Source organism: Aquarana catesbeiana, linkage group LG02 (assembly GCF_042186555.1).
Source record: "Aquarana catesbeiana isolate 2022-GZ linkage group LG02, ASM4218655v1, whole genome shotgun sequence".
In the NCBI taxonomy this organism is placed as follows: Eukaryota; Metazoa; Chordata; class Amphibia; order Anura; family Ranidae; genus Aquarana; species Aquarana catesbeiana.
This window is the reverse complement of record NC_133325.1, coordinates 486,259,609-486,331,697: the sequence shown is the minus strand read 5'-3', so window position 1 is coordinate 486,331,697 and position 72,089 is coordinate 486,259,609.

Sequence of the window (72,089 nt, the reverse complement as noted above, 5' to 3'; positions counted from 1 at the left end):
GTCCTCCGAGTTGCATTCTGGGAAGAGGGTATTTATGGGACAGATGCCATGTTCTAGAGTCTCTTTTTTTACAGCCACCTGCTGGCCCTCCTAGCCGACAGGTATGCATTATGGAGCTACCTCGTGGTCCTCCGATCGGGAGGCCCACGATGCTGCGGCGCAGGGGTGGGTCCAGAGGCTTGTCTGGGGCCTACCATCGAGGCCGAGGAATGGTCCTGAGCTGTCGGTCCTGTGTGACGAAGCTGGGCGGCCGAGGAGATCCCAGGGGAGGACCCATCTTGGAGAGATCACACAGCGTGCTGGTCTATAGAGGGGCCTGATGACTCGGTCGAAGGACGTATCCAAAAGAAGTAACTATACAGCATAGTGTTGCCGGTTCAGCTTAAAGGTTCAGGCACTGTGACTGACTTTCACTGCAGAGAAAATCTGATACATCCTGTGGCAGAGGATCGTACGGATTTACCCCCCAAATGAGTCTGTGGCAGAGACTTTTGATTCGTGCTGCATACTGGCTCCTAGAGGTGAGAGAGGCCTATCCAGACGAGCAAGAAGTGTGTCCCACGAGGGGAGCGCATTCCACTTAATTATCTGAATTCTATCAGGACATTTGTCGCTAAGATTCTATAAGAAGATATTTGAGTTTCTCCTGAAAGTTTCCTTTTCCGCCTCTTTCCTGCTACTTCCTAAAGTTTGTTTGTTCAATAAAGCATTGATACTCCAGTGTTGGTGCGTGTGTCGTCCAGAAGTAAACTCAATGGAACCCCTAGACCCGGTGCCAGTGAAACCAAGGGAAGCAAAGTGAAGGTAACAGGCCCGCTTAAACCAGCAGCTCCACCGTGAGTTAGTGCTACACACTTTTAGCAGCTTTACCTGGGTGTTTACCTTGTCTGCTGCTTCTACTTTAAAAGCTTTGCTTATTTTTTCATTACTTTCCTCTTCTGGGGTGCCCCCATTCCCTTGAGGGGTTCCATGGAGCTATGATGAGCACTCCCATGAGAAAGACAAGCCGGGGTTGAATGCTGCCTGTGCAAGGACTAATATGGGGTACCCATATGCAGTAGCACATGGAATAGAGTCGCCACCTTTTCTTCAAGCCAAACCCAAACACTTTAGCAGCCTGGGACACCTTTGCATGCCCCAAGGAGAGTAGTAATGTGGTGCACATAGCGTGCCACAGCGAACAATATTTGTGGCCAATTTGCTATTGCTGACATCATCACCCTGTATCCCAGTGATGCCGAACCTGCCCCCAGACAGCAGCCCACAGCTCCCAGACGGCAACAGATTTGTGTGTAACTGTCTTGGTTACTTGAGAAGCCACAGTCTGGTCTGAATAATGTGTCCGGGTTTCAGTCCATCTGAAACCTGGACACATGATTCAAAACCTGAACTGTCCGAGTGAATCCTGGACAGGTGGCAACCCTAACATGGAATCATGGTACATGTAGTCCTGAGGGGGAAATCACCTGAATTTCTTGGGAAGCGGTGCAGAGTAAGCTCTAGTAAAGCTATTCTGCACTTTTTTTTTTTAAAGTTAACATGCACTTGCCTCTGATCTGCTGACCTATCTATACCTGATTGTTAGAAAACATGTGAGGCTTCAGTATATCTGTAAGACCAGGTTCACATTGAGCTGCGGGAATGAAGCCGTATGAGTTCAGCTGAACTCATAAGATTTCACTAGCGCATGTCAGTCCTGATTTCGGCCGCGATTTCAGAGACATCTGTGCAGGTTTCTGCACAGATGTCAATGTAAATCGCTGCCCGAAATCGAAAAAAGTAGTACATGCAAATGCAGCATTGCACCGATTAGGACGGTGCCATTGCCGGCAATTGCTGCCGATTTGACATGTCAAATCGCATGTCAAATTGTACCAATGTGAACCAGGGCTTACTCTCAAAGGTTTGGAAATGTCACACCCCTTGGTAATGTAACGCTAGCCCCAAAAGTGCCACTGGTTAGGATGGGCCCTCTTTTTAGCCTTGACCTGCTCAAGAGCCTCTGATACTCCAGGTTAAGGGAATGTCAGAAAACACAATGGAACACAGCAAATTAGTCCTGTTACCCATTACCCAATGCCAGAGTTATCTTAAGTAACCAGACACCAAGAAATTGATAGGGGTAAACTTAAGCTGGGTACACACGATGAGATTATCGGACAAATTTTCATCAGTTTTTTGTTGCATGCTAGTCTCATATCGAAAGTAAAGAGGTTACTTAACATACGAAAATTCTCATACGACCAAATTCAACATCAGAAGTGATGTAATGTGTTAAATAGTTTTGTATGTGTTTTTTCGTTTCTGAGCAAGCGTTGGTCTTACAATTTTTTTTGGACGTTGTGTTCACATATGACAAAATCTTTATAGCCTGCACATCCAGTTTTTAACCTCCAAAAATTCGTAATCATCTGTCGAAAGCACTGTACTAACAATCTGAAAATCGGCAGATCGTTCATCTGACTAAATTTTACTTCTGATTTTCTTGATCGTTTGTATGGGCCTTAAGTCTAATATTCTCTCAGAGAGTTGGCCCCCTCAAGTACAAGCAAAATAGTTATAGAGGTAGCACAGTCCAGCACACTGAATGGTTAACAAAAAAAAAAGAATAGGCATAACAGGCATAAGTCAAAGTCCACAGGAACAATAGGCCAGGCTGTATTCAAACAGTGTGGACATCTGCTCACACCATGGACCTTGGGCCTAGTCTGTAACTGCTAATGTAATACTGTGGTGAGTATGGCAATCTCCTGTCACAAATGTCACGTCTACCTCAATGCAGCTAGCTACTGTGTGCTTCACCTATAGCAGTCCCCTTTCCCCTAAGACAAGCAGGCCTACCGCTACTTGGTTGCCCCCAGGACTTATACACAGTGCTATAGTGCCTGGCCACCACACTAGGGCAGACGGGAGCAGAGCAAACAACAGACTACTTGCAGTTTAGCAGACAGATAGCGTGGTTCTAAGACGGTCCAGGTAATAAGGCAGGTTGAGTTCAGGGAATAATCCAATCCAATGACAGTCTAGGTAATAAGGCAGGCTGAGTTCAGGGAATAGCCCAATATCCGATCCGGGTCATGCACAGGGAGATCAAACAGCAAGCAAGGCAGACAAACGGGAGGCTTGATCAAGAACAATGCAGGTAACTGTGTCTCTATCACAAGCAAGGGATAGAGTGTTCGGTTTGCTTATATCAGGTGACTGAGCAGATCAATCACCTAACAGGTGAACACAGACAGGGAGACTGCAACAGCCAACACCCGGATACTAGAATGGAAGGCAGGAGCACTTAAGTGATCCTGACATCTCCACTGCCCCTGGACAGGCTGGCAGCATCAATGGTGAAAGGGATACAGGGAGTTTATCAGATATTTGGATGTGTTCTAAGTTGCATAAATTCACCTCAAACACAGTTGCTTTGACGAGACAATAAAATAGCTGGGGTGGTGGGCGTTTCTTCCGAATAGTAGATAACCATAAAACTGCAACTTTGTTTGAGGGGCCGTGAAGTGTTTGGCCTCACCTAAGAAAACTGTGCCATACAAAAATATATGTTTTTTGTTAGTTATAACACAATAGGCCACAGTACAATATATATCAGCTCATCAGTTCATGTGCATCTAACCTGATTGATTAATTCATTTAATTTTTCATAATAAATATTTCAAAAATACTTTTTTCCCCTTCTATCAATCCCCTACCCCCTCTCCTCCCTTCTCTCCCCCCTTCCCTTCCCTCCCCTCCCCTTCCCCTCTCCTTCCCCTCCCCTTCCCCTCCCCTCCTCGCTTCTAAAATAGCCAATCATTGTCTCGGACTACTTTATAGGATACCTATAACGATAGTTATTAAATGAATCAATTGAGATTAATTTTTTAAGGTTCATTAGATTAAACACATTTGGTTTAATATATATATATATATATATATATATATATATATATATATATTAGTTTTCAACTCGGTTCTATCTATCTATCTATCTATCTATCTATCTATCTATCTATCTATCTATCTATCTATCTATCTATCTATCTATCTATCTATCTATCTATATCTATCTATCTATATATAGATATATATATATTTTTTAATCTATTCATAATTATTATGCAATAGTGGCCCATGGATGTATTTAATAGTTATGCTGCATAATCTTATATATGATGTTTATGTGAATTTTCATTTATATATATATATAATTTATATATATATATATATATATATATATATATATATATATATATATATATATATATATATATATATGACATGCTTTTATATCTTATTATTTTTATCAGTATTGATGTATAAGGTTTTGCATGTTAGAGAGAGATTAGTATTCTCACCACAAGATGGCAGTATACTGAGGCACTTAAAAGGCTGCCTTTAGCCTATGTAACATCAGCTTGAGAAAGGAGCGCACTCTGTGTACAACTGTCCAGTGCGTATGCTCCTGAATGTCGTCGCGAGCACACCAGTGCATACTTGCCAACAGTCCCGATTTTCCCGGGACAATCCCGATTTTTGGACCCTTGTCCCGACCTGATGTTGCCTTGATCAAAATCCTGAGATTTTGCTTTTGTCCCTTGAATTGGGACTGTTTTTGGCACCGCAGCTTCTGGCTCCAAAAATATGTCCACCACCGCTGCCACTGTCACTGCCTCGAGATCGCTTTCCGGTTAGCAGGTTCTTTCCCCTTGTGTTCAGTGGAGAGGGAAGGGGCCTCCAATCCGTGCAGCCAATCGGCTTCTCTCTTCAGTGTACAAGTAGACAATTCACTTCTACACTGAAGCCAGTTAGCTGCACGGATCGGAGGCCCCTCCCCTCTCCACTGAACACAGGGAAAAGAGACCTGCAAAGACACATGGAGCTGCCGCCAACCCTCCACCCTGTGGCCTGCTGCCGGTCTGTTAGAGGCAGAGCCAAGGGACTCTACTGCATTGGGGGCACCTGAGATGTACTGGGAGGGGGAACCCATGCTGTGTTTTTCAATGATTTTTATCTATATTGCCTGGATCCGGCAATATATTGAAGCCGCGAGCAGTTTTAAATGACATTTTTTCCTTTAGATATGTCATTTTGCTGTGGCATAGTAAAACACATCACAAAGATGCACTACTTTCCAGACAGACTAAGGAGACCCCCAGGCACGATATTTAAAGGAATATTTCATTTTTATTGTTTTACTTTAAGCATTTGAAGTCACTGCTCCTGAAAAAACGTCAGTTTTTAAAACTTTTGTTTGCTTTGATAAATGTCCCCTGGGGCAGTACCCAGGTCCCCAAACACTTTTTATGGCAATAACTTGCATATAAGCTTTTAAAATTAGCACTTTTGATTTTTCACGTTTGTGTCCCATAGACTTTAATGATGTTCGCGTGTTCGAATGAATTTTATGCCTGTTCGCATGTTCTGCTGCAAACAGAACCTGGGTGTGTTCGGCTCATCCCTAATTGGCAGCATCTATGTGAGCAGAGCTGTAAAGATGCCAGGCAGCCTGCGCCATTCTCCTCCTGAGGTCAGTACACTTTGTGGCATTTGATCTCCACTGGGTTTTTTATTTTTTATTATATAAATGAAAAGAAGAAAGAACATTTTGAAAAAAGTGTTTTTTACATTTTTACTTTCTGCTATAAATCATATCCAACAAAAAATAAATAAAAAAATTCTAAATTCTTTATACATTTTGGCCAAAATGTATTCTGCTACATGTCTTTGGTATACAAATATCTAAATAAGTGTACATTGATCGGTTTGTGTGAAAGTTATAGTGTCTTCAAACGATGGTATATATGCTGGCACTTTTATTTATTTATATTTATGCTTTTGATGGCGGTAATCAGCAACTTATAGTAGGACTGTGATAGTGTGGTGGCAAAATGACACTGACACTGATTAACTACCACTGACATCACCAGTGACACTAATACAGTGATCAATGATAATACTATATACTGTCACTGTACTAACGACACAGGCTGGGACGGGCAGGGGCCCACATGCGTTATGTACCTGAAGAAGGCCAGTGATGTACAGGTACATACAGTACATGTGTTGGGATGCCCTGAAGTGCAAGTGTGCTACAACGCACATATACAACACATTGTAGTGCATTAGTGTGCATAGTAATATATGAATCCGGGCTAAGTGCTCTTTTTGATGGGCAGTAAAACCATGTGGCTGAGCTGCAGGTTTACTGCCCCTTGGCTGCCCACTCAAACTGTCCTCATACAGCTGGATAGGGCTGAACAGATGCCATTGGCTCAATGCTTTGCTTCACGGCCACAGCATTTTTAACTCAGGGTGCATAGTTTGACAGATGGTACCAGCTGTCCAACTCAGCCATTGAGTTAATAGCGTAATGCACGCAATTGTGACATGGTAGTGCAGCATTACAGGGTTAAATCAGGCGGTGAGGAGGCATTGCAATGCCCCTCACCGCCTGTCAACTACCCTCTGAACAGTGATCTGAACGGAGGGCACAGCAGAGCACAGCAAGTCAGAAAAAGCTGTAAAAGTTGTTCTATTTGCAAATACAACTTAACCCCATCTTTGCTGGCAATTCCTACCACTGCTAATCTGGTATGTGTTAGGCTAAACAATAAAGCTATTTTATTGATAAATGGCAAGAATTACAACAATTACGCTTCAGAATGTTCATTTTATTTCTTACTTTTTTTTTATTTAAGCAGAAGTGCTTGTCCTAATTAAACAAAAGATATCTTCATAAAACCTGCAGTAAAGATGCCTAGTGAAGGAAACTGTGTACTAAGAATGGTGCTAACAGTCAGCATTACAACCTCTTCTGATCTTGCACATGCTGTCAGCACTTTTGATTTTAAAAGATTCCAAAGCAGGTCAAAGTCTGTGTAGTAAACTGCATAACAAATGCTGCTACAGGTTGGAGAGAGGATGGTGTGACTTTACTCATTGATTTATATAGAGTTGTGAACAGTATCAATAGTCATTTTGTAAAATTTCCATGGGTCTGTAAATTTTAATTTGCACTTACAATTAAACTAGTATGACCTGTATTTTTATGTTTTTATATTTTTATGTTTTTATGATCCCTAAAATACAGCAAATAAGTATACAATAAAATATAGTAAGCTTTTGGCAATGATGGGGAAGTATCACATGTTTGTGTTTTGGCCCTAGTGTGATTGAACTTCACCAGCATGTAGGCAAGTAGTCATTACTGCTGCCCCAGTGGGAAGTTAGGGGTTAACTATAGTTCCTGGGTTTTTCTTGGCAGGTTTTGCAGAGCCCAGCCACCCGCCCTGAGTGATATAAAAGGGATGGAGGTCTGGACCCAGAGACAGAGAGATGCGGCGCAGAAAAAAGTAAAGGCAAAGAGAAAAATGAGTTTGGTTCAGGCCTGGTCCACCTTGCCAGGCTCGTCTGGTGCCATTGCCAGAATCTGGATGACCAGTTCATAGTTGCCCATACCTCCCAACTTTTTGAGATGGGAATGAGGGACACCTATCAGCAAAAGTATGCAGGCATAGGACACACCCCTTGTCACGCCCCCTTAAAAGGAGAATTGTACAAAAAAAACAAGATTGGTTAAACCCACAAATGCTTTTTTACCAAAACTATTCCTTTATATTGGCTTTTGGAATTTACAAATGCAGCAATTTAGAAATTAGATGAAAGGTTTAGCGCTGAGAAACACTTTTTGATAGATAAAAAGTATATTTTATATACAACTTTATAGATCAGACCAAAATAAGGGACAAATGAGAAGGAATGAGGGACAGAAGGACATTGCTCCAAATCAGGGACAGTCCCTCCAAATCAGGGACAGTTGGGAGCTATGGTTGCCAACAGTCTCGATTTTCCCGGGACAATCCCGATTTTGGGACCCTCGTCCCAATTGGAGGCTGTCCCGAATCGGGATTTCCATCAGGAAAATCGGGAATGTTTTTTTAATTTTTGGAGCAGCTGGCTCCTGCAAAATGGCCTCCGGCACCGCCGCTAGATCTTCCCCCTAGTGTTCAGTGGAGAGAGTAAGGGGGCTCGATCCGTGCAGCCAATGAATCGGCTTCTTTAGCTGCACGGATCGGCCCCTCCCCTCTCCACTGAACACACGGCGCCAGTGTCTTGCCGAGAAAGTTCCCCAGCTATTCAGCTCGGCTATTTTCGCCGGCTCGTACTGCACAAGAGCTGCGCCTGCGCAGTACAAGGTGGTCCTTACTTGCCGAGGGGAACTTTCTCGGCAGAACACCGGCCGCTCCTGGACGTGTGGTGGGGGGCGTTATGGGAGGGGAGGGTCTGCACTGGCACTGATGGAGGGGGTGGTCTGCACCAAGGGGGGCCTGCACTAATAGAGGGGGAGGGGGTCTGCACTAATAGAGGGGGGTCTGCACTGATAGAGGGGGGTCTGCACTAATAGAGGGGGCTGCACTGAGGGGGGTCTACACTAATAGAGGGGGGTCTGCACTAATAGAGGGGGGGGCTGCACTGAGGGGGTCTGCACTAATAGAGGGGGGTCTGCAATGAGGGGGTCTGCACTGATGGAGGGGGATCTGCACTTATGGAGGGGGGTCTGCACTGATGGAGGGGGGTCTGCACTGAGGGGGTCTGCACTGTTGGAGGGGGGTCTGCACTGAGGGGATCTGCATTGATGGAGGGGGGTCTGCACTGAGGGGGTCTGCACTGATGGAGGGGGGTCTGCACTGAGGGGGTCTGCACTGATGGAGGGGGTCTGCACTGAGGGGGTCTGCCTGGAGGGGGTCTATACTGACTCTGCTGGGGGCACCAGATGCGAGGACAGACTCTGCTGGGGGCACCTGATGCAAGGAGGGACTCTGCCGGGGGCACCTGATACGAGAACAGACTCTGCTGGGGACCCCTGATGCAAGGACGGACTCTGCTAGGGGCACCTGATGCAAGGACAGACTCTCCTGTGGCACCTGATGCAAGGATGGACTCTGCTGGTGGCAGGCGACGTGGCAGGTGACACGCTCAGGGATCCCACTGATTCGGCATTATGGTGAGTTGAATGATTTAATTCTATATTACAATGTAATAATAGAAATAATGCGCTTCAATAACAATCATAGTGCCGGGATGATTGAAGCATTAACACCAGGTGTTTGGAGTATCTTTATCTGCTGATTGTTAAACTTTCTAGAATACACATATTTCTATTGTTGTGTAGGATCTGGGACTGCTGTCTCGTCATTCCTCTCTCCCCCTTTCCCTCTCCCCCTTTCCCTCTCCATCCCTCATTCATCTCAGACTGTAACCACACCCTCTTTTAACCACACCCATTCAAGCCACGCCCACTATTTCACGTAAACCACGCCCACTTTTCGTGACGCACTTGTATTTTTATTGCGGTTAAATAACAAATGCGGAAACAACTGTTCAAATGTTCAATTCACTAAGAATTGTGCAGTAAATAGCTACTGCAGTAAAGTATGCTGACATCTGAATGTTAAGAAAACATGCCGGCAATTAAAAATCATGAAAAAAAAAGCAGCGTGCCCCCCATGCATACAAGGCCCTTCAGGTCTGGTATGGATTTTAAGAGGAACCCCACATCAAAAAAAAAAAAAAAATGGCATGGGGTCCACTCCAGATTCCATACCAGACCCTTATCCGAGCATACAGCCTGGCAGGTCATAGAAGGAAGGGGACGTGTGAGTGCCCCCCACTTTCCTGAACCATACCAGACCACATGCCCTCAATATGGGGAGGGGGGTTCTGCTCCCCCCACCCCAAAGCACCTTTGTTCCCATGTTGATGGGGACAAGTGCCTCTTGCCCTGGCCAGTAATTGTAGAAGTCTGTGGGCGGGGGGGGGCTTATCAGAATCTGGAAGCCCCTTTTAACAAGGGGGCCCCCCTATGTGAATGAGTAGGGGTCTCACTGTCACCAGTAGGTGTCACTGGTACCACGGGCCCTGGTTAAATGCTAGCTCGCTCCCTGCCACCGGAGGTGCCACCCTGCCTTTAGAAGGCCCAGGGGGGTGCTACATGTACATGTTTCAGGTGACTTAACCTCTTGTAGCAAAGGAGATGTTGTCGGCACTCCTTTGGTCACGAGTTTAAGTAAAGGTAACCCATGTGTAGTGCGGTGACCCTGTACAAAGTGCCTAGCATAGCTTGGTAGAACCCATCCCAGGGTAGACCTCTCATGTGACCCTTGCTTGGCGGCCAACAAGGAGGGAAACGTGGAGGACTTGAAGGCCACCCTATTATCCTACCCTTACAGGTGTGTAGCTAGTGTGCTAGTTGTGTGCAAGATATATTTGTATATGTCAACCTCCAAAAAGAATTACGTGAATCAAGGTCATAACTCTAACTACACCAGACAATGCAGCAATTGCAATGGGGCCCAGTATTGCTAGGCAGCATAATGATCTATGAAAGGAGTAATAGCAGTAGGTAAATAGTTTTGAATAATATTAATCCATATAACATTAGGTATCTCTGAGATTCCATGAAAGTATGGAGTCATATTTACTATTTAGTAGGTAATGCAAAGGATAGGATTGGGAAAGGTTAGACTCTTTGTCAGAATTGTTTCGCTCTCTGTCCCCACTAGCGATATTTACTTCTCTGTTTCACTTGGTGATCATTGTCACCTAGAAAGAAAGTGAAGGAAAATCCAAAAATGTTGTGTTGGCATCAGCGCAACTGGTGAAGGAGGATCCTCCAACGTGTACAACATGCGGCCAACTTTTTCTGTGACAACTTTCTAATTTGGGAAGAGATGCCCTATCATTTCCTGTTGTGTTTCTAGGGCAGCTGGTAAAAAGTAATCTCCCCAGCTAAACATAGACAGAAAAAAAGAAATAGAATCTTAATGGGGTTCTAAACCTCACCCCCTAAAACATTTGGGCTTTACACTTTTGGCTTTAAAGCTTAATTTCAGGGATGAAATATGTTGCATATTTTACATGGGGACAGCTTGGCACAATGTAAGTATGCATATACCTGATCAGTCGCTGTGGAAGTTGTAAATCACTGTAGTAGCTCGAGGTCTTATGCCCCGTACACACGGTCGGACTTTGTTCGGACATTCCGACAACAAAATCCTAGGATTTTTTCCGACGGATGTTGGCTCAAACTTGTTTTGCCTACACAGGGTCGCACAAAGTTGTCGGAATTTCCGATCGCCAACAACGCGGTGACGTACACCACGTACGACGAGACTAGAAAAGGCCGGTTCAGAACCAAGCGCGGCACCCTTTGGGCTCCTTTTGCTAATCTCGTGTTAGTAAAAGTTTGGTGAGAAACGATTCGCGCTTTTTCAGACTCGTGGCTTTCAGATCGTTTTCTGCCGTTCAGTTTGTGCTTGTGGGTTTGTATCTGCTCTTTAGTGCGTGCAGTCAGTTCATATCGGAGTTTTCTGTGCGATCTTGCCCGCTCGTTGCTGTTTTTCAGGTCGCTCTTCACAGGCCTTGCTGTTCTTCAGTGCGTTCTGTTACTTCGTTCTGAGCAGCCGACCGTTTTCTAGCCATGTTTCGTATGCGTACTCCTCGTAGAGTTCGTGCTGTGCGGGGGCTTGGTGTTGGGGTCCTGACCTTGACACAAGTCCAGTCCATGAACAGGGTGGGGAGGAGTTCATGGACCAAGAATTGGTTGCTTCAGCGTGACCAGTTCTCTCATATGCCTTTGCTCCGTGAGATCCGTGAGAATAATCCTGATGATTTCAGGAACTTTCTCCGGATGACGGACCCCGTGTTTCACCGTTTGTTGGCTTCGCTGACCCCTTATATTAGCAGGCAGGATACCTGCATGAGGCAAGCCATCACTCCGGAGCAGAGGTTGGTCGCTACCCTGTGGTATTTGGCCACAGGGAGAAGCCTGCAGGACCTCAAGTTCTCGACAGGCATCTCCCCCCAGGCTCTTCTTTGTGGACATTTACTGCTTGTGTTTGTTTGAGCTGACCCTGACAGAAATGTGTGGAGTCCAGAAAATGTTGTGATTGTGTAACCTTATACAAAGCACTGTTGGCTGTTATTTACTAAATGCAAAGACACTTTTCACTACAAGTGCACTTGCAACTGCACTGAAACTGCACTTGTAGTGCAAAGAGGATTTGCCCTTAGGAAATTACCCCCATTTTCTCATAAAACAACAATTACATCACCCCAAAAGTGTTGTAGTGTTGAGACAATAATCCACACATTCTTGATGAGCAATCTTTTTAATACCTGCACAATCACATGTGCATTTACCAAAGGTTTTTCTGACAAACCAACATGTTTGTTGTATAACAATTTTTGTGGTGTCATTATCCAAAATCAAAATGTGCATTTTATAGAAAACAGGCCTGTGTAAAACCCACAAGAAAGACACAAATCTTGATCTTACAAAGTTCACATTTGGTAGAACTTGAAGGCAATATCAGACATGAGTATTTAGGAACTGTGTTTGATATTGCGTTCAGATGGGGGGAAATCACCCCTGGAAAAGCCAAATTTGGAAGATGCACACAAATGTCAACATGTGCTATCTGCCATCACGGGGGATCAAGGGACGTGTTTTGGGGGAGAAAGCCCTTCCTCGCCGCTACTTTATTATTGAGGAAGGGGTTGCACCCCCAAAACGCGTCCATTGATCTCCCGTGATGGCAGATAGCACATGTTGGCACACTGTGTGCATCCTCCAAATTTGGCTTTTGGAAAAATCACAAAAACATTTAGCACATTGTAGCAGACAAAAGAAGAAAGTGATTTGGAGGGGCTTTAAACTCGCCCCAAAACATCAATGATGTTTTTATATTTTGGAATAACATAATTGATGTTTTGCTTTATGATTTCCAATTGTAAATTACACCCCATGATCTCCCCGATCACGATCTGGGCACTTTCTGATGTGAAAGGATCTTCATCCACAACCTCACGATCACCTAAAAAGAGAGGAACCCAAAATAAATTAGGTCTAAAAAAAATGCCGCCATCCATCTCTTATCTGAGCCTGTGGTTGCAGACACTCACCTGTTGTGGTGACTAGTTCCACCACGTCTTCTTCCTCCTGCTCATCTTGTGTTGGGGGGATTTCCCCTTCTTCCAGAGGGGGGGGGGGGCTCTGGTCTCCTCGGATGAGGGGTGTCCTCCGAGTCTTTTCTCCCCTATGTAAAACAAAAATGGTATAATTAGCACACAGATATTTGATGGCAGAACTAGAAATAGGAAAGATTGCTTGGAAGTGGGGTACAATGATCTATTTTAGCAGAGTTCCAAGATGTAGCATTTTTAGTGTCCTTTGTCAAGCTGCAATACTTTACCTGTTTAGTACAAGCTTCACAGATGGAGACCCCCATATAGTATACACTGGAGCACCTGTGTGGCCCCCCTAATAAAAATGGTGTTCTGGGGTCCCACACTAGTGCTCCAGTGTCCAGATGTGAAAACAGCTGCTCAGTGTCCTCTCCTTACACACAATCTAGTTTGCATTTCATTCTAGTAACCAAGCCATCTACACAACCCAATTCTTTGAAGACAAGTATAGGGCCTCAAAATGGTGGCCAAATGCATATGGCCTAAACAATGGTATTTTATAGTCCGAAATAAAAATGTGTGATCCGAACGAATAATGTGCCCATGAACATGAAAGTTGCCATTTTAAACTGTACAACAGTTCCTAAAAGCACATGGAGCAGCACGAACGTAATAAACACAAAAAGAATAGGAACACAGCACAACTACTTACTTTTTTGCAGCACTCTCCGGATCTTTCTGTACTGCTCATGTTCTCGTAATTTCAGGTCCGACCACCGCTTCCTGAGCTGATCTTTCGATCGTCGTACCCCGAATTTCCGGTGCAGACTCCTGACCACTTTCGCCATGATCTTGGCCTTTCGGATATTGCGGTTGGGGTAAGGCCCATACTTTCCATCATAGTCGGCCTTCTTCAGAATGTCCACCATCTCCAACATCTCCCCAAAGGACATATTTGAGTCCTTTAATCTCTTTCTGGATTGGGACGTTTCAGGCTCCGGCCTTTACTCCTCCTCCTCCTCCTCATTGCTGTACTTAGCACGATCCTGCTGTCTATCCGCCATGTGCTCTTCCTCCACTGCGCCGAACGAAAAGGGGCGGGGAATAGAATAGAAAGAACGTCAGGGGCGGGCGGAGTTATATGCATGCGCAGTGTGTATAAATCGTAACGCGCGCGTCTTACGTACGATCTGTGAGCGGAGGAAGGAGCATCGGAGACGCCAATCGTGCTAACGAAGGTAGGATCTAAACTTGGGCCTATACTGCTTCGAAATTGAAGCCTATATTGTAACAAGATTAGGGAAGTTTGGCCTGACATTAGGGTTTGTCTTGTGTTGTGTCTTGCAGAGAAAATGGATGGGTTCAACGACCACAATTTCCTGCCCCTGTTCATATACAAGTACAGGGAGCTGCCCTGTCTGTGGCAAGTGAGACACCCCCACTATAACCACAAACAAAAGAGGCAGGCAGCGCTGGAGAAACTGCTGGAGTTGGTGAAGCCGTTGGTCCCCACAGCAACCATCCCTTATTTAAAAGCTAAAATTGGTGGCCTGAGGAGCACATATCTTAGGGAGCGCAAGAAGGTCACGGATTCCCAGAGGTCCGGAGCTGCAGCAGATGACATTTATGTCCCCAGGTTGTGGTACTATGAGAGACTGCGATTTCTGTCAGACCACACTGAAGTCAGGGAATCCCTCTCCACTCTTCCTTCCACTCTTCCTTCCATCCCAGCTGAGGCTTCTGATGTCCAACCTGGGCCTTCCAGCCAGGAAGAAATGGAGGAGCCCAGCTGGAGTCAGGTATAGCATTCTTCTACAGATTTCTGGGCAATAAATAAATGATGTTTACTAGATGTTATTATTGATCATTAATTGCTGATTCCAAAAAGTGTTTTACATATCAATAGACAGTAGTGGGCACCCAAAATTGGGACAAGAATGAAAAATGCTGGGCTCAGAAGGATAGTCTGTTATATTTGTTAACATTCAATTTGCAGCAGTCAGGAGGTGAAAATTGTGTGTGATTGATGTAAAAAAAACTAAAACTATGTCCCTTTTTCATACACAGGAAGACCTCAGCCAGGAGGAGGCTGTGGAATGTGGCAGTCAGGAGGAGGCGGGGATTAGTGTCAGCCAGGAGGAGGCGGGGATTAGTGGCAGCCAGGAGGAGGCGGGGCTAAGTGTCAGCCAAGAGAAGCCTGGGACAAGTCGCAGCCTGACTGAGTCTCAGGTTACCTCCCCTCCGCCTGCCATACAAAAGGGCCAGGAAGGCCACTCCCAGTCCTGTGCAGGATTCAGCATACAGGCTGATCCAGGAGGCTTCGGCGTCCCTCAGAGCCTTCCCCAGTCCTGAAGAGGCCTTTGCCTGCATGGCTGCCACCAAATTGCAGGGCATGCAGGAGGGCCAACGCAAGATCTCTGAGGACCTGATTTATAAAGTCCTACGTAAGGGGGAGAGTGGGGAACTGACACACAAGACGGATGTCATTGAGATCGACGATCCTCCTCCTCCTCCTCCTCCTGCTGCCACAACTCCACCACCACAGCCAAAGGCTGGAAGGAAGCGTGGAAGGAAGACCAAAGAGTGATTGCCCTGGGTTCAGTCTGGTCTGACAAAAGCTGCAGTCTCTCGTATGACCACAGCCTGGGGACACAGATGTCATCTGCTGCTTTCCGGATCTCTGGGACTTCTGGACCAGACTGCCCTCCCTTAGATATGGACTCCTCAGGCCACCAATTTTGCTTTTATATAATTGATGTCTGCCCTGGGGGTCCAAGGCTTCACCCACTTCTGAAGTTTCTCCAGCGTTGCCTCCCTCTTTGTTTATAGTTGTGACCCCTTAATAAAATATTTTTAGGTAAATTCTACTCTCCTGTGTGTGTTTTCATCCAAAAAGGACAGTTTGTTGGTGACGATTCAGGTACATTTCTAACATAAAATGTGAAATTAACAAGGGACAACAACACCAAACAATCTCCTACAGATTAAATAGAACAACATATCAATGGTGTTGTGGGAACTTGTCACAAAAAACACACAAACATTTTCGGGAGTACAAATCAAAATCACCAAAAAAAAAATTAAAAAAGAGAAACACAAAAAAAGATTCTACATTAAAGTCAAAAAAATAAAAAAAATATGTTGTCAGATGTGAGAAATCAAAATATATTGAGGGAATCCCGATAAATAGATAATGAAAGAAGTTTGTGAGAAGTGTGTGTGAATATGAGCATCAAAACTACTTAATTCTTGTCACATTATAAAGAAGAAGAGAGTGCGCTGTATTAAACCATTTTGAACATTGCAGCGTGACGAAAGTGCTGTATCCATTACGAATGCTAAGTTTACCAGAACGAGCTGTCCCGTGTCGGAATTTCTTCTGAGCATGCGTGGCACTTTGTGCGTCGGAACAGGCCACACACGGTCGGAATTGATGCGATCGGATTTTGTTTTTTATCTCTGCTGTCCAACTTTGTATGTCGGAAAATCCGATGGAAAATGTCCGATGGAGCCCACACACGGTCGGAATTTCCAACAACACGCTCCGATCGGACAATGTCCATCGGAAAATCCGACCGTGTGTACGGGGCATTAAAGTGATGACCATGGTCTTCTGGATGCTGCGTAAAGCGGTGCCCACACAGTAATTTACAGCTTCCACAGAAGCTGATCAGGTATCACGTATGTATACTTACTTTACGCCAAGCCGGCCCAATGTAAGTATGCAATATTTATCATCCCTGAAGTTCAGGAAAGAAATAGAGCATGGGTCCTGTAATAGTGTTTCTTTTATTCTCCATTGCACTTAAGTACTTATACCCTTTGGTAAACCTCTCTCTTTTGCTTGAAGGATCATTAGCCTAGGTTCACACTGACAGCGGTATTGAAATCGTCTGAGTTCAGCTGAACTCGCACGATTTCATACACGCATGTCAGTACGACTTCAGGGGGCAATTTCAGAGACATCTGTGCGGGTTCATGCACAGATGTCTATTGAAATTGCATCCAAAGTCGCCAAAAGTAGTACAGAAACGACTTTTGTGAATCGGTGCTGCGCCGCAAATGTGACGTCGCATCGATTTGGACGGGGACACTTGCCACCGATTTGGCATGTAATTTGCCATGTCAAATTGCATTCCAAATTGCATCAATGTGAACCTCGGCTAAAGGTAAACTTGCGTAGAGGCCATGGGTGGAAGATGGGTGTAAGGTAATTCTGTTTTCTTAGTTTTCACCACAGGTGTGTTTTTCAATGTGGAAACAGAATGAATAAAGCGAAAAGCGCACAGACCCTACTGCAGTTGCCCTTTTAAAAACAAATACAGGATTAAAAACAATTAATTGCATTTACAAAGGCGGGACTTGTGAAGAGCTAATCAGTAATGACAAGTCCAAGGGACAGTCGTCACTGTTAGGTTCTCCCAGGTGCTCTGTGGATGCAGCAATCCTGTGTCAACCCAGGGGAGATGTTAGCAGAGGGCCAGGCAGATTGTGTTGCCGAGAGGCTTGAGCAGCTGCTTTTCAATGAGCAGACTGATTGGCAAGAGCCACAGGGCACACGCATGGCTGTGAGAAAGCTGGGACTGCTCAAAGCAAGGAGGCTGCTGAAGAAGACATTGAACAGATTGTTGTGCTGGGTTGCCGAGACAACGTGTTTCAGAGGCATGACCCCCTTTATCAAGTCTAAATGGCAATAGAAGAGGCTTCTACATATAACTAGTCTAAAGTACCATTGACCCTGTGCACTCTAATACTATTGTCAGCCTAAGGGGTACAGCAATACTCTAAAAGTTGTATTTATTACATGTATCAATTATGGCTCATTCAATTAATATATGACAAGTTTGTAAAAATCATGTTCGAGGATAAAATTCATGGTAGTATTAAAAAAATTATGAAATAAAAAATATATATTAATATACATTATGTATAAAATTATATGGATATAAAGTATATAGAAAAAATATATAGTGAATATATACACACACACACACCACAAGAACATTGCTGCTAGCTGCAATTAAATCAACAAAAACAATCAAAATAGCTCAAATTAATTAAAATATAGTTTTGTGTATATATATATATATATATATATATATATATATATATATATATATATATATATATATATATATATAGTGGGAACGGAAAGTATTCAAACCCTCTTGAATTTTTCACTCTTTGTTATATTGCAGCCGTTTGCTAAAATCATTTAAGTTCAATTTTTTTTCCTCATTAATGTACACACAGCACCCCATATTGACAGAAAAACACAGAATTGTTGTAGAATTTTTGCAGATTTATTAAAAAAAGAAAAACTGAAATATCACATGGTCCTAAGTATTCAGACCCTTTGCTCAGTATTTAGTAGAAGCACCCTTTTGATCTAATACAGCCATGAGTCTTTTTGGGAAAGATGCAACAAGTTTTTCACACCTGGATTTGGGGATCCTCTGCCATTCCTCCTTGCAGATCCTCTCCAGTTCTGTCAGGTTGGATAGTAAATGTTGGTGGACAGCCATTTTCAGGTCTCTCCAGAGATGCTCAATTGGGTTTAAGTCAGGGCTCTGGCTGGGCCATTCAAGAACAGTCACGGAGTTGTTGTGAAGCCACTCCTTCGTTATTTTAGCTGTGTGCTTAGGGTCATTGTCTTGTTGGAAGGTAAACCTTCGGCCCAGTCTGAGGTCCTGAGCACTCTGGAGAAGGTTTTCCTCCAAGATATCCCTGTACTTGGCCGCATTTATCTTTCCCTTGATTGCAACCAGTCGTCCGTTCCTGCAGCTGAAAAACACCCCCACAGCATGATGCTTCCACCACCATGCTTTACTGTTGGGACTCTATTGGACAGGTGATGAGCAGTGCCTGGTTTCCTCCACACATACCTCTTAGAATTAAGGCCAAAAAGTTCTATCTTGGTCTCATCAGACCAGAGAATCTTATTTCTCACCATTTTGGAGTCCTTCAGGTGTTTTTTAGCAAACTCCATGCGGACCTTCATGTGTCTTGCACTGAGGAGAGGCTTCTTCGGGCCACTCTGCCATAAAGCCCCAACTGGTGGAGGGCTGCAGTGATGGTTGACTTTCTACAACTTTCTCCCATCTCCCGACTGCATCTCTGGTGCTCAGCCACAGTGATCTTTGGGTTCTTCTTTACCTCTCTCACCAAGGCTCTTCTCCCCTTTCGATAGCTCAGTTTGGCTGAACGGCCAGCTCTAGGAAGGGTTCTGGTCATCCCAAACTTCTTCCATTTAAGGATTATGGAGGCCACTGTGCTCTTAGGAACAAAGTGCAGCAGAAATTTTTTTGTAACCTTGGCCAGATCTGTGCCTTGCCACAATTCTGTCTCTGAACTCTTCAGGCAGTTCCTTTGACCTCATGATTCTCATTTGCTCTGACATGCACTGTGAGCTCTAAGGTCTTATATAGACAGGTGTGTGGCTTTCCTAATCAAGTCCAATCAGTATAATCAAACACAGCTGGACTCAAATGAAGGTGTAGAGGCATCTCAAGGATGATCAGAAGAAATGGACAGCACCTGAGTTAAATATATGAGTGTCACAGCAAAGGGTCTGAATACTTAGATCTATGTGATACTTCAGTTTTTCTTTTTTAATAAATCTGCAAAAATATCAACAATTCTGTGTTTTTCTGTCAATATGGGGTGCTGTGTGTACATTAATGAGGAAAAAAAATTACCGTATTTATCGGCGTATAACACACACTTTTTTTCCCTTAAAATCAGGGGAAAATTGTGGGTGCGTGTTATACGCCAATTCCCGTGCCGATTGTGAGCCTTTTGGCGGCTCTCGGGCGCTCTCGGGGGCCCTCGGGCGCTCTCGGTGGCTTTCGGGCATTCTCGGCGGCTTTCGGCGGCTCTCGCAGTCCCGCGTGAGCCGCCGAAAGCCGAGAACGGCGGCGCCATTTTTAAACAGCAGCAGTCTGCAAATGACACAGGGGCAAGGCTGCAGATGGACACTGACAAGGCTGCAATGATGGACAAGGCTACAGATGGACACTGACACTGACAAGGCTGCAATGATGGACAAGGCTACAGATGGACACTGACAAGGCTACACAGACACTGACAAGGCTACAGATGGACACTGACAAGGCTGCATTGATGGGCATTTAAATGTAAGTTTTTTTCCTTAAACTTCCCTCCTAAACTTGGGGTGCGTGTTATACGCTGGCGCGTGTTATACGCCGATAAATACGGTAACTTAAATGATTTTAGCAAATGGCTGCAATATAACAAAGAGTGAAAAATGTAAGGGGGTCTGAATACTTTCCGTCCTCACTGTATATATATATATATATATATATACACACACACACACACACACACACACACACACACACACACGTACTGCTAAAAAAAATTAAAGGAACACATTAGAAACACATCAGATCTCAATGGGGAAAAATATCATGCTGGATATCTATACTGATATGGACTGGGTAATGTGTTAGGAACGAAATACTGCCACATTGTTTGATGGAAATGAAAATGATCAACCTACAGAGGGCTGAAATCAAAGGCCCCCTCCCCCCCCAAATCAAAGTGAAAAAATTATGCAGCAGGCTAGTCCATTTTGCTGAAATTTCATTACAGCAACTCAAAATGGTGCTCAGTAGTTTGTATGGCCCCCACGTGCTTGTATGCATGCCTGACAATGTCGGGGCATGCTCCTAATGAGGCGATGGATGGTGTACTGGGGTCTTTCCTCCCAGATCTGGACCAGGGCATCACCGAGCCCCCGAACAGACTGAGGTACAACCTGGTGGCGTCGGATGGACCAAAACATAACATCCCTAATATCCCAGAGGTGTTCTATTGGATTTAGGCGAGCACGGGGGCCATTCAATGGTATGAATTCCTTCATCTTCCAGGAACTGACTGCATACTCTCGCCACATGAGGCATTTCGTGCATCAGGAGGAACCCAGGACCCATTGCACCAGTGTAGGGTCTGATAATGGGTCCAAGGATTTCATCCCAATACCTAATTTCAGTCAGGGTGCCATTGTCTAGTCTGTAGAGGTCTGTGCATCCCTCCATGGATATGCCTTACCAGACCATCATTGACCCACCACCAAACAATGTTACAGGCAGCATAGCATTCTCCACGGCTTCTCCAGACCATTTCATGTTTGTCACATGTGCTCAGGGTGAACCTGCTCTCATCTGTGAAAACTCAGAGTGCCAGTGGAGGACCTGCCAATTCTGATGTTCAATGGCAAATGCCAATCAAGCTCTATGGTACCGGGCAGTTAGCACAGGGCTCACTAGAGGACGTTCGGCCATTGGGCCAACCTCATGAAGTCTGTTTCTTATTGTTTGGTCAGAGACATTCAAACCAGTGGCCTGCTGGAGGTCATTATGCAGGGCTCTGGCAGTGCTCATTCTGTTCCTCCTTGCACAAAGGAGCAGATACTGGTCCCACTGATGGGTTAAGAACCTTCTACAGCTCTGTCCAGCTCTCCTAGAGTAACTGCCTGTCTCCTGGAATCTCCTCCATGCTTTTGAGACTGTTCTGGGAGACATGGCAAACCTTCTGGCAATGGCACAAATTGATGTGCCATCCCGGAGAAGTTGGACTGCCTGTGCAACCTCTATAGGGTTCAGGTATCACCTCATGCTACCAGTAGTGACACTGACCCTAGCCTAATGCAAAACCAGTGAAAAACAGTCAGAAAAGATGAGTAGGAAAAAAAGTCAGTGACCTCCACCTGTAAAACCATTCCTATTTTGGAGGTCATCTTATTTTTGCCTATCTAGTGCATCTGTTGTTATTTCCATTTACCCCAAAGCAGCTGAAACTGATTAACAACCCCCTCTGCTACTTAACTGACCAGATTAATATCCCAAGAGTTTCATTGACTTGATGGCATACTCTTATTAAAAAGTGTTCCTTTATTTTTTTGAGCAGTGTGTGTGTATATACAGTATCTCACAAAAGTGAGTACACCCCTCACATTTTTGTAAATATTTTATTATATCTTTTTATGTGACAACATTGAAAAAAATGACATTTTCTACAATGTAAAGTAGTGAATGTACAGCTGTATAACAGTCAGGGGCGTAACCACCACCATAGCGACCCATGCGGGCGCTATGGGGCCCGCAGCCGAGTGGGGCCCAGTGAGGATAAGAGCACCGCCGGCACAGTCTCCCAGCCAGGGGAAGAGAGAGTAAAGGAAGAGGCGAGCTGTCCGTATCAGCAGGGAGCTGAATTGCCTGATGTAAGAGCTTTCATTAGAACTTCCAGTATTCCTGGGGCTCACGTCACATAGCTCCACCTTTTTGCCCGGTGCCTTTGATAGACAGAACGCCGATCCAATGCGGGACATGTGAGGTCATCAAAGGCGTCGGGCCAAGAGGTGGGGCTATGTGACGATGAGCCCCGGGAAGACAGGAAATTCAAATGAAAGCTATTACAGTGGGCAATCCCGCTCTCTGCTGATCCGGGTGGCTTGCCTCTTCCTCTGCATAGGTGGGGCTGTATGGGGCTCAGGCAGACCAGGCTGTATGGGGCACAGGTCACGCTGTATCGGGCACAGGTCACGCTGTATTGGGCACAGGTCACGCTGCATTGGGCACAGGTCACGCTGTATGTGGCACAGGTCACACTGCATTGACACTAGGGCAGCTGGGGGGGGCTGTTTGCAGGGGGGCCCCATACAACATTTTGCTATGGGGCCCTGCTATTTCTAGTTACGCCCCTGATAACAGTGTAAATTTTCTGTCCTCTCAAAATAAATCAATGCACAGCCATTAATGTCTAAACCGCCGTCAACAAAAGTGAGTACATCCCTAAGTAAAAATGTCCAAATTGGGCCCAAAAGTGTCAATGTTTTGTGTGGCCACCATTATTTTCCAGCAACTTTAACCTCTTGGGCATGGGGTTCACCAGAGCTTCACAGGTTGCTACTGGAGTCCCACCCCTCCATGATGACATCACAGAGCTGGTGGATGTTAGAGACCTTGAGCTCCTCCATCTTCCGTTTAAGGATGCCCCACAGATGTTCAATAGGGTTTAGGAATGGAGACATGCTTGGCCAGTCCATCACCTTTAACCTCAGCTTCTTTAGCAAGGCAGTGGACGTCTTGGAGGTGTGATTGGGGTCGTTATCATGTTGGAATACTGCCCTGTGGCCCAGTCCCTGAAGAGAGGGGATCATTCTCTGCTTCAGTATGTCACAGTACATGTTGGCATTCATGGTCCCCTCAATGAACTGTAGTTCCCCAGTGCTGGCAGCTCTCAAGTAGCCCCAGACCATGACACTCCCACCACCATGCTTGACTGTAGGCAAGACACACTTGTCTTTGTACTCCTCACCTGGTTGCCGCCCCACACACTTGACACCACCTGAACCAAATAAGTTTATCTTGGTCTCATCAGACCACAAGGCATGGTTCCAATAATCCATGTCCTTAGTCTGCTTGTCTTCAGCAAACTGTTTGCGGGTTTTCTTCTGCATCATCTTTAGAGGAGGCTTCCTTCTGGGATCGACAGCCATGCAGACCAATACGTGCGGCATATGGTCTGAGCACTGACAGGCTGGCCCCCCACCCCTTTAACCTTTGCTGGCAGCACTCGTAATCTATTTCCCAAAGACAACCTCTGGATATGACGCTGAGCACGTGCACTCAACTTCTCAGTCGACCATGGCAAGGCCTGTTCTGAGTGGAACCCGTCCTGTTAAACTGTTATGGCCGTCTTGGCCACCATGCTGCAGCTCAGTTTTAGGGTCTTGGCAATCTTCTTATAGCCTAGACCGTCTTTAAGTTTAGAGCAACAATTCTTTTTTTCAGATCCTCAGAGAGTTCTTTGCCATGAGGTGCCATGTTCAACTTATAGTGATCAGTATGAGAGAGTGAAAGCGATGATACCATATTTAACACACCTGCTCCCCATTCACACCTGAGACCTTGTAACACTAACGGAGTCACATGACATCAGGGAGAGAAAATTGCTAATTGGGCCCAATGTGGACATTTTCACTTAGGGGTATACTCACTTTTGTTGCCAGCGGTTTACACACAATGGCTGTGCGTTGAGTTATTTTGAGGGGATAGCAAATTTACACGGTTATACAAGCTGTACACTCACTTCTTTATATTGTAGCAAAGTGTAATTTCTTCAGTGTTGTCACATGAAAAGATATAATAAAATATTTTATATACATATATATATATATATATATATATATATATATATGCAAGTGCTTAGGAAATGATATAAAGGAATGTGGATATTTAACACCACACACCTATCTGTACCAAAACAACTAAGGTAGATGACTACTGAATCAAAATAAAAAAAAGCAATATATTAATAACCTACAATTTCAAAGAGCTGGGGACCAGCCCCATCCAGTAAATCAATTCATATGACTTAAAAATTAAGTGTTAGGCCTCATTCTCACGAGGCGGATCCGCTTCCATGGAGTCCGCCTCGGTCCGCTGGCTCAGTGGGAGATCTCTCCGTTGATCTCTGCTGAGCCGGCGGATGACAGATCCCTCTCTGCTCACTGAGCGGGGAGGGGCTTGTCGAGCGCCGCTGGTTTCTATGGAGAGATCGGACGAAAACGGATCTGAATGTAGAGGCATCCGTCTACTTTTAGCGGATCGGACGGGGTCAGATGTCAGCGGACATGTCACCGCTGACATCCGGCACTCCATAGACTAGCATGGAGCGCCTGTTCAGGTCCGCCGTCAAAACTGACAGGTGGTCCTGAACGGTCCGACCCTGTGAAAGGAGCCTTATACTATAAGCAAATGATACAATAGAGTAAACCAAAGGATACCATTAGATATACAAAAGAATCCACTTGATCTATGTAACCTCCACTCCTGTAGAGAGAGAAAAACAAAGATGTAATATTCAGATAATGGTACTGATTTCTAATTCCTCATTCAGTTCTCTAGGTGCCATACAATTTAATGTAAAAATGCCATCTCTTGTATATAGTATGTATGTAGCAAATCATGGTAAAAAAAGGTGGAAATCACATCAAAAAGCACTGCAGAAATGCTCAAAAGCAACATGCATAGATGTGAATTGAGCCTTAGTAGTTAAACACACACCCTCAAGTTTACTTTGGATCATTGAATCACTGTGTAACCTGCATGCACTGATCCTGATTCTTTCTCTCCAAGCAGGTTTAAATTATGTCTTATAAACAATACTGAACACCCAAAAGAATATTAAAAAATAGACAGTTTATATTATAGCTTATTTAGGACCTCACCCCAATTAAATATTGTATTTACAGCATCTCACAAAAGTGAGTACACCCCTCACATTTTTGTAAATATTTTATTCTATCTTTTCATGTGACAACACTGAAGAAATTACACTTTGCTACAATGTAAAGTAGTAAGTGTACAGCTTGTATAACAGTGTACATTTGCTGTCCCCTCAAAATAACTCAACACACAGCCCATTGGTGTATTTAGGTTTGTGCTGCCCTAGGCCTTACTAAACTCATGCACCCCCTTAATTTAAATACGACCCAGCCTATCTTGCCGAGGCCACACCCCTTCCTGTTTGAGACCCACCCTATCATCTGTAAACCACACCCCTTCCTCTTTAGGCTCATTTGGCACCTTTCAGGGGGGAGGGGGGAACCGGTACCTGTTTTTGACAGGTACCCTTCCCCGCTTCCGGGAGACTGTGCTTCCCCATCTGAAGTTCGCCCCCCCTCCTCCTTCCTCCACTGGACCATTCAGAAAGTGCAATGCGCTTCGCACATGTGCAGTAGGGAAGTGTAAGTGTTCTAATATTAAAAGTCAGCAGCTACAGTATTTGTAGCTGCTGAGTTTTAATGTTTTCACGGAGTGCATATTAATGCACTTTCACTAAATGTGGACTGTTTAATGGGTTTGCATTGATTTAAACATGCATGGAGCACTTTGCACATGCCATTGGCGGCTGGTGCTCAAAATTTTTTTGGGGGGCGCAAACAAACTAAAATATTCAGAAAAAAAAAACATTAATTGCAGCCTCACTGTGCCCATCAAGTGCAGCCTCACTGTGCCCCATCAAACACAGCCACTGTTCCATCAAATGCAGCCACTGTTCCATCAAATGCAGCCACTGTTCCATCAAATGCAGCCACTGTTGCAGCCACTGTGCACATCAAACGCAGCCACTGTGCCCATCAAACGCAGCCACTGTGCTCATCAAAATGCAGCCACTGTGCCCTATCAAATGCAGCCACTGTGCCCCATCAAAGCAGCCACTGTGCCCCATCAAACGCAGCCACTGTGCCCCATCAAATGCAGCCACTGTCCCCAATCAAACGCAGCCACTGTGCCCTCAAACGCAGCCACTGTGCCCTCAAACGCAGCCACTGTACCCATCAATTGCAGCCTCACTGTGCCCATCAAGTGCAGCCTCACTGTGCCCCTTCAAACACAGCCACTGTTCCATGAAATGCAGCCACTGTTGCAGCCACTGTGCCTATCAATTGTAGCCACTGTGCCATCAAACGCAGCCACTGTGCCCATCAATTGTAGCCACTGTGCCATCAAACGCAGCCACTGTGCCCTACCAAATGCAGCCACTGTGCCCCATCAAAGCAGCCACTGTGCCCCATCAAAGCAGCCACTGTACCCCATCAAACACAGCCACTGTGCCCCATCAAACACAGCCACTGTCCCCCATCAAACTCAGCCACTGTGCCCTCAAACGCAGCCACTGTGCCCTCAAATGCAGCCACTGTACCCATCAATTGCAGCCTCACTGTGCCCATCAATTACAGCCTCACTGTGCCCCATCAAATGCAGCCACTGTTCCATCAAATGCAGCCACTGTTACAGCCACTGTGCCCATCAATTGTAGCCACTGTGCCATCAAACGCAGCCACTGTGCCCATCAATTCTAGCCACTGTGCCATCAAACGCTGCCACTGTGCCCATCAAATGCAGCCACTGTGCCCCATCAAACGCAGCCACTGTGCTCCATCAAACGTAGCCACTGTGCTCCATCAAACGCAGCCACTGTGCCCCATCAAACGCAGCCACTGTGCCCCATCAAAAGCATCCACTCTGCCCCATCAAACGCAGCCACTGTGCTCTCAAACGCAGCCACTGTGCCCATCAATGCCAGCCACTGTGCCCATCAAACACAGCCACTGTGCCCTCAAATGCAGCCACTGTGCCCATCAATTGCAACCACTGTGCCTATCAGTTGCAGCCACTGTGCCCATCAAATACAGCCACTGTGCCCTCAAACGCAGCCACTGTGCCCTCAAATGCAGCCACTGTGCCCATCAATTGCAGCCACTGTGCCCATCAAATGCAGCCACTGTGCCCCATCAAACGTAGCCACTGTGCCCCATCAAACGCAGCCACTGTGCCCTCAAACGCAGCCACTGTGCCCTCAAATGCTGCCACTGTGCCTCTCAAATTCTGCCACTGTGCCCATCAATTGTGGACACTGTGCCCATCAATTGTAGCCACTGTGTCATCAAACACAGCCACTGTGCCATCAAATGCCCCCACTGTACCCATCAAATGCTGCCACTGTGCCCATAACGCTGATATAACTTATTCAATCATTTCACCTGCTGTCCTGGGGGTTTCCCTCGTGCTCCTCTCTCTCTCCTCCTCCTCCGATGTCTCAGCCAGACCCCGCCCTGGTGTCGAGGAGAAGACTCACTGCAGGAAAGCAGTGCACGGGAGGGTAGGCGAAGCTTAAGGCTCCACCTCCGCCAGTCACCGGCCGCTTATGGGGGCATGAGTCACACGCTGCCCCCCGCATGAGAGAAAGCCCCCCCACCCATCTTCCCAATTCCCGGCTCCCGCGGCCGCATTGCTGTAGCGGCGCCGCTGCATATGGGCATGCTTGGCAGAGGGTGGGGGGCGTGAGTTACACGCCCCCCACCCTCTGCCAAGCACGCCCATACACAGAGGCGCTGCTACAGCAAGCTGACCACCATGGGCTGCATGTGTGCAGGAGGCGGCCGCGGGACCTGGGAATCAGCAAGACGGGTGGGGCGGCTTTTTATGCCGCCCCCGCAAAGTGTCGGCCTAGGTCAAAACACAGCCCTGACACAGCCATTAATGTCTAAACTGCTGGCAACAAAAGTGAGTACACCCCTAAGTGAAAATGTCCAAATTGGATACAATTAACCATTTTCCTTCCCTGGTGTAATGTGACTCGTTAGTGTTACAGGTGTGAATGGGAAGCAGGTATGTTAAATTTTGTGTTATCGCTCTTACTCTTTCATACTGGTCACTGGAAGTTCATCATGGCACCTCATGGCAAAGAGCTCTCTGAGGATCTGAAAAAAAGAATTGTTTCTCTACATAAAGATGGCCTAGACTATAAGAAGATTGCCAAGACCATATATCGGTTTAACAGGAAAGGCTCCGCTCAGAACAGGCCTCACCATAGTCAGCCAAAGAAGCTGAGTGCACGTGCTCAGTGTCATTTCCAGAGGTTGTCTTTGGGAAATAGACGTCTGAGTGCTGCCAACATTGTTGCAGAGGTTGAAGGGGTGGGGGGTCAGCCTGTCAGCGCTCAGATCATATGCCAAATCAAATTGGTCTGCATGACTGTCGTCCCAGAAGGAAGCCTCCTCTAAAGACAATGCACAAGTGAAACCCTGCAAACAGTTTGCTGAAGACAAGCAGATTAAGGACATGGATTATTGGAACCATGTCTTGTGGTCTGATGAGACCAAGATAAACTTATTTGGTTCAGATGGTGTCAAGCGTGTGTGGCGGCAACCAGGTGAGGAGTACAAAGACAAGTGTGTCTTGCCTACAGTCAAGCATGGTGGTGGGAGTGTCATGGTCTTTGGCTACATGAGAGCTGCCGGCACTGGGGAGCTACAGTTCATTGAGGGAACCATGAATGCCAACATGTACTGTGACATACTGAAGCAGAGCACGATCCCCTTTCTTCAGGGACTGGACCGCAGGGCAGTATTCCAACATAACGACCCCAAACACGCCTCCAAGACGTCCACTGCCTTGTTAAAGAAGCTGAGGGTAAAGGTGATGGACTGGCCAAGCATGTCTCCAGACCTAAACCCTGTTGAGCATCTGTGGGCATCAAACGGAAGGTGGAGGAGTGCAAGGTCTTCAGTGTTGGCACAGGAAAAGATATAATAAAATATTTAGAGAAATGTGAGGGGTGTACTCACGTTTGTGAGATATTGTATATCTATTTTATGAGGGGTTATGACTCCTTTGTGGCTAAATACTTATGACACATCCATGGATGTCTGTTTCTGAAAATTGAAAAAAGGAAACATGATTCATCATCATTATGTTTGTGATTTTGCATTAATCAGTTTCTAAAACTAATTAATGGGCTACAAAGTCATAAACTAAATCACAGCATTATAGTGCTAATATGTTCTATGGCTACATGCAATTAGATCTGAAAAAAAAAAGATCAGTTTATCCAAAAGTGACATTTATTTGTAGCCAGTACCTAGTATGCTGAATCAGCCCGTGACCTGTTGTAGGTCTTGCATACTCGAACAGTGAGAACTCTCTGCCAAATTCCTGCCTCTTTCTGTCCATCTGGGAGCTTGGGTGTTTCCACCCAACTTTGCTTGTTCTGGCATCTTCTGTTGCATTTTCTCCATAATATAAAATAAATACAAGGATATTAAAGAACCCTCATAATGGTTAAGGTCAGTGTGGAGATCCAAAAACTTAAGGATAGATAGATAGATAGATAGATAGATAGATAGATAGATAGATAGATAGATAGATAGATAGATAGATAGATAGATAGATAGATAGATAGATAGATAGATAGATAGATAGATAGATAGATAGATAGATAGATAGATAGATAGATAGATAGATAGATAGATAGATATTAAAACAATGTTTTTCTAGATCAGATTTTAGATGGCATGGCATAATATACATCTGTGAGTTTGCCTTGCCATTTATAGTATACTGTAACTCTAATGCCTTGTACACACGGTCGGACATTGATCGGACATTGCGACAACAAAATCCATGGATTTTTTCCGACGGATGTTGGCTCGAACTTGTCTTGCATACACATGGTCACACAAAGTTGACAGAAAATCCGATCGTTCTGAACGTGGTGACGTAAAACACGTACATCGGGACTATAAGCGGGGCAGTAGCCAATAGCTTTCATCTCTTAATTTATTCTGAGCATGCGTGGCACTTTGTGTGTTGGATTTGTGTACACAGGATCGGAATTTGTCGGATTTTGTTGTCGGAAAATTTTATAGCAAGCTCTCAAACTTTGTGTGTCAGAAATTCCTATGGAAAATGTGTGATAGAGCCTACACACGGTCGGGAATTTCCGACAACAAGGTCCTATTACACATTTTCCATCGAAAAATCCTATCATGTGTACAGGGCATAAGGTGTTAAAGTTGTATAATTAGGGAGGTGGGCTTAGTAGATCATGTGATCAGATACTTGCTCTGTCTTTCCTGATTGATTGCATTGATCTTGCAGGCATATATCTGTAGCAAGGGCCCAGGCCTCCTTCGGTCTAATTAGAACTTTCAGCCCGGGTTCACACCATAATGCACTGCGGACCGCACAGGAGCGCTGTGCGTCCCTGTTCACCGTTTCAGGGACGAATCAGGGCCGATTCTATGCCTGAATTCGGCCCTGAAACGCAGCCAAAGACGCACAGCGTTTTTGTGCAGTGCGCACCGCAGCCGCCCCGGAGATATGTGAACCGGCTCCATAGGGAGCCGGTCACATTCTCCTGCTATGCGAATTAGATGTGCGGAAACGCACATCTAATTCGCATAGGTGTGAACCCGGGCTAAGTGCCAGAGACAGCTGACATCCTTCTGTATATGGTGGGTTGTGAGGCATGGTGGGTGCAAGGTAGTTAAGGTTATTGGGCGCCAGACACTTCTTGAATGCAAAAGAGAGTTTATTTCTCTTAACAAACTTTTGGAGGACAGAGGATTAGGGCCAGAACAACCTTAGGTAGTTGCAACTTCAATTGGCAGACTCCGAGACTTCAACAGGAGGACAGCCATGCAGGGAAAGGCATCCAGCGAGACGCCACATCTGCATGTGTAGGAATGCTGTCTCCCATGGCAACAGTCTTTAACAGTTCCTAACACAAATCTTAACAGTTCTTTACTTCCACTACAATCACTCCTTGTAGTTCTTCAGCCCACTGAACCCCCAGTCTCTCACTAGACTAGATGATTCACTTCCACTGAATCCCTTGAGCTCCTTCAAACTTCACGGAGGTATCTTCCTCAAGCATCACCCCTGACTCTCTGCTGGGTCCCTAGCTTGGCACTCAAGATACCTCTCAAGCTTTACCCCACTGGCCTGCTCGGTCCCTAGCTTGACACACAAGGCTGCTCTGCAAGCGTCACCTCTGCTGGCTTGGTCCCTGGCTTGATACCCACTGAAGTTTCCCGATTCTTCACTGTCCCCGGTTGGTGAGAATGCTGCTCTGGTACTTGCTTCAGTTACTCACTGTGGTCCCTGGCAATAAGGTGGTTGGTCCCTTAGTGGCGACAGCTTCCCTTCTACCTCCAACCACGACAGGTTCTCTGGCCAGAAGAACTGTCACTTTTGGTTGTACTGCAAGTGACAGTCCCAACACTGCGCTGCTCTCTCCTGCTTCTGGATAGGCCCTCAGACAGCCTAGCAACCAGATGTGCCTGGGATAGGCACAATCTCTGGCCTAGCAGCCCGGTCAGTACAACACATGTCCACCCAGACAGCCGTCCAGGTGGCACAGAACACACGATCACCTGACTCCACCCGAATATATAGATTCACCCAGCAGGCCAAGGTATTCAAGAAAACCCCTGCCTATTGGCTGCGATACCCCATATACCCATAATCCGACCTTGCAATGCCCTTCTTGTATCACCTGGCCACCTAGTAGTAGAAGAGAAAAGTGCAACAAGGTCAAACTTAGGGAGAAATCAGTTGATCTCTATCAATTAGCCAAAATGACAATTCCTGTCAAGTAAATTTTTGAGGGGCAACCCTGCCTAAACTCCAGGGTGCTACATATCTTTGCAGCTGTCAAGTAAATACTGCCTACCTTGGGGTTCTTTGCTGCTTTGAATGGTGTGCATCTCAAGTGAATGGAATAAACATCATCAAGCTGCTGCTGAACACTCCTCCTAAGTTGGCACCCTTTCCCTGAGACTCACCAAGGAGAAATACAAGGAGACTACACAAAAGCTGGAAAAATATGCCTGCATGCCAGCCAAAAACACCTCAATCAAACTGGGCATACAGCAGATAGGTCTCATGATATATGACTAAGTAACAACTGACTCATGGGCTATGGATTATAAAAGTGGGGCAAGGAATGCAACCTGGGATACAGTGAGTACAGTAGGCCCTGATTCTGGGGTTATGCAATTAGATGATGGTGGTGAAGCAGAACCTACCTTGAGAAATATTTTTACACAGGTTTGAAACTGTCACACCTCCTTGTCTGAACTTGCATATCAATTAAAGGGTATCAAGAGGGAGATTTCCTTAATTAGATGATATGCAAAAGTTTAGAGAGTGAACCATGGTGCTGGATAGCCACATTAATGTTATAGAGGATGATTTTGCACCCCTTAAAGGTGTTGTACACCAGGGCCGGATTAAGAACATCATGGGCCTGGTGCTGAGGATTATGGTGGGGCTTTTTATATTAAAAAAAAAAAAAAAAATAATGAAAAATGCAAACAATTTGTTGTTATAACAAATTAAAATAAATAGAGAGAAAGGGGATGAGAGAGGGGTGAGGAGTAAGGGAGGGAGGATGAGAGAGAGAGGGGGGATGAGAGAGAGAGAGAGGATGCGCATGCGTGGAAGTGACAGCAACATAGCCAGGCCAAGGCAAGTGACCGAAGGCACAAAACCCGGAAGGAAGACCAGGTGAAGATGGAAGTGCCCGTGACCCACCAAATTGATCACAGTGCAGCACTGGAGGGCTCAGTCTGACAGGTAAGTGTACCCTAATGTGCTAATATGCTGTGCATACTTGTACATTATGGCATAACCTACCTCAGGGCCTCTAAAGAGTAGTAATGTTAGCGAAGTTTACTACCGCTTTAATATCACAGGATCCCAGGAGCCTCTTATGGGGCCACATTTTAAAAATATTTTCAGGGACAATTTTTTTCTTCTCCAGTGGTATATTTACAGTAGCTGATATCCCCTATGTTCCTCTATAGATCACAGTAGTAATCACAAAATTAAATGTGTACTAATAATGGGCAGAACAAATATGAGGACTGTGAAGATTTCCTTTAACTAACAAAAGTGTGCCCATTCTAGAGCTGGTAACATTGAGGATATTCAATATAATTTTAAAGAACTGTTTGTGTGGGTAAGAGGCATAGGGGGGGAGTATGGATAGTATAAAAGTGGGAAGTACGTGGAGGGTATAACAGTGGGCACTATGTACAGGAGAAGAATGTGGAGGGTATGGCAGTGACCACTATGTACAGGAGAGCAGTGTGGGGGGGTATGATAGTGGGCAGTATGCACAGCAAAGGAGTGTGGAGGGTATGGCAGTGGGCACTATGTACAGGAGAGGAGTATGGAGGGTATTCTAGTGGGCAGTATGTACAGGAGAGGAGTGCGGAGGGTATGATGGGGGCAGTATGTACAGGAGAGGAGTGTGGAAGGTATTATGAGGGCAGTATGTACAGGAGAAGAGTGTGAAGAGAAAGATAGTTGGCAGTATGTACAGGAGAGGAGTGTGGAGGGTATGACAGTGAGCAGTATGTACAGGAGAAAAGTGTGGAGGGTATCACAGTGGGCAGTATGTACAGGAGAGGAGTGTAGATGGTATGATACTGAGCAGTATGTACAGGAGACGAGTGTGGAGGGTAAGTCAGTGAGCAGTATGTACAGGAGAGGAGTGTGGAGGATATGACAGTGGGCAGTATGTACAGGAGAGGAGTGTGGAGGGTATGGCAGTGGGCACTATGTACAGGTGAGGAGGATGAAGGAATCTGGGAAGGAAAAATGTAAAGGTTTGTGGAAGGATGTTTGGATGTTCAGGGACTGCGTAGTGGTTAAGTGGGCCATACACGAATTGAAATTAAGCTAATTAAGCAGAGATCAGCCATAGTCGATCTATGTATGGGCTAGCTGGTTGTACACAAGTCAATCTATTAATCAACTTGAGTTCAACCAGCCTGTCAGGTTTTTTCCAAAACAATCAGTGCTGCCAGCTATAGTTAGCAACACTGATCATTGTATTGTGTGGGTAGGGAAGGCTCTCCACTGGCAGAACACAATAACACTGCGGGAGGGATTCCCCCATCCACAGGTCAGCAGGTGAGAGGGTGTGTTTGGGGACAGGCTGGGGAGAGAGGTCTGTCAGCAGGGGGAGTGTGAGGTGGTCATGGATGGATATCTTTTAGAGTAGGGTCTGTCATCTGCAGGTTGGGAAATGATCACCTGTGATATAAGTTGAAGGGAGGTGGCTGACATGGGAAGTGGCTGGAGAATGACCTGGTTGGTGGGGAGTGTGAAATGGCTGTTTCACGTTTCATTTACATTTGCGGTAATGCTTACTGCCCTCTTAAAAGTGATCTGTGGTGGATTGCTTTTCAACGAGTGGTATAGTAGCAGCTGACAGGCGTTCATGAGGTGCTATTGTCACCTCCTTGTTTTTCTTTACATTGCTGAATGGTAGTTTTACACTGTTGGACTATGCTGCTACTGCGAGCGAGTTTGGCTTGCAGTTACAGAGTGGCCCCAATGAAATCAATAGGCGAGTTTGGCAGGCGGTGTTTCCTGTCAAATCAAACTCTGCAGGCTCCAAGCTGTCCATTGAGATCAGTACCTCTGACAAGAAGTGAGGAGAGGCACTGTGAGCTCATCCTCTCAGTCTGCTGCAAACAGAGTGTGCCAGCTTGTATATAAACTGGCTGCTCTGTATGTAGCTTCTGACAGACTGCGCAAGGAGCCCTGTATCCGCAGGACCATAGGTGATAGGAGCCCCAAATTTTGATCAGTAGTGGGGTGGACCTTCAGCTATCTACCCCCCAAATTTGGGCTCTATGCAGCCCCTGGTCGCCGAGCCACGACCCTCAAAGTCGATCGTTTTTTTGTTTTTTTTTGTGATTTTATTTATTTATTTTTTTTAAATGAGCCTATCTTAAGGTAAGGGGCCTGGAGCTGCAGCTCCAATAGCCCCTATGTTAATCCGGCCCTGTTGTACACTATGCCCAGTCTGTCATATCTGGTCTTTACAGAGTAGATATGAAAAATGAAAAATGTACAGGAGTAATATGCAAATTGTTGGTATCCAAAAGAGAACAGAAGGCAAAAATCTGATGGATTTTATTCAAAACTGACTGATCACTACTTTTTGCAAAGATTGTTTTACACCCTTATTTACTGCTGTCCATGCACATAGGGTTCTAGCCCATCCAGCACCACAGGAAATACACCAAGACCCTTTCTCTTACTTATTACTCATCTATAAAGGCAGAGATATTGTGTTGAGCAAGGACAGAGTTATAGGGGACAAATTATTGACTTTAAATGAGCTCTTTTTCTGCACCTTCATGCTGAACTGCAATGTCAGATAGCAAAATACATGAGGTCAAAAATGACTTAAACTCCTCAATTTACCCAATGCAATTCTGCATCCTGCTAAATGAAGGACTGTGGCTAAAGGAGAACTGCATTTTTTGAATCCCCAACAGCTGTACTGAACTGACTGGACTGCAATGAACTCCAACTAATAACCTGCTTTCTAATCACTTAAGGACCGAGCCTCTTTCTGAGATTTGTTGTTTATAAGTTAAAAACTGTTTTTTTGCTAGAAAATTACTTAGAACCCCCAAACATTATACATTTTTTTTCTAACACCCTAGAGAATAAAATGGTGGTCGTTGCAATACTTTCTGTCACACCGTATTTGCGCAGCGGTCTTACAAGTGCACTTTTTTGGGAAAAAATACAGGATTTTGAATTAAAAAATAAGACAACAGTAAAGTTAGCCAAATTTTTTTTATATTGTGAAAGATAATGTTACACCGAGTAAATTGATACCCAACATGTCACACTTCAAAATTGCGCCCGCTCGTGGAATGGCGACAAACGTTTACCCTTAAAAATCTCTATAGGCGACGTTTAAAAAATTCTACAGGTTGCATGTTTTAAGTTACAGAGGAGATCTAGGGCTAGAATTATTGCTCTCACTCTACCGATCACGGCAATACCTCACATGTGTGGTTTGAACACTGTTTTGCGCTACTCACGTATCCATTCGGTTCTGCATGCGAGCTCATCGGGACGGGGCGCATTTAAAATTTTTTTTTTTATTATTTATTTTACCTTTTATGTTTTATTTTTACACTGTTTTTTTTTTTAAATTGTCACTTTTATTCCTATTACAAGGAATGTAAACATCTCTTGTAATAGAAAAAGCATGACAGGACCTCTTAAATATGAGATATGGGGTCAAAAAGACCTCAGATCTCATATTTAGACTAAAAGGCAATAAAGAAAAGAAAAAAATATTGGTCAATTAAAAAAATTATTTAAAAAAAATGGCCTTTTAAGAGCTATGGGCAGAAGTAACGCTTTGACGTGGCTTCCGCCCAGCAATTGTATGGAGATGGGTGGGTGCCATCTTCCCCTCACTTGTATCCATACCCAGCTACTGGGTATGGATACATGGCTCCGGTAAGCGGCGGAGGGCACCGGATCACGGCGGAAGGGGGGCCCCTCTCCCGCCACTGATAAAAGTGATCTTGCGGCGAATCCACCGCAGAGATCACTTTTATCTTGTAGCAGACCGCCTGCTGAAGACGAGGATACCGGGGTTATGGCAGCTAGCTACTGCCATAACAACGATATCCTCCTTCCGTAAGTGGTTAAGGTTGCAGAAATCATTACTTCCTCATGCTTCTGGAAAAGTTGGTAATAGCATTATATGACTTAAGAAACCTGTGACAAACCCTAACTGCAGCCTTCCCCTACCCCTGCAATAACTTTGGTAGCTTCATGTGCTGATCATGTTTGGATACAATGTTTTGTAATATGCTTTAATCACATCAAACTGTCAGAAACCATGAATCAGACCGAGACAGAAGTACAGTTAATCACACTTGTTTAATAATAATAAAAAGGTAAACAGTGTAAGCGTAGTCAATACATAGCCAGAGTTCAGTAACTAGATTAGGTAGTCAGCCAATGCCAATGTCAGAGAGCCAGAGATCAACATAGTAGTACAGCAAGCAGAATCAGGAGCCAGAAGGGATGTCAGCCAAGCAAGTCTTCAACAGGAACACAGGAGAAAGTCTCTGAGATGTGACCAAAGGCAAAGGCAGAGATGAAGTGAGCTGGACGGCTTTAAGTAGCCAGGACTGACGAGCAGATCATCAATAGCTGAGTCACTGTGGAGAGAAAGGAGCTGGCAATTAGCTGACAGCTGAGCGGCCAGCTCAGAGAAGGAAGGGCAGAGCCCATCCCTGACACAAACAAGAGCAATGACATGGCACAAGCTCAGTTTGATCCAATGCGTTTCTCCTCATAGACATCGCCTGGGCCCTACACTCTGTATATAGCATCCTCCTGAGCCCTGCACTCTGTAAGTAGCATCCTCCTGAGCCCTGCACTCTGTACGTAGCATCCTCCTGAATCCTGCACCCTGCACATAGCATCCTCCTGAGCCCTGAATTCTGCACGTAGCATCCTCCTGAGCCCTGCACTCTGCAAGTAGCATCCTCCTGAGCCCTGCACTCTGCACGTAGCATCCTCCTGAGCCCTGCACTCTGTACGTAGCATCCTCCTGAGACCTGCACTCTGTACGTATCATCCTCCTGAACCCTGCACCCTGTACGTAGCATCCTCCTGAGCCCTGCACTCTGCACGTAGCATACTCCTGACCCCTGCACTCTGCATGTAGCATCTTCCTGAGCCCTGCACTCTGTACGTAGCATCCTCCTGAGCCCTGCACCCAGCACCCTCCTGCATTCTGCACGTAGCACCAGCATACAGAGGGTACACTGACCACCAGCATACAGGGGCACACTGACCACCAATATGCAGGACCAGTGGTTACCAGTATACAGAGGACATAACAAATCAAGTAAAACAAATATCATGCAACAAAAAAATCTCCAAAGCAATAAGAGATTTGTGTTTGCTGGTTCCCTTATCTAGTGCAAATAAATAAAAAGCAAAAAATGCCTTACACTTCATCTATAATATTGTACATATGGACTTAAGTGCAATGGTAAAACCTAATGAATATCCAGTGAAAATCAACCAATGTATTGCAATATGGTAATGATGGTGTCACCCCCTCTGCAAAAATATTTTGAGAAGTTGCAGATCTTCAATGTGCAAATACCGTATTTATCGGCGTATAACACGCACCCCAAGTTTAGGAGGGAATTTTAAGGAAAAAAAACTTTTAGGAAGGAAGTTTAAGGAAAAAAAACTTACATTAAAATGCCCATCAATGCAGCCTTATCTGTCCATCTGCAGCCTTTTCAGTGTCAGTGCAGCCTTGCCCCAGTGCAGTCTTGTCAGTGCAGCCTTGTGAGTGCAGCCTTGTCAGTGCAGCCTTGTCAGTGCAGCTTTGTCAGTGCAGCTTTGCCCCAGTGCAGTTTTGCCCCAGTGCAGCCTTGCCCAGGCATGTACTGGCCATTGGGACTACAGGGAGTTTCCCGGTGGGCCGATGGCTCAGTGGGCCGGTTTCAGTGAAAGCCGCCCCCTCCCCTCCTGAGTCCTGGCCCCTGCTTCCTGTACAAATACAGTCCCCGGCGGCCGGCGGCTTATGGGGCGGACTGGGCAATGACTGACGCCAGTTATGGAGTGTACTTGGCCGGGGGGAAGAGGGACTGGCAGAGGGGCAGTCTTGGCTCACCTATACTCGGCTGGGCAGGGGCCTGGGGCGGTCTCAGCTCCCCTCAGCTCGGCTGTGCCGGGGCATGGGGTGGGCGGTCTCAAGTAGAGGGGGCGGTCTCAGCTCCCCTCAGCTCGGCTGTTTTTGGATGGGCACAGCTGTGCTCAGACGGGCTCGGCTGTGCTGTACTCGGACGGGCTCAACTAGACTCGGGTGGTCTTGGCTGGGCTGGGCTGGGGGGGTGAGGCACTGTCGCAAATGAAAAAGAACAATAACTTCATGTTTTAGAATAAAACTGTTTCCCACTGTGATTACAGTAAATGAGTGGCTGAAGACTTTTTTATTCCCTATGATGACCATGGGGAGTCATGCCTGCAGTCTCTGACCATCTCCTGTATTATGTCCGCAACCTCTGATCACGTCCGCAGCCTCTGATCATGTCCGCAGCCTCTGATCATGTCTGCAGTCTCTGACCATCTCTTGTATCATGTCTGCAGTCAATGACCATCTCTTGTATCATGTTTGCAATCTCTGACCATCTCCTGTATCATGCTCGCAGTCTCTGACCATCTCTCGTATCATGTCTGAGGTCTCTGACCATCTCCTGTATCATGTCTGCAGTCTCTGACCATCTCTTGTATCATGTTTGCAATCTCTGACCCTCTCTTGTATCAAGTCTGCAATCTCCGACCATCTCTTGTATCATGTCTGCAATCTCTGACCATCTCCTGTATCATGTCCGCAGTCTCTGACCATCTCTTGTATCATGTCCGCAGTCTCTGACCATCTCTTGTATCATGTCTGCAGTCTCTAACCATCTGTTGTATCATGTCTGCAGTCTCTGACCATCTCTTGTATCATGTCTGCAGTCTCTAACCATCTCTTGTATCATGTTTGCAGTCTCTAACCATCTCTTGTATCATGTCTGCAGTCTCTGATCATCTCTTGTATCATGTCTGCAATCTCTGACCATACCTTGCATCATGTCTGCAGTCTCTAACATCTCTTGTATCATGTCTGCAATCTCTGATCATCTCTTGTATCATGTCTGCAATCTCTGACCATCTCCTGTATCATGTCTGCAGTCTCTAACCATCTCTTGCATCATGTCTGCAGTCTCTAACCATCTGTTGTATCATGTCTGCAGTTTCTGACCATCCCTAGTATCATGTCTGCAGTCTCTAACCATCTCTTGGATCATGTTTGCAGTCTCTAACCATCTCTTGTATCATGTTTGCAGTCTCTAACCATCTCTTGTATCATGTCTGCAATCTCTGATCATCTCTTGTATCATGTCTGCAATCTCTGACCATCTCTTGTACCATGTCTGCAATCTCTGACCATCTCTTGTATCATGTCTGCAATCTCTGACCATCTCTTGTACCATGTCTGCAATCTGTGACCATCTCTTGTATCATGTCTGCAGTCTCTGACCAACTCCTGTAGTAAGTCTGCAGTCTCTGACCTACTCCTAAAGTGGAGCTCTAATAGGAAGAGGTGGAGCCTAAGGAGGAAGGGGTGGAGTTTACAGATGATGGAGTGGGAATTAAGGAGGAAGGGTTGGGGCAAATTTAAGTGGGGGTGCCCGATTTTAGTCATGCCTAGGGCAGCACAAAACCAAAATACACCACTGGCTGTACTGCCTATAAGAGAAATAAAGTAGAACGGCTAATGGCCAGTGAAAGGGGGGGCTTGGGTGGCCATCGGGGCTGGCTGGCGTGGCTTTGTCCGGCCATTATGGGAGAGACCTGTTATGCGCCCTGCCCATCACCTCACTTCATAGTGCGCAACCCGGCTCAGTCTCAGTGCCCCTGCATTGCTGAAAGGCAGCCAATGGCTGTACAGCAATGCTGCTTTCTGAAATTCTAGCCAGTGAGGCTGTAGCAATGTTCATGCATGACGTTAGCCCTCCCACTTCACATATTCACTTGCTTTTGTGCGTGTGTGCAAAATAAAGTGGGCTAGTCTGGATGAAGTCCAGGGCCAAATTTTTGTCCCAGTCCAGCCCTGGCCTTGCCCCAGTGCAGCCTTGCCCCAGTGCAGCCTTGCCCCAGTGCAGCTTTGTCAGTGCAGCCTTGTCAGTGCAGCCTTGTCAGTGCAGCTTTGCCCCAGTGCAGCCTTGCCCCAGTGCAGCCTTGCCCCAGTGCAGCTTTGGTAGTGCAGCTTTGGCAGTGCAGCTTTGCCCCAGTCCAGCCATGTCAGTGCAGCTTTGTGATAGATTAGATTCAAATATGGCGCCGAGACTGCAGGGATTCGTCGGAGCCGAGATACACATACCCGAGTGTTCTCGGCTTTTTTCGGCGCCGCTCACAGTCACGCCCAGTCCTGCCCTATGATGGACATAACACAGGTCCAGGGGCGGGACTGGGCGTGACGGCGGCGCTGAAAAGAGATGAGAACACTCGGGTATGTGTATCTCGGCTCCGACGAATCCCTGCAGTCTCGGCGCCATATTTGAATCTACCCACGGCTGTGTATGTCAGTGGCGACCGCGGCAATTGCTGCGATCGCCCTGATAACACAAAATCAGCGGGGATCGGCCTATAACACGCACCCACGATTTTCCCCTGATTTTCAGGGGAAAAAAGTGTGTGTTATATGCCGATAAATACGGTAATGGTGAAAGAAGTATTTTTATTTTATCTTTTATCTCACGAAATGTGAGAAATAACGTATATATCATGCAATTATTCCATAAACAGATACCACATACACTGCATATATAATCATTTGAGAAAAATATGCTTATAAAATAGTTTACCATTTACCAATAAAAAAAATAAATAAATATGATCCCGGATTTCATTTTAAATCTGGTCACCGTATCCAAATGGATACGCATTACTTTCTGGTACAGTATTTGTAAGAAACTCATCTACAGTATGTCCAGATTTGATTGCCCTTTTGAAACATATACAAAAAATGCTGTGCAGTACTTGTATATGCTCCTGTTTTTCTAGAGTAAGCACCTTCAATTTATCTCAGACAAAATGTACCAATTAAAAATAGATGCTAATGGTAAAAATGTGATTTTACTGGGCAAATTTAGCAATTTTCACTGTATAATAGCCAATATCAAAATTTAATCACCCTTGTAATCTAAGGTACTGAAACACCCTAAAAGTTCATGCGTCCTATCCAGATACCCCAGTGCTAGCCGTTGGATATATAAATAACCACTGAAATTTTGACATGGACAGAAAATATACTATGCTCATTTTTACAGATCATGTTGCAACACCCATCTTTAGGTACAAATGTGACCTGGGGCTACAAGATGCGTGAAGAGAATAACAGCCTACCATTAGCAAATATCTTGCTTCCCCAGAGCCCATTCCTCTTGCTTGTGCATTGGCCTGGCCTTGGTAAATGATATCATGCTCCCTATTATTGTATCATCCCAATAGGCCCCTAAAGGCCCGTCAGACTATTCCCCTCTCCTAATTAAATGGGGTGTTCAGACCTCACAGTGTCATAAAGTTTGGTGGATAAACATTTTCTGTCTGGAATTATTTCCAGATCCAGTGAGCTCTTGAGATAAATAACAACTCCTCTAAACATGGGGTCTGGGGCACATTAAAAGCATGTCTGAGGGCTTTATAAAACAAATTGCAAAAATTCAATAGAACTCATGTTAGAAAGCTCTGATGCAAGAGGTTCAAATCTCTAAAGGAACTTTGCATAAATACTGTTAGTCCTGATATTCAAAAAAGACGGCAGGGTATACAAAAATGTAAAAGCAGAAAATAAACAATTCTATTCTCAACAGTAATTTTTTAGGAAGGAAGAAAACAGGGGCTATCAACTTGGTAATGGTGGTAAAATTACAACTAAATACCTCCTTTATAGGTGCTGTAGCCACTAAACATTTCACAATTTTCTGTGCACACTCTGAAATATTACATACATATAAAGAGTATTACGCGCATCTGTACTTTTCAAAGATAGGTTATGATCTATATGCCCTATCTTACTTTTTGTTGAAATGAACATTTCCAACTTGGAACAGTAACAATAGGGATCTACACAACCATTGCACTGGAGGAGTTTACTTGGTCCCTAATAAAAAAGCATCAAGTATAGATGTTTTCCTTTCTGCAAGTTTGTGGCCTGTGATACACCACATTGGCAGGTAGCCAGCCACCATTATTTTGCCCAGGTGGCCATCTCTTTTCCACCAGCATGTGGAATGTAATGTGTCTGTGTCACTAGGCCATGCAGTTAGCGGCCAGGTACATTTTACAATGAACGTGTAGTCCAGTAGGCATCGTCATGGATTCTACATGGTCAATTCTCTAACAGCTAAGAAGGATGCCTGATGGGGTACAGTACAGGAGCTGGTGGTGCTGTAATATGTCTTGTACAGTGGTGACAACACAGTCAACTCCTCCTTACTGGCCTCCTTATCTCCTTCTTCTGAAAACCAATAGTCCACCCTAGAGTATATGCAACATCCCAGGTTAGATGCTGCCATGCTGTGTTGCAGCTTGTGTACCTAGAAGAGCACATAGCACAGAGGAAACTATTGTTAAAAAGAGTCAAAACCACCTGTCCTCTGACAGTTTTGGAATGACCCACTTTCATTAAAATTATATGGATTTCCAATGACTATGTAATTCCAGCTGCTGATGCTACAGACTAAACTTTTAAGTGTCATCCAGCTCAGTTACCACCATTACCAGCTCCTGGCCTATTCAGGAGCTGCAGCACTGTAAAGGTGTTACACAATGTTTCTGCAGCTTCACCTCACCTGCCAAATGTCTAATATTTGTTGTTGAGAAAAACATGCATTGGCCGATCTATACAAAAATTTAGTTTTATTTTTTTAAGACTAAACTTTCTTATAGCTTTAAGACCTGTTTTGACTGCTACTTTTTCAATTGAAGCCTATTACTACTGGATAAAACAATTGTTTATCACAGCTAACTAAAAATACTTTTTTTCAAGAAGGAGAGAGAGCAAGGGGGTGGGACTTTAAGTGAGGCACGTGGTCGCAAAAGAATAGTTTGGTGAACTTAATTGGAGTTTATTGATTGCCATAGGATACAGACAAGGTACATTATGTAAAAACATGCTGAGAAAATGCATGGGTAATACAATACATCTTAATCATAACTTGGATATCATGTAAAATAGCAAACAATAACTTTCCGGAGTGTACCAAAAACACGATTTGAGTAAAAACGTGACACATAGTAATGCCTGCAAAGCCTCGGGCCTCTTGGATCCTTAAATGGGGTATTAGAGGTTAGCTAACAAAGCTATATGAGTGTTGATGAATAACAAATTGTAAGGCCGCTCTATGCATTTCGTGGCTGGAGGGCCACTCGTCAGGAGCCAGCACTTGATCTATCTAAGAGTAGAAGTTTTGATATTGACTTAGATAATATAGTAAATGCAAATACGGGTGGGGGTGGGGCCAGGAACCCCCGTACCAAATGCAAATGCATGTGATGGTGGTGTGGTACCGGGCAACACGAGCCATCCAACTGCGATCCCCACCAGGAGCCGCGGCGGAAATTCAACAGGGGCACCCCATAGGCATCAACTAGGGTGGGCATGGAACCAAAGGCAACCTAAGTGTGAAGAGAGATGTAAAGTGAACCAAGGTATTCACATCAAGAAAGTGAAACTTGTTTTTTTGATGCTTTTTCAAGCTGAAAAGCATCAGATTGGGGTGCTGCATCTCTATTTAAAGTATAGTTAACCCCTTCACGCCGACCGTACTCAAATATGCGTTCTCGGCTTGAAGGGGTTATACCGGGGTGATGCCTGCAGCTGCAGGCATCACCCCGTAATGTTTTTTAGAGCCAGCGGTTGGCTTTTTTGGGATAACAATGCGGCTAAAAATTTAAAGGACCCTGTCCCTCCGTGCTTGCAAAAGCGAACGCATATGTAAGTCGCGCCCACAAATGTCAAACCACACATGTGATGTATCGCCACGATTGTTAGAGTGAGAGCAATAATTCTACACTCCTCTGTAACTCTAAACTAGTAACCTGCAGAAATTTTTAAAGCGTCGCCTATGGAGATTTTCAAGTATCATAGTTTGTCATCATTCCACGAGTGTGTGAAATTTCAAAGCATGACATGTTAGGTATCTATTTACTCTGTGTAATATCATCTTCCACTGTATACAAAAACATTTACTAACTTTACTGTTTTTATTTTTTTAATTCATTGTCTTTTTTTCAAAGAACTCGCAAATACCGTGTGACATAAAATATTGCAACAATCGCCATTCTATTCTTTAGGGTCTCTGATATATATATATATATATATATATATATATATATATATATATATATATATATATATATATATATACAGAGAGAGAGAGAGAGAGAGAGAGAGAGAGAGAGAGAGAATTTTGGATTGACACCAGAACAGTAATAGAGGGGAAATCTTCCAAAGGGGACACAACTTCTGGTGACCCTGGAGACACCCGTAATTCCTTCACTTCCTGTTTTGGCTATGGGACAGGAAGTGAAGGAAAATCTCCCCTATAGACTGATGGCAAAAAAACTGATATAACCCTTCTTTACTCTATCCAAAATGAAAAAAAAAGTTTTGCTTCTACTTTAAGTCAATTTAAATGTTAAAACATTAATTACACATCCAAAATGCCAGAATATGGTGTCATTATCTATGACTATAAAAAAAAAAAAACATGGATTAAAGGTATTTCCCAAACATGTAATTCAAATTATTGGTGTTTATTTTCATGTCACAAAGTCACATTAAAAGGATCCTCTCCCTAGTGTGCAGTATTTAACCTTCCCACCCCCTCCTCCTGGCCCTTTAAGAGCTTCAAGATTCTGGGCGTCGTAGGCAAACATTCGGGTCATGTGTTCTGGCCGTATGATTGGAAAGCTCCCGATTGCAAGTGTAGCTAGATGCCAGGCCTCCTTTGGTCTAATGATAACCTCTAGGGCCAGGGATAGCCGGCATCCTTCTGTATGTAGTGGGTTGTGAGGCATAGTGGGTGCAGAATAGTTGCAGTTATTGGGCGCCAGACACTTCTTGGATGCAGTCCTTTTTGTATTTTTGGGGGAGAGAGGGTTATGGCCAGGACACCCTTCGATAGTTGTAAGATTAATTGACTGACTCAGAGACTTCAAAAGGAGGATAGCCATGCAAGGAAAGGCATCCAGCAAGACGCCACATCTGCATGTGCAGGAATGCTGTCTCCTATGGCAACAGTCTTTAACAGTTCAAAACACAAGACTTAACAGTTCCTTCACTTTCACTACACTCGCTCCTTGTAGTTCTCCAATACACCGAGCTCCTGGTCTCTCACTAGGCCCACTGATTCACTGTCACTAAATTCCTTGAGCTCCTTCAATCTTCACAATGGTATCTTCCTCGTCACTCCCTCTTCTGTGCTGAGTCCCTAGCTTGGCACTCTAGATACCTCTCAAGCTTCACCCACGCTGGCCTGCTCAGTCCCTAGCTTGACACACAAGGCTGCTCTGCAAGTGTCTCCTCCACTGGCTGGGTCCCTGGCTTGATTCCCACTGAAGTTTCCTGATTCTGCTCTGGTACTTGCTTCAGTTACTCACTGTGGTCCCTGGTAATAAGGCAGATAGTCCCTTACTGGTAACAGCTTCCCCTCTACCTCCGACCACTGACAGGTTCTCTGGCCGACAGAACTGTCACTTTTGGTTGGACTGCAAGCTGCAATCCCAACCCTGCGCTGCTCTCTTGCTTCTGGATAGGCTCTCAGACAGCCTAGCAGCCATATGTGCCCAGGATAGGCCCAATCTCCGGCCTAGCAGCCCGGGCAATACGACACATGTCCACCCAGACAGCCGCCCAGATTACACCGACCACAGATCACCTGACCTCACCCGAATATATAGGCTCTCCCAGCAGGCCAAGGGATTCAAGAAAACCCCTGCCCATTGGCTGAGATACCCCATATACCCATAACCTGACCTTGAGTTGCCCTTCTCATATCTAGTACCACCAAGTACCCAGCCACCTAGTGGTAAAAGAGAAAAGTGCAACAAGGCCAAACTTAGGGAGAAATCAGTGGATCTCTAGCAATCAATCAGGATAACTACTCCTGGCAAGTAAATTTGTGAGGAGCACCCCTGCCTAAACTCCAGGGTGCTACACAAGTATGCACATGGAGCTTTCCGGGTCCCCGCGGTGACTGTGCTGGGAGCGTGCAGGGTGCATGCTCTCAGCAGAGAAAAGTGCTTACATAGGGCCGCATATATGCGGCCTCTTGGCAATAAAGTCCGCCTGCCTAGAGGCTGCATATGTGCGTACCATCAGCGGGAAAAGGTTAAAGAATATTTTTTCCTTGTTAAATTGCAGTGCAATTTATTTATGTACTTCATTTTTTACATTGCAGTGTCCAGCTCCCCATGTCCTTTTTTTGACAATAGCTTGCCTATTCACCTTGAAATTGGTGAGAATTTAGTTTCAAGATTGGCCTCCAACTTCAGTGAAGTTCGAATGTAAATTTAGGTTTTGCAAAAGCAGGATTCAACAAACCCCGTACTGGTACCCAATAGGACCGAAGATTACTTTGACAGGGGGCATGGGGACATATTGGACAATCCATTAGGGTTTTTGCAATTTACATCATCAGTGCCTGCCCAATGGGAGAGGCAAATAGACAGCGAACCTGGAGGAAGAGGAAGATACATGGCACCAGCGAGAACAGAATGTATGTAGAGAGCTAGGATCTCACTGGAGGAGAGCAGACCCAGAGGGCCCAGCGGCTCCCACCACCTATTATTTCTGTGAAGAAGAAAAATCCCTGCTTTAGACTGACACCTACAAAAGAAACAAAATTTTGCAGACTCTAATCAGGAGCCTTGATTAATCAAATATCAGGATTCAATTCCATTTCTGAAAGCCTTTATTGAAACCCAAATTTATTTAGAAATTACCCCAAGTAAAAGTTGTCATTCTTTTTAGAGGCTAACAGATTGACTTTAGTTAGCTGCAGCAATTTCTTAAAAAATATTATAGTAAGGTAACTATATGTGGATAAAATATTTAACAATAGCAATTAGTATAATTGTTTTTTCATTTCATATGTATTTATTTTTCCTGGCCCATTCTAACATCAGCACATAACAGGTTAACACCTCCTTTGGAGCCCCACATGACCACATGTTCCAAGCCGAATAAAAGACAGCCCCTTCCCCAACTAAGATGTTTTTTTTTTTGTTGGTCATGCTTCAGGCCACATGTTGATTGCAGTTGGTAAGTAATTTGTTTGCTGCGTCCCCCCCACCACACCTACCCCTCCATGTTCAGCCTCTCATGGAGTTGGAAGACCCTAAATGCTGAAGGTAAATCCTTCTAAGAACTGGGTGCCTTTTTGTGCCAAGGCTGCAGGCAAAACGATGCTTAAACAGCATTGCTATATTGTACAGGTGTGGTATTATAAGAGCACTGCAAATGTCATCATTGTCTCTCCCTTTGGGTTTTTTCCTGTATATTTTTATGCAGTGCACTGCACTGCCCTCCTGGCTTTATTGTCAGTCAGAGAGTGGCTGTGAATGGTGTCACAGGGGGCAGGGAAATGGGCAGAACAGGATGGGAACCACCAGACGTCATGCAATGGTGTAAATGAACTTTGAGATCTGCAGTTAGAAGGGCTTCTCTCCCTCTCTCTCTGCAATCCTGCCAGGTAAAGGACTTCACTCAGATTCTTACTGAGTCTCCTGTCTGCCTCTGGATGTGCTCCCCTGCTGTGCTGTGTACTTCTGTGGGTTTGACAGTCTGACTGGTTTTTGTCTCAGACTCTGTGTCTGCCTTTTTGGAAACGCTCTCTGAACTCACCTGCAGATACTTCTGAAGTGAGTGGCACACCTGTTACCCTGTTTCCCCGAAAATAAGACCTAGCATGCTTGTCGGTGATGGCTGCAATATAAGACCTACCCCCCAAATAAGCCCTAGTTAAAGTCCTTGTAGGTCTTATTTTCAGGGTAGGGCTTATTTTTGGGGAAACAGGGTAGGGCTTATTTGGGGGGTAGGGCTTATATTGCAGCCATCACTGACAATCACGCTAGGTCTTATTTTCGGGGAAACAGGGTAGTGGCACAGAAAATTAGCAAAGGTAGGAGGGGGCAACGAGGGACATGGTTTTTAAAAGAGTGCTCAAGGAAATTATGCAAATGAAGGTGTTTTGCATTACTTTAGGAGCAGAAACCCTGAATGCAAATGCTCCAAAAAACATAAGACCCGCCAACGATCATTTTATCCTGACCAGGGCAATGACACCTAACAGGTTGTCACATTCATTAAGCATGTGGTCAATACACTCTAAAGGAGTCTTTTCCAATTACCCTGTGAAAGGACAGGATCCAGGAAATTGTCACATTCGTTTATGCCAGCTTAATAGGAAATGCCTCGCCCAGCTCAGGGAGCATTTTGGGCCTGCATGCAGTCTGCAGTGGCAGAGAAATGAAATTGCACAGGTTGCTTCACAAGGATGTGGTTGTGCAAAATTCTAAGCCCTATTAAGGCGCACGTGAAGTGTGCGAAACACACTACCCAGCATTCTGATTCCTGTAGCTTTTGGGATGTCCAAATAAAAAAGGATTTTGATCTACAGTGGTGTGTGGTCATTTCTTCTAATTCTATTAAGTCGGCTATAGCAGAAAGTATACTGCAAATATCCACGTCACAAGCAACACCCATAATGATAGAGGGTAAATCGCTCGTTGATGGAGGATGGTCTTTTCTCGTAATGATAGAGCGTAAAGTGCTCGTTGATGGAGGATGGTCTATTCCCATAAGTATAGAGCGTAAAGGGCTCGTTGATGGAGGATGGTCTTTTCCCATAAGTTTAGAGCATAAAGCTCTCGTTGATGAAGGATGAGAGAGACCTTGTCAGAAGACCAATTTACAGTAACAGGTTCTCTAAACTTTATTCATATAATATGGCTGATGTATGTTTATGGACTGCACTTCCAGGGGTAGATGCTGCCTTCTAGTGTCTGGTGCAGCAAGTGTCTCTTTATAACTCGGTTAGTGGAGAGGCCGAGTAACCCTTATGCCGCGTACACACGGTCGGACTTTTCGTCTACAAAAGTCCAACGGACGCTGACGGACTAAAGCTGGCTGGTAATCCGATCGTGTGTGGGCTTCTCCGGACTTTCAACGGACTTTTTTACCCTCAAATCCGACGGACTTTAGATTTGAAACATGCTTCAAATCTTTACGTCGTAACTACGACGGACCCCGAAGTCCGCTCGTCTGTATGCTAGTCCGACGGACAAAAAAACGACGCATGCTCATAAGCAAAAACTAAACGGAAGCACTCGGTCTAGTAAAACTAGTGTTCGTATTGTAGGTAGCACATTCATCACGCTGGCAAATCTGTGATCGTTGAATGCAGCGCATTTTATTTCTTCTTTACGAATGCTCTAAAGAACGAAGGTGTTTTGCTGTTCATAATCAGAGTTCTCCTGAACTGATTTCTGGATTCTTTTTCTCTTTGATCTCATGAATGATATAGTATGCATTTTAAAAACAATGTTTCCATACTAATAATACTTTTTCCCCTTTTTTTTTTTTTTTAGGTTTGTAAAGTTACCACAAAGAACCCATTATTCTATTTTTTTTTTCTAGTGATTATTTTTTAGTTTTTAGATAAAGTTAACCCAAAGCACCGTTTTTGGTTATGTAAATTTTTTTATTTTCAAGACTTACCACTTGAACATTATTAACATTAGTAATGTATTTTTGGTGTGTTTTTTCCAAACTCAATGAGATTGTTGTCCCTTGTTAATTTAACATTGTGTGTAAAATCAATGATTTAAAAGAAAACACATAAAGTCTTTTGCTAAACTCAAAAAACATCCATTTATTCATGGTCAAAATAAAATAAAGAGGAAGTCAACGCTGGCAAAAGTCGGTGTACAAGAAAATTGGGATCTTGCGGAGTCCATATAAGAGGGAGCACAATCTGGTCCAAGAATCCCAGAGATCAACAGCACCAGCAGATGATCTAGATGTCCCCAGACTGTGATCCTACAACAGCCTGCGTCTTCTGTCAGACCAGACTGAACCCAGGTCATCACTTTCTTCTCTTCCCTGCAGCCTTTCCTCCACGCTGCCCTGCAGCCTTCCCTGTAGCCTTCTTTGGAGGCTGTGGCTGTGGTGTTTCAGTTGTGGCAGGAGGAGGAGGAGGAGGAGGGGGGGCTGCCTCATGTAGTTGGGTGTTTTGTGTTAGCGTGCCCTGCAGCCCCTTATGGATTGTTTCCCCAAATAGGCGCTCACAAATGAGGCGCTGCTCCCAATCCATCTGAAGAAGCCTGCTGGCTAAGTAGCAGCCATAGGATTCTTCCGCTTCGGGGGGGCTCCTTAAAAAACGGGTGGCCTCTTGCATGAGGCGCAGGGATGCGTCCTGTGTGACCATCCCCTTCCTGGCCCTTTTTTTGGGAAGGTGGAGGGGAGGCACTTGGGATTCGGTCAGGCTCCTACTGGGCCCAGCCACCTCACTTGGCCCAGCCACCTCACTTGGCCCAGCCACCTCACTGGGAGCAGCCACCTCACTGGGAGCAGCCACCTCCTGCCTGACACTGGGCCCAGCCTCCTCCAGGATGATGGTGAATCCGGCCTCCTCCAGGCTGTCCATGGGCCCGGTCTCCTCCTGCCTGCCACTTTCCCCACATTCCTCCTGGATGGACTTATCCTGTGTATAAAAAAAGGACAATAGTTTTAGTATATTTTTTTGGGTTCATCAATGACACACAGTTTGCTTCTCATGAATAGCAAATTCAATGTGAATACATCTCTTTAATAAAAGAGTCTAATCAGACACCCTAATTATTTCAAGCAGGTGCCAAACATATTTAGCCACTACTGTCAATTGATATGTATACACAATTTTGAGTGCAAAATTATTTTAGACAATTATAACATCCAGTTAACATCATTAATATTAGTACAGTAAATATTTGTTAAAATAATTTACCTGACTCCAGATGGTCATATCTGGTTCATCCAGGATGGAAGACCCAGCTTGCTCCTCATCAGCCTCTGCTGGGGTGGAGGGAAGGGTGGAGGGAAGGGTGGAGGGAAGGGTTGAAAGTGATGGCCTGGCTTCATTCTGGTCATCAAGAAAACGGAGTTGATTGTAGTACCACAGCCTGGGTACATAAACATCATCTGCTGATGCTCCTGATCTCCTTGATTCCTGGATCTTCTTATGCTCCCTCTTATACATGTTCCTCAAGACCCCAATTTTCTTGAGCAATGTCTCCATTGTTGCTTCCGGGATGGTCGCCTGGACAAAGGACAGAAGTCTCTCCAGCGTTGACTTCCTCACATGCTTTGCATAATACTGAGGGTGTTTCACCTCCCACAAATTCCTCATCTCTCGATATTTCGAAATAAAAGCTGTAAGGAACTCTGGATCCTTAAATAGGGGATTCATTATATCTGGAAAAGATGAAGTCACAAGACAAAAAACACTTTTATTATAGGTTTCTGCTAACCCCTCATCATCTTCTCCCTATGTAGGCCTCATCAATCTATCAAGCCATATAGGCCGCTTGCTACAAAGTCATGACCATAAAACCCAAAAAAAAATATATCTAAAATTACCTTCGTTTTGTAACGTCCTGGTCCACTATCACCTACGCACAGAACGTACGTACGACACGTGCGCAAGGGCCCTCTTTACATACTACGCATGTGTGAAACTCCGCCTGCGTCGCCCGCCCCTGACGTTCGAAATTAACTCATGTTCTCCGCCCCCTAATTCGACGCACACAGAACGTACGTACGACACGTGCGCAAGGGCCCTCTTTACACACTACGCATGTGTGAAACTCCGCCTGCGTCGCCCGCCCCTGACGTTCGAAATTAACTCATGTTCTCCGCCCCCTAATTCGACGCACAGAACGTACGTACGACACGTGCGCAAGGGCCCTCTTTACACACTACGCATGTGTGAAACTCCGCCTGCGTCGCCCGCCCCTGACGTTCGAAATTAACTCATGTTCTCCGCCCCCTAATTCGACGCACAGAACGTACGTACGACACGTGCGCAAGGGCCCTCTTTACATACTACGCATGTGTGAAACTCCGCCTGCGTCGCCCGCCCCTGACGTTCGATTTTAACTCATGTTCTCCGCCCATTTTTTGTTACGGCGCGTAGTGGAGTAAATAATGGCGGAGACACCTGACATGTTGACGACCTCAGGTAGTGGAGACAGCCCGGAGGCTGGAACGTCAACAAAATCTGTGAGGCCTAGATTTAAGGCCTCTAATATGAGTTTTAAAGAGATGGTGGAGATGGTGGCCATTCTTCACAAAGACGACTATGATGGGAAGTATGGGCCGTACGCACGGCCAAATTTGCGCAAGGCCAAAATAATGGCGAAGGTCGTGGACACTTTGCAGGCATCTTTTGGGGTCCAGCGCTCCAAGGATCAACTTCGAAAAAGATGGTCTGACCTGAAACTCAGGGAGCCGGATCAATACAGACGTATCCGGAAAGTTCTTAAAAAAAGTAAGTACTTGTCGTGTTTTTCTCTTGTGTTTATTACCTTGTATACTGCTCCATGTGCTTTTCCTTCCTATACGATTTTTTTGTTCATCGTTTTAAACGATCTTTTAATAAACTTCGTTACATATATTATATATCTATATATATATCTATTATATAGATATATAGATATAGATAGATAAAGATATATATATATAGAGAGAGAGATATAGAGAGAGAGAGAAATATATAGAGAGAGAGAAATATAGAGATAGGTAGATAGATATAGAAATGTAAAACATTCTTTTTGAATATTTTAAGTTATCTTTTTTTTTTGCTTTACATTTAGTTAGATATTTATAGATTTTGTTCCAGATATAGAGAGAGAGAGAGAGAGATCAAAAGATTATTAACTATATTTTGAGATATTGATATCTAGATATCTATCTATACGATATGTCTTTATAATTTTAAATATTGAGGTAAAATAGGAACTCTACACAAACCACTTCACTATAAATGTTGGAAAATTACTATGTACTAAAATATCTGTGTGCTAAGTAGATTAATAATTTTTTGTTTCACATAGGGGAAAAATCACTCAGCCAACAAGAAGACAGTCCACCCCAAGCCAAACATGATTGGGAAATCAGCCCAAGTCCCACTGAGGATGTGGAGGAAGGAGAGGTGGGCGACATGGGCACCCCACCAGGTGAGTGTCTGACACACCAGCTTACGGTAATCTATGCATGGCTGCCTTTTGTTTAATGTATGTTGTCTACTCTATTTTAGGGGATCTGGTTGTGCTTGATTCAAGCAACAGCGCCACCCCCGAGGATGTGGAGGAACTATGCTACATGGGCACCCCACCAGGTCAGTGTCTGAGACAACAGCTTTATTATGGTAAGGTAAACTATGTATGTGTGCATATTTCTAAAGACATTTTTTGGTTTCATTCCACTTTAGGTACAACAAGAAGTGACTATTTCACCTCAGAAAGTGCCCAACGGCTAATTGGTCAAATAATGGCCTGGAATAAGGACATCGATGAAATGCGTAATCGGCTGGATCGTATGCAGCAGGAAATGAAGGACATGATTGATGTTTTGGGTCGAATCTAAATGCCCTTTTTGAAACCCCAAAACATCAATCATGTCCTTCATTTCCTGTTTTGCTGACCCCATTCTGGGCCTTCTCTTTATTTTTTTGGCTGAACAGAAATGGCTGTTTAACCTAATTGAAAAAAGGAGGGCTGTTTCTCGTAAATACCTAAAAAATCCATAAAAAAATAAAACTTGATTTTCTCAAAAACCACAAAAAAAAAAAAAAAAAAACTTGATTTTAAAAAAACCAAAAAAAAAAAAAAACTTGATTTTAAAAAACACAAAAAAAAAAAAAACTTGATTTTAAAAAAACCAAAAAAATAAAAAAACTTGATTTTAAAAAACACAAAAAAAAAAAACTTGATTTTAAAAAACACAAAAAAAAAAAAACTTGATTTTAAAAAAACCAAAAAAATAAAAAAACTTGATTTTAAAAAAACCAAAAAAATAAAAAAACTTGTTTTTAAAAAACACAAAAAAAAAAAAAAACTTGATTTTCAAAAAACCCAAAAAAATAACAAAACTTGATTTTCAAAAAAAAAAAAAAAAAAAAACTTGATTTTAAAAAACCAAAAAAAAAAAAAAAAAAAGCCTGTTTGCGAAAATCAAAAAGCCAAAAATATTTTTTTGTGGATTAGGTAGAAATATTTAAATATAATTATATTTTTCTACATTATTAAGATATCATTATATTTTTGTCTATGAACATTTTATACTAAATGCAGAACTGAATGCATAACAACCATTAATAAAAACATCTCCTTATAGGAATTAAATAAATGTGTGGTTTGTTATTTCAAGGCTCAGTATCAGTTTGGTTATAATTGTAAAAAAGTTGTTTACAGTGGCAATGGAGCTTATTTAGACATTTAAAATTAAAATACAGTTGGCACTACAACTGCTCGACCATAACCTAGGAGACAGCCCAAAAGAAAGGCAAGCAATAAATATAATGCAAGATTTCATCAATATTTTTTTTATTGTAAAAAATTAAATATCCTGGCCCATTGCAATGGCCCCCCTACCCATAAAATAATTAACATATTGCTGTCTAACTTGACGGGCACTTTGGGGGGCCAAGCCAGTATGGACAGTATCCAGGCCCGTAAGGTTGGCATCTATTTGTCCGGCCTCAGGCCCAACTGTGCCTATATAATTCTGAGAATGTTTGTTTAAAAAGTTGTGCAGAATGCAGCACGATAAAATGATAAAATTAAGTTTGTATTCCGCCAAATTAATGGCTGTTTGAAACAGGTGGAACCGGCTGGCCAGAATTCCAAACGCATTCTCAACCACTCTTCTAGCTCTGGCCAGCCGGAAATTAAAAACCCTCCTCTCCGGGGTGAGGGTTCTTTGGGGGAATGGCCTCATGAGGTGCTTGCTGAGAGCGAAGGCTTCATCGGCAATGAAGACAAAGGGGAGTCCTTCCACGTTATCCGCATCAGGTGGCAATCCCAGGCCACCACTCTGGAGACGCTGGCAGAACTCCGTCTGGGCAAATACTCCTCCATCCGACATCCGGCCATTCTTCCCCACGTCCACATATAAAAAATCATAGTGTGCCGACACCACCGCCATTAAAACAATACTGTGGAACCCCTTATAATTAAAATAGTATGACCCCGAATGGGGTGGTGGCACAATGTGGACATGTTTCCCATCTATAGCCCCTCCACAATTGGGAAAGTCCCAACGGCTGGCAAAATGGGATGCCACAGTCTGCCATTCCTGTGGCGTTGAAGGAAACTGGGGAATCAAACAAGAAAACCAAAATCAATTAATTTGGAAGCTAACATTGCAAGAAAATTAGACAATTAAAAACATTATTCCCCAGCATCAGTATAACATTCAATAATTTAATTCTTCTGGAATAACTAATATGGAAAGGCACACTTATCAGATTGCTCACCCCCTCTGATGGAACATTGATTACATTTTAGGGGGTTGTGAAATCCCTAAAAAAGATTACTTTTAGGACACGCAGGAATTTAGGGACTAAAAAGGCTACAAGACTGCAGTTGTCGCACTCTGCAGGTGCAGTTGCTAACCAGCTTACAGTAAATGAGGTAATGTAAAAAGGCATTCATGTTGCAAGGAGTACACAATCACATGCAAGGGCAATTAATGAAAACACTTTGAGGCTTGCATATGATTTGATGATGGAAATCAGCAGAGCTTCTGCTCATTTACTAAAGCACTGGAACAAATGCACCTGTAGAGTGCACATGCATTTTGCAAAGTGCAACATATATTTGCTTTAGACAAATCAACACCACAGAACATTCAAGCAAATTTTTACGAGGGTAGGGGGGTGGGGGGGGTTGTGAAATCTAGATAATTGCTATTTAGCAGCACACTATTTGGAGTGAGTTTAGGTGGGGGGGGGGTTGTTGGGAAATCTAGCTAATTGCTAATTATAAGCACACTAAATACACTCAAACAAAATACATTCAAAATGAGTAGACTAGGTGGATATGTTCCCATCACTTCATGCTGGGGAGGTTATTGAAGGAAAATATACATGCATGACAAAAAATAACAGGAAAAAAATCCAGCATGTGTGAGGATAAAAAGGGGACATTCACACTATATTGCAATGATGGTAAGTAGTGTTTGAAGCAAGAAATACATTACATTATCAAAGATTACATAAAAGAACATGTGATGCTAATAAAAGAAAAATATCTTACCTTTAATATAGTCCTTCTGCAGGACCTGGATGATGGCAGAACAGGTCTCTGGGATAATGATCCCCAGAGCCTGGGGGGAGATGCCTGTCGAGAACTTAAGGTCCTGCAGGCTTCTCCCTGTGGCCAAATACCGCAAGGTAGCGACCAGCCTCTGCTCCGGAGTGATGGCTTGCCTCATGCAGGTATCCTGCCTGCTGATATAGGGGGTCAGCAAAGCCAACAAACGGTCAAAAACGGGGTCCGTCATCCGGAGAAAGTTCCTGAAATCCTCAGGATTATTCTCACGGATCTCACGGAGCAAAGGCATGTGACAGAACTGGTCACGCTGAAGCAACCAATTCTTGGTTCATGAACTCCTCCTCGCCCTGTTCATGGACTGGTCTTGGGCTGAAGAATAAACTACAGCACCAAGCACATACAATGCACGAGCTCTACGACGAGTACGTACAGGTAACATGGCTTCAAAACGGTCGGCTGGTCAGAACGCACTAAACAGAACGCACTGAAGAACAGCAAGGCCTGTGAAGAACGACCTGAAAATCAGGAACGAGCGGCCAATAAAACAAAGATTTCTCAATGCCAACTGACCAAACGCACTGAAAAGCAGATACAAACCTCACAAGCACAGACTGAACAACAGTTAAAACGAACTGAAAAATACGAGTCTCACAAGCGCGAATCGTCTCTCACCAAACTTCTACTAACACGAGATAAACACGAGATTAGCAGAAGGAGCCCAAAGGGTGTCGTACGGGCTATTGAACTTCCGTTTTATAGTCTCGTCGGACTTGGTGTACGTCACCGCGTACTAGGCTGTCGTACTTTTGTGTGGTCGTGTGTAGGCAAGTCCGTTCGTAAGAAAGTCTGCCGCAAGTCCGCCGAAGGTACGTCGGAAGTATGTCGGACAGGCTGTCGGACTTTTGTAGACGAAAAGTCCGACCGTGTGTACGTGGCATTAGATCCATTGGGGAGAGAAATCAACCAGATTATTAGTATTTTGATGTTGGGAGCATCCACCTCTCAAAATGTCTTTCTTTGAGGAGTAAATATGAAATATATGGTTGAAATGATAAGGTTATAGGATATAAACCTTTTTTATAAGTCTGTATTAGTTTGTCTGTAATGCTGTGTATGAGATTTAAATGTTTTTCTACTTTAACTTGCTTATTTTATGTATAGTGTCCTGGTTTTTATTGTGGTGTGTTATTTTAGTACAAATGAATAAATTGAATTTAAACTAAAAAAAAAATCGATGAAATGAAAGAATATTGCAATACTATAATAACATATCAAAAGTATCAAATGATGTGAATAAATAACTAAAAAAACAATTAATGAAACACTCATAATAAATAGTCAATGATAATAAAAAGTCCATCAATGTGCCACAAAAAGTGCTCTGTGCTCAAAAAACCTTTACATTTTGAGCACAGAGCACTTTGCCTGGCACATTGATGGACTTTTTTATGATCATTGCCTTTTTATTATGAGTGTTTCATTAATTGATTTTTTAGTTATTTATTTATACACATAATTTCATACTTTTGATATTGGTTATTATTGTATTGCAATATTCTTTCATTTCACTGATTCATTCATTTTACTTAAATTGCATAGCTTTGACAAATTGTTTATTGTGAATTTGATTTTTTTTACATGCACATGCATGGGAGTTCACTATATGTTTTATTTGGTATTTAAGGAGACACTGCGCCTTTTTTTTATTTCTTTAGATATCAATTGGGACCAGTGTTGCCAACCTACCAGATTGAAATTTACTGACACGACACCCAAAATTTACTGGCACAGTCAAGTTTTACTGGAATATTTAAAAGTTACAAAATGACAGTTTTAAGTGCAAATTTCAGTATTTAGGCTACAAAAAAGTACAATATGCAAAATAGAAGTGATTTAAAGGTAGATATTAAAGCAAAAACATATTACTTATTTTAGTTTTGATATAGTAAATAAGTAGCTCAGGGACAGGAATCGAGAGGTCAAGAAATTAGAATGGGCGGCACACACACAGGTTTATTAAAGAGGAACTGCAGTCTGATCACCTAATTTGTAATAAAAACATATTAGCCATTCTGAAGCTTCCCTCAAACCACTTTGCATATTATTTTATATATACTGTAATTCTGTACTTGCCAAATATGTTGCAGAAATCTCCCTCCATTGAGTCTGGCTGCAATCATTTTAACTGGGCAGCTGAAGCTGCTGCCCATTCACTTCCAGGATTTACACAGACACAAACCTCCAGCTCTGCAGCTCTCATTGGCCCTCTTATGACTCTTCCCCCTCCCTTCCTGGCAAACTCTCACGAGAGTGAGAGAGAGAGCTGTGCATGAAGTCATAAGCCTAGGCTTTTTACCAGACAAACAGGAAGTGGGCTGTAAAAAAAAAGATATTTACTGGCAGAAAAACTTTTTTTTTTTTTTTTACTATCCAAAGTTAAAACAACAAGGGCATAAGATTTAATAGATGGAAAGATGAAAAATGACTGAAGTTTCACTTTAAGGTGCCACAGCCCCAATAGCTTTATAAACAAACGTGAGGCTTCTTTTACAGATTGGTTACTGTCTTCTTTAATGCTTCACTATCTGTTAGGGATGGACCCGTGAGTCGAACGTAAGTAAGTTCGACTTGAACATCAGGTGTTCGTTTGTTCAAAAATGAACCAAACATATGGGGTGTTCGTGGAAAATTCGAGAACCGTGTAATGCCCTATAATGCACTGCGAGATCGCAGTGCATTGTTGTATGATGTTTGGCCAAAGCATGCACCTGACCTGCATACTTTGGCCAATCACAGCATGCTCTGCTGAGAGAGCCATAATTGGCCAAAGGCAGGGTGCCTTTGGCCAATTATGACTCAGGGGGACTAAGTCTACACCCCACACTAGATAAGGCTGCTTACAGAGCGGCCGTGTGTAGTGTTGTTGGCATGGACAGAGAGATAGCTTGAGTTAGATTAACTGGTTCCGATCGGCGCACGCTGATGTACGTCAGCAGAATGGCACGGCTGGGCAAATGTACGTACCTGTACGTCAATTTGAATTCCCCGCCGTGCCATTGCGTGCGCGCCGCCACCGGCCGGGAGCTCCGTGAGCCGTGTCGCGGGTCCCGTGGACTCGATCGCCGCGGGGATACCCGCGATCGCCTCACAGAGAGGTTGAACGGGGAGATGCCGTTGTAAACAGCATCTCCCCGTTCTGCCTAGTGACAAGTGTCACTCGATCTCTGCTCCCTGTCATTGGAGCATAGATCAGTGATGTCACACACAGAGCCCATCCCCCTACAGTTAGTAATCACTCCCTAGGACACACTTAACCCCTCCCCGCCCCCTAGTGGTTAACCTCTTCACTGCCAGTGTCATTTACACAGTAATCAGTGCATTTTTAATCGCACTGATCGCTGTATATATGACAATGGTCCCAAAAATGTGTAAAAAATGTCTGACATGTCCTCCATAACGTCGCTGTCACAATAAAAATCGCTGATTGCCGCCATTACTAATAAAAAAAAAAAAAAAAAAAAAAAAAAATTATTAATAAAAATGCCATAAACTATCCCCTATTTAGTAAACGCTATAACGTTTGCGCAAACCAATTAATAAACAAATAAATAATAATAAATAATAATAAATAAATAAAAATAAACGCTTATTGCGATTTTTTTTTTTTTACCAAAAATATGTAGAAGAATACGATCGGCCTAAACTGAGGAAAATTTTTTTTTTTTTTATATATATTTTTGGGGGAAGTTTATTATAGCAAAATTTAAAAGATAATGTGTTTTTTTTCAAAATTGACGCTTATTTTGTTTATAGCGCAAAAAATAAAAATCGCAGAGGCGATCAAATACCACCAAAAGAAAGCTCTATTTGTGGGAAAAAAAGGACGTCAATTTTGTTTGGGAGCCACGTCGCACGACTGCGCAATTGTCAGTTAAAGCGACGCAGTGCCGAATCGCAGAAAACGCTCTGGTCAAGGAGGGGGTAAAATCTTCCGGGGCTGAAGCGGTTAAACAGACAGGTTATTCAGTTAGTGGCAGTGTATTTGATATATATATACAGTCAGTCTAGTATGTGTGTATATATACAGTGGGGACGGAAAGTATTCAGACCCCTAAATTTTTCACTTTCACTATATTGCAGCCATTTGCTTAAATCATTTAAGTTCATTTTTTTTCCTTATTAATGTACACACAGCACCCCATATTGACAGAAATACACAGAATTATTGACATTTTTGCAGATTTATTAAAAAAAAAAAAACTGAAATATCACATGGTCCTAAGTATTCAGACTCTTTGCTCAGTATTTAGTAGAAGACCTTTTGATCTATACAGCCATGAGTCTTTTTGGGAAAGATGCAACATGTTTTTCACACCTGGATTTGGGAATCCTCTGCCATTCCTCCTTGCAGATCCTCTTCAATTCTGTCAGGTTGGATGGTAAGCGTTGGTGGACAGACATCTTTAGGTCTCTCCAGAGATGCTCAACTGGGTTTAAGTCAGGGCTCTGGCTGGGCCATTCAAGAACAGTCACGGAGTTGTTGTGAAACCACGCCTTCATTATTTTCGCTGTGTGCTTAGGGTCATTGTCTTGTTGGAAGGTAAACCTTCGGCCCAGTCTGAGGTTCTGAGCACTCTGGAGAAGGTTTTCCTCCAGGATATCTCTGTACTTGGCCGCATTCATCTTTCCCTCGATTGGAACCAGTCATCCTGTCCCTGCAGCTGAAAGACACCCCCACAGCCTGATGCTGCCACCACCATGCTTCACTGTTGGGACTGTATTGGACAGGTGATGAGCAGTGCCTGCTTTTCTCCACACATACCGCTTAGAATTAAAGCCAAAAAGTTCTATCTTGGTCTCATCAGACCAAAGAATCTTATTTCTCACCATATTGGAGTCCTTCAGGTGTTTTTTTAGCAAACTCCATGCAGGCTTTCATGTGTTTTGCACTGAGGAGAGGCTTCCGTCGGGCCACTCTGCCATAAGGCCCCAAGTGGTGGAGGGATGCAGTGATGGTTTACTTTCTACAACTTTCTCCCAGCTCCCGACCCTCTCTGGAGCTCAGCCACAGTGACCTTTGGGTTCTTCTTTACCTCTCTTCCCAAGGCTCTTCTCCCCCGATAGCTCAGTTTGGCCGGAGGGCCAGCTCTAGGAAGGCTTCTGGTTGCCCCAGACGTCTTCCTTTTAAGGATTATGGAGGCCACTGTGCTCTTAGGAACCTTAAGTGGAGCCGAAATTTTTTGTAACCTTGGCCAGATCTGTGCCTTGCCACAATTCTGTCTCTGAGCTCTTCAGCCAGTTTCTTTGACCTCATGACTCTCATTTGCTCTGACATGCACTGTGAGCTGTAAGGTCTTATATAGACAGGTGTGTGGCTTTCCTAATCAAGTCCAATCAGTATAATCAAACACAGCTGGACTCAAATGAAGGTGTAGAACCATCTCAAGGATGATCAGAAGAAATGGACAACATCTGAGCTAAATATGAGTGTCACAGCAAATGGTCTGAATACTTAGGACCATGTGATATTTCAGTTTTTCTTTTTTAATAACTCTGCAAAAATGTCAACAATTCTGTGTTTTTCTGTCAATATGGGGTGTTGTGTACATTTAATGAGGAAAAAAATAACTTAAATGATTTTAGCAAATGACTGCAATATAATTAAAGTGAAAAATTTAAGGGGGTCTGAATACTTTCCGTCCCCACTGTGTGTGTGTGTGTATAGATAGATAGATAGATAGATATCTCTGAATTTGGCATAGGCTATATTATATCTTTTCAAGTGACAATACTGAAGAACGTTGAAGAACCTTGTGTTCCTCCACCTTCCATTTGAAGATGTCCCACAGATGCTCAATAGGGTTTAGGTCTGGAGACATGCTTGGCCAGTCCATCACCTTTACCCTCAGCTAGTTTAGCAAGGCAGTGGTCCTCTTGGAGGTGTGTTTGGGGTCGTTATCATGTTGGAATACGGCACTGCAACCCAGTCTCTGAAGGGAGGAGATCATGTTTTGCTTCAGTATGTCACAGTACATGTTGGCATTCATGGTTCCCTCAATGAACTCTAGCTCCCCAGTGCCGGCAGCACTCATGCAGCCCCAGACCATGACACTCCCACCAAATGCTTGACTGTAGGCAGGACACACTTGTTTTTGTACTCCTCACTTGGTTGCCATCACACACGCTTGACACCATCTGAACCAAATAGGTTTATCCTGTCTCATCAGACCACAGAACATGGTTCCAGTAATCCAAGGCCTTAGTCTGCTTGTCTTCAGCAAACTGTTTGCAGGCTTTCTTGTGCATCATCTTCAGAAGAGGCTTCCTTCTGGGATGACAGCCCTGCAGACAAATTTGATGCATTGTACGGCGTATGGTCTGAGCACTGACGGGCTGACCCCCCACCCCTTCAACCCCTTCAGCAATGCTGGTAGCATTCATACGTCTATTTCCCAAAGACAACCTCTGCATATGATGCTGAGCACATACACTCAACTGCTTTGGTCGCACATAGCGAGGCCTGTTCATGAGTGGATTCTGTCCTGTTAAACTGCTGTATGGTCTTGGTCACCATTCTGCAGCTCAGTTTCAGGGCCTTGGCAATCTTCTTATAGCATAGGCCATCTTTATGTAGAGCAACAACTTTTTTTTTTTTTTTTTTCCAGATCCTCAGAGTTCTTTGCCATGAGGTGCCATGTTGAACTTCCAGTGACCAATATGAGAGTGTGAGAGCAATAACACCAAGTTTAACACCCCTGCTCCCCAATCACACCAAGACCTTGTAACACTAACGAGTCACATGACACAGAGGAGGGAAACTGCCATGCTGATCAAGCAGGAGGATCGGTCTGTGCTTCAGAGCATCTGAAGCCATCTGCTTTTACAGTCGCCGGCTATCCGAAGGTGTGGTGACAGCACCAGCTTGGATCGGGACTGAGATATCAGAAAAGGAGTCTAACAAGCATCTGGGCCTGATGTGGTGAGTGGGCACTTGCCCAGATCGATATAGTGCACTGTGGATGTTTAAATTAGTTTCAGACTGCTGGTGGGATCTGTAGTCCCACCGAAGTGATCTCATTTATCCATAGACTGTGTATAGTGGAACTTCAGGGTTTACCTTCCCTGTACTGCAAAAAAAATGCTGGGTTGCATCCCTCATTAAGGAAGAAGTTCTACAGGTGTCCTACATGTGCACACACACGGTTGCCAGCATGCCATTTCTACTATAATTTGCTACCTACTTGTTTCTTACCTGGATTTACAAACACTGCAGTCTAATACCTTGAGTAGGGATGAGCTTCGTGTTTGAGTCGAACCCATGTTCGACTTGAACATCGGCTGTTTGATATGGGCCGTTCGCGCCAAATTCGTGTGGTGCGTCACGGCCCATAATTCACTGCGGCATCGCAGTGCATTGCTGGCTGATGATTGGCCAAGCATGCACTATGACCTGCATGCTTGGCCAATCACAGCGCAGTCAGTAGAGAGAGCTGTAATTGGCCAAAGCCAGGGTGGCTTTGGCCAATTATGGCTCAGGGGGTTTAGAACACGCCCCACACTATATAAGGCCACCTGCACGGCGGCCCTGTGTAGTGTGTTCTGGTGTGCTTAGAGAGAGAGAGAGAGACAGTGTCATTTCATTTGAATTAGCTAGATTAGGCAGGACAGTCAGTGAGTTAGCTGCACTTACAGTGTATTGTGTGTATATATACAGTATATGCATCCCAGGTGTTGTGTGTGTGTGTATAATATATATATATATATATATATATATATATATATATATATATATATATATATATATATATATATATATATATATATCCGTTCCTGTTATCTTCCTACTGGCAGGATTGTCTTGTTACAGTATTTACAGCTACCTGAAGAAAATTGCTGGTGTTCTTTTGATCCTATTAGTACCACAGTCAGGCAGCTAGACTATTTACAGTTCATGTAGTGCGTCGTCCTCACAGTGTTCAGTTAAAGCTACAAGTTAGTTTAGTGTGACCTCTGCACAGTGTTCAGCTAAAGCTACCTATAGAAGGTTGGTGGTGTTTTCCTGATCCTATCACTACCGCAGGCAGCTAAATAAGCTACAAGTTAGTTTTTTGCGAGCTCTGCACAGTGTTCAGCTAAAGCTACCTGTAGAAGGTTGGTGGTGTTCTCATACTACAGGCAGGCAGTTGATTTTGCTAGCTGCAGTATCAGTATGTATATAATCTATATATCTCTATCTCCTCCTCTCTATCTCCTCTCCTTTCTATCTCCTCTCCTCTCCTTTCTATCTCCTCTCCTCTCCTTTCTATCTCCTCTCCTCTCTATCTCCTTCCCAGCTACAGGCCATTAGTATGTCTGGAAGGCCAACAAGGAGAGGCAGACAGTCACAAGCGAATAAAAGAGGGCAAACAGGCTCTGTGTCTAGAGGCAATAGTGCTGGTCGTGGATACGGTGCATCCTCATCAGCATGTGGCGTGGGACACGATTGGCCTTTTTTTTGGCAGTTGGCCGTGTTGAGCCGCAACATGCGGAAGACTTGGTCGAGTGGATGACCAAGCCGTCCTCATGCTCCTCATCCTCTCAGGTTGGTGCTTTGTCTGGCAGAGCAGCTGCCAACGCGGCCTCTTCCTTCGGCTCAATGGCATCAGTGACTCCTTCCCTAGCCCCACCATGTCCTCCTGAGGAGTCCCTCGAACTGTTTGACCACAGTGTTGGGTACATGCTCCAGGAGGATGCCCAGCGTTTAGAAGGCTCTGATGATACTGAGCTAAATGAAGGCAGTAATGTGAGCACGGACAGAGGGGGTGCCCAAGAAGGACAGCAATCTGGCAGTCATGCTCCCCCTGCTGCAGCATACTGCCAGATTTGCTCCAGTGATGAGGAGGGAGGGGATGATGAGGTCACTGACTCAACGTGGGTGCCTGATAGAAGAGAGGAGGAGGAGGCACATCACCAACGAGGTAGGATGCCCTCCAGGGGCCACCTAAGGGCAGCACACTGACTGCATAACACCCCAAAGCTCCACATGTGCAGGGCGCTGCTGTCTCTGCGCGTTATTCCAAAAGTTCTTTGGTGTGGGCCTTTTTTGAGATGAGTGCATCTGATCGCACCGCTGCTATTTGCAACATATGTCTCAAGCGTATCTCACGTGGCCAAAACATGGGCACCACATGCTTGACCAGACATATGTTGACCTGCCATGCAGTTCGTTGCCAAGCATATCTAAAAGACCCACACCAAAGAACAAAGAGGACCTCTCCTTGCTCCTCATCAGCTGAGATCTCCAACCCCACTATACCTTCATTCCTCTCTGAGACCTGCTCTGAGAGGAATGAAGGTGTAGAATTAGGTGTGTCACAGCCAAGTACTTGTGGGCAATCTGTTTTTGGTACACCGTCAGATTGTACCAGGCAAATTTCCCTGCCCCAGCTGCTGCACCGCCAAAAGATGTTCGCTCCCAGCCATCCACATGCCCAGTGGTTGAATGCTAACTTGGCAAAATTACTAGCACTTCAACTGCTGCCTTTTCATTTGGTAGACTCTGCCCCCTTCCGTGAGTTTGTGGAATGTGCGGTTCCTCAGTGGCAGGTACCCAAACGCCACTTTTTCTCACGGAAGGCGATTACGGCTCTCTACCAGCATGTGGAAGGCAATGTCTTGGCCTCGCTGGACAGGGCGGTCAGTGGTAATTATTACCGCTGACTCATGGTCCAGCAGACATGGACAGGGACGTTACCTAAGCTTCACCGCGCATTGGGTGACTCTGCTGGCAGCTGGGAAGGATGTAGGTCAAGGTGCAGTGGTGTTGGAGGTTTTTCCGCCACCACGCCTCCAAAATGCCACTGCTAATGATTGTGACACACCTCTCTCCTCCACCCCCTCCTCTTCTTCTTCCTCCATGGCCTCTTCCTGTGCTTTGTCCTCGGAACCAATGGTGTTCCGTAGCCGTTCAAGGGGCTATGCAAGTATGCAGGCCAAAAGATGCCATGCGCTGCTTGAGCTGGTGTGCTTGGGGGAAAGGAGCCACACTGGGGCAGAGGTTCTGTCAGCTCTGCAGGGGCAGGTTGGTTCAGAGGTGGTTGACACCACGCCAACTTAAGGCAGGAATGGTGGTTTGCGACAATGGCACCAACCTCCTCTCTGCCCTCCGACAGGGACAAATGACCCATGTGCCCTGTTTGGCTCATGTCCTCCTCCAAAAGGAGTTTAACCTGCCCAAGAACCGCCTAATCTGTGACATGCCCACCAGGTGGAACTCAACGTTGGCCATGCTGCAGCGGCTGCACACGCAGCAGAGGGCCATTAATGAGTACCTGTGTGACTATGGCACCAGGACAGGGTCATGGGAGCTTGTTTTTTTTTCCCACGCCAGTGGGCCATGATCAGGGATGCATGCACTGTTCTGTCACCATATGAGGGGGCCACGAGGATGGTGAGCAGTGACAGTGCATGCATCAGTGACACTGTCCCCCTTGTCCACCTGTTGGAGCACACGCTGCGTGGAATAATGGACAGGGCACTTGGGGCAGAACAGAGGCAGGAAGAGGAGGACTTCCTTAGCTCTCAAGGCCCCCTTTATCCAGACAGTGTTCCTGCGTGCCCGCCGATCACACAGGATGAGGAGGAGGAGGATTGTGTCAGTATGGAGGTGGAGCCTGGCACTCAGCATCAGCAGCAGTCTTTAAGGGATCAGTCCCAAGAAACGCATGGACTTGTACGTGGCTGGGAGGAGGTGGCTGCGGACCATGTCGTCCTTAGTGACCCAAAGGACTCCGGACCGAATGCCTCAGCAAACCTACGCTGCATGGCCTCCCTGATCCTGCAAAGCCTGTGTAAGGATCCTCGTATTCGTGGTATCAAGGAGAAGGACCAATACTGGCTGGCAACCCTCCTTGATCCCTGTTACAAGGGTAAGGTTGCGGACCTTATCTTGCTATCGCAGAGGGAGCAGAGGATGAAACATCTTTGGGAGGCCTTGCAGAAAGGTCTGTGCAACGTGTTCCCAGAGACTGGGAGGTTACAAACTCCTGTTTCTGGACAATGTGTTGCTGAGGCTTCGGTCAGTCAAAGAAGGAGCGGTGGAGAAGGTGGCCGTCTGACTGATGCATTCAGACAATTTTTAAGTCCGCAGCCCCAAGATCTGACTTGGACACCTTTCCCACCGAAAATCCTCTGGGTTACTGGGTCTTGAGGTTGGATCACTGGCCAGAGCTTGCACAGTATGCAATTGAGCTACTGGCCTGTCCTGCATCCAGCGTTCTTTTGGAACGCACATTCAGTGCTGCTGGAGGCTTTGTAACCGATCACAGGGTGCGTCTGTCCACCGACTCAGTCGATCGACTGACCTTCATAAAAATGAATCAGTCTTGGATCACCATCAGCTACCAAGCACCTGATGATGATGTAACCGAATAATTTTTTTTGAAATCTCAGATCCCTTCAAAGACTGCCTATGCTGATGCTGAGTGACTATCCTGAGTAATTATCCTCTTCCTCAATGATCACGCTGATAACTTGTAAGAACATTTTTGGTTCTGGGCGCCGCCACCAGTGCCTAAGGCCCAATTTTTGATGCAATACGTTGCAGCAGGGCTCGTTCCTGCATTCCAACTATCTGTGAGGGGTTGCAGTGTTGTGGTACCAGTGCCTAAGGCCCAATTTTCAGCCCCTGTTTAACAGGGGCGTGTAATTACAATTTTTGAGGCAATACTTTGCAGCAGGGCTTGTTTCTGCGTTCCAACTAGAGTATCTGTGAGGGGTTGCAGTGTTGTGGCACCGGTGCCTAAGGCCCAATTTTTCAGCCCCTGTTCAACAGGGGCATGTAATTACAATTCTTGATCTAATATTTCACAGCAGGGCCCTGTGAGGGCTTACAGTGTTGTGGCCACAACAACACTTAAGGCCCAAATTTCTGCTGAGTATATAGGGCAGGCCCCTACTTTCAAACGTCCAACTTACAAACGACTCCTACTTGCATACGGAAGGAGACAACAGGAAGTGAGATGAAATCTACCCCTAGGAAGGGAAATTCTCTCCTGTAAGAGTTAATATGGGAAAAACATTTCTCCTTTCCACTGATGCTTTATCACCAATCCTTGTTTCACAAAAAAACCCAAATTTTCAAAAAACATTTGTCATTGGGACAAAAAGTGAGGTGAAATCTTCTGAAGAGGAGGAAAGACAGCAAAACAAATGTCACAGGGGTGATAACCCTTCCCTATGTTTTCCAAAAAGCTTAAAATAGATTTTTTGGCTGGAGCTAAACACGTTAAAAATGTACCAGTTCAAAATTACAAACAGATTCTACTTAACAAACCTACAGTCCCTGTCTTGTTTGCACCGCCTGTATACTGCTGTTTCCTTTTTTAATTTGGGTGCGGGGTTCCCCTTAATATCCATACAAGACCCAAAGGGCCTGGTAATGGACTGGGGGGTACCCATGCTGTTTGTCTCACTGATTTTCATCCATATTGCCAGGACCCGACATTACATTAAAGCCGCAAGCAGTTTTAAATGACACCCCCCAGGTACGATATTTAAAGGAATATTTCATTTTTTTTTTTTTTGTTTTTTTTTGTTTTTACTTTAAGCATCATTAAAATCACTGCTTTTTTTTTTTTTTTTGCATTGATACATGTCCCCTGGGGCAGGACCCGGGTCCCCAACCCCTTTTTAAGACAATACCAAGCAAATTAGCCTTTAAGATGAGCACTTTTGATTTTGAACGTTCAAGTCCCATAGACGTCAATGGGGTTCTAACGTTCGTGCGAATTTTCAGTCCGTTCGCAGGTTCTGGGGTGTTCGGCTCATCCCTAACCTTGAGCAAGCTGAAGAGGAAGTAGACAAGAGACTTTGTCATTTTCTATAAAGCAGAGCAACTTCGCTTTGCAAAGTGGACAGTGCATTGCAATCTAGGGGGAGCCTTTGGGTACATGATATAGATGTTTGTATTGTGTTGCACTGCTGCATTGTACTTAATACTTCATTGTCAATTTGGTGTGCGTGTGTGCTCTGAGGTTGGAGTGGGAAGGTGCTCAATGTAACTGCTTTATCATATTGGACAGCAGTCCCACTCCTTGCCTGTCTGCATATTGAGTGGCCATTGAGTTCTGGGTTTTGATTACACATTGATTGATGTAGATTTTCATTCTTTATATTTGAGTTACCACTGTGTCTATTGTGTCAAACAAGTCTTTCAGTAAACTGCTCAAATGGTTAACTTACAATTTGTGTGAGACTCTATCTATTACTACAGCTGGTGAAGTGACGAGAACCAAGGTGAAGGTAAATATACAGTATAGTGTGTTATTTCCATGTTTCTCTTTACCATTGGGTTTTAAACTAACATTACTGTACAGTTGTACCAAGGGGGTTGAGTCCATTTCTGAGGTTGAGAGGCAGAGTGCAGACCCAAAACAATTATCAGTAGCTCAGTATCAGTAGGGGTAAGTGCCACACACACAGACACACACACAGACACACACACAGACACACACACAGACACACACACACACACACAGACACACACATAGATATATATGTGTTGCTAATACAGTGCAGTCAGTGTACGCAGTATCTAATACAACGTGTACAGTTTCTACTACACTTCTGGTGGTGTACACGGTATACAATACAGTGCAGCCGTTGTACAGTTTCTAATACAGTGCAGGCGGTGTACACCGTATCTAATACAGTGTGTACAGTTTCTAATAGACGTCAGGTGGTGTGTGTATGTGTGTGTGTGTGTGTGTGTGTGTGTGTGTGTGTATGTATGTATATATATGTGTATATATATATATATATATATATATATATATATATATATATATATATATATATACACCACCTGACGTCTATTAGAAACTGTACACACTGTATTAGATACGGTGTACACTGCCTGCACTGTATTAGAAACTGTACAACGGCTGCACTGTATTGTATACTGTGTACACCACCAGAAGTGTAGTAGAAACTGTACACATTGTATTAGATACTGCGTACACTGAATGCAGAGTATGTATGTATATACACACAAGACTGTGTATGTGTATATATATATATATGGCGTGGCGTGGATAACGAAGCAGTCCTCATCCTCCTCATCCTCCTCATCCTCTGTCACCCAGGCTCAGAGTAGTTTGTCTTCCAACACAGCTGCAAAAATGGCCTATGCCACCGGCTCCTTGTGCACAGTCACTCCTTTCGCAGCCCCACCATCATGCATGGAGGAGTCCCCAGAATTATTCGACCACAGTGTTGGTTATATGCTGCTGGAGGATGCACAGTGATTTGAAGGCTCTGATGTTGGTTCCCAGGTTGAGGAAGGGAGTAACGTGAGCCTAGAGAGAGGGGGTGCCACAAAAGGACAAGAACCTGGCAGTCATGTTTTACAGCAGGGCCCGTTCCTGCGCCCAACAAGAGAATCTGTGAGGGGTTACAGTGTTGTGGCACCACCACCAAAACCAAAGGCTCAAATTTTCTGCCCCTGTTTAACAGGGGTTATGTAATTACTATTCTTGATATAATATTTCACAGCAGGGCCCATTCCTGTGCCCAACAAGAGTAACTGTGAGGGCTTACAGTGTTCTGGTACCACCAAAACCAAAAGCCCAATTTTTCTGCCCCTGTTCAACAGGGGCATGTAATTACAATTTTTTATATAATATTTCACAGCAGGGCCCGTTCCTGCACCCAACAAGAGTAACTTTGAGGGCTTACAGTGTTCTGGTACCATCAACCCCTAAGGCCTAATTTTCTGCAGAGTATATAGGGCAGGCCATATAGTATATATACTGCTGTTCAGAGTATATAGTGCCTGGGGCCCCCCATGCCATTTAAAAAAAAATTGGTGCAGGGTTCCTCTTAATATCCACACCAGACCTGAAGGGCCTGGTATGGATTTTTTTTTTTTTTTTTGGGGGGGGTGGCATCCACGCCTTTTTTTTTTTTTTTTTTTTTATCTACATTGCCGGGATCCGACAATACAGTACAGCTGCAAGCAGTTTTAAATGAGTTTTTTTTTCT